The sequence below is a fragment of the Lolium rigidum genome, unplaced genomic scaffold (genome assembly GCF_022539505.1).
Source record: "Lolium rigidum isolate FL_2022 unplaced genomic scaffold, APGP_CSIRO_Lrig_0.1 contig_30022_1, whole genome shotgun sequence".
NCBI lineage: Eukaryota > Viridiplantae > Streptophyta > Magnoliopsida > Poales > Poaceae > Lolium > Lolium rigidum.
Genome location: NW_025900124.1, coordinates 40,288 through 112,376, shown reverse-complemented (window position 1 = coordinate 112,376; position 72,089 = coordinate 40,288). Strand labels below are relative to the sequence as shown.

General features: G+C 46.3%; 1 protein-coding gene across 2 annotated transcripts; it reads left to right on the top strand.

Moving 5' to 3' along the window:
* Positions 1–35,430: 35,430 nt before the first annotated feature.
* LOC124680858 (cysteine-tryptophan domain-containing zinc finger protein 3-like) lies at positions 35,431–45,302 on the top strand. 2 transcript variants are annotated; one of them, XM_047215897.1, is made up of 13 exons: positions 35,431–35,626; positions 36,564–36,636; positions 36,721–36,857; positions 36,951–37,316; positions 37,413–38,797; positions 39,221–39,645; positions 39,745–39,963; positions 40,048–40,997; positions 41,092–41,252; positions 41,728–41,885; positions 42,670–42,830; positions 43,641–44,421; positions 45,043–45,302. In XM_047215897.1, exons 1-12 carry the CDS (start codon positions 35,468–35,470, stop codon positions 43,836–43,838), a joined length of 4,392 nt encoding a protein of 1,463 aa, XP_047071853.1. In that variant the 5' UTR covers positions 35,431–35,467; the 3' UTR covers positions 43,839–44,421; positions 45,043–45,302. The 2 variants fall into 2 exon arrangements, with proteins under 2 accessions (XP_047071853.1, XP_047071852.1); XM_047215896.1 differs by having other exon boundaries at positions 35,432–35,626; positions 39,745–40,997.
* The last annotated feature ends 26,787 nt before the right edge of the window (positions 45,303–72,089 follow it).

Here is a 72,089-nt window from a genome sequence, read left to right as displayed (position 1 = left end):
ACTGCAACTGCAATTCGATGTTGAGTTTTGCAATGACGATATACCGAAACGTGTACTATCTTCTTTTTTGTGCGCAGAGACGCCGAACGTGCTGGGTTGCTTTTCGGGCTGGTCCAGATGGCGCTCCACCTGGTGCGCAGATGCCGAACCCAAAGAAGAACGGCGCCGTGTCGGAGCTCGGAGTCGGAGGTGCTCCAGGTGCCCAGGTGCAGGAGACGGGGCACGTAGTTGTCACGGCGGCGGTCGACGCTGACGGCAAGGTCCGTGCACGGCAGGGACGACCACGAGACAGGCGACAGAGCGTGGCTGTCGATACCGCTGCCACCGCCCCAAGAGCACCTGGTACTGCCGGCACCGCTGCCGCCCATGAGGATGGCCGTGGAGGTGGTTTGATGCGGCGCTCGTTTGGTAGCTGGACATCCTTTGGCTCGCATGTTTCCGTAGTTTTTAGACTGTTTAGTTTTCTAGGCTCTTTCACGTTGCCGCACCGCACGGTTCTTAAAGCACCTGAATTTCCAGTTTAACATGCCCTGCGAGGAGACGAAAATCGACAACGCCGTTCGCGTGGACGCTCCGCATCGGGATGGCGGGAGAAGGCGAAATCCGAGCGGTGTTGCGGCACAAAGGTAGAGGTAACCTCCCTCTTCGGTTACCCTCTCCATTAGCCCCCTCCTAAAATTTTCCTTTCCCTAATTTTCGCACCAGTGACGACTGCGGCGATCCAGATCTGGCCGTGCACATCTCCCTTCGGTCTCCGGTGCCGGACCAGGGTCGTTGTTTCCAGCCGCGGCGAAGCCTGCGCACATCTTCTCGGACTTCCGGCCATCTCCATCGTCTGCCATGAAGGAGGTAAGGGGAAACTCCTCTACTCCACTCTAGTGTTAGATTCATGTTGGTAGAACTAGTTGGGTCTGATAAGACCGTTCGTAATGCATAGATCTTTTTTGAGTAGACCGACCAGCTTCAGCTTGTGCATCACGCCGCAGTACTCATCATTTACATACAAGCCTGGATCCTGATGGTGCACAAGAGAGCAGTTAGGCATGTTGTTTTTCCTCCTGTCAGTTACGGTCGTATGTTACAACGAAATCAGGAGAAGATGGCAACATAAACTACATCTACAAGTGGAACGATGTAGAGTCTATCCAGATGCTTCGGATGAGAAGAGCCCCTTTCTATGCACTTGTGAAAACGTTCAGGTCTAGAGGATTGTTGGTTGATAGCATCAACACCTCTGTCGAAGAACAAGTCGCAATGTTTCTTCATGTCGTTGGTCATAACCAGAGGTTCAATCATTCATAGCACATTCGGGCGATCCATAGAGACTATCTTTCGATTCTTCCAGCAGGTGTTGTACGCAATTTGGGAGCTCGGAGGTGAAATGATCAAGCCAACATCAACGAACACACCACCCAAGATCAAGAACACCGATAGGTAGTTCCCGTAATTCAGGATGAGTACAAAATCATGTTCGTTCTACTTATCAGATGTGTGGTACTATCACAAACATGACTATGTGCTAATTGTTTGACACGATTGCGTTGAGGCTATTGATGGTACTCATGTGAATGCAAAGGTATCGAGATCAATGTCTGCAGCATTCCGTGGGAGGAAACACTACACGAGTCAGAACATGCTAGCAGCTATCGATTTCGATATGAGGTTCACATATGTGCTTGCTGGGCGAGAGGGTTGAGCTCATGATGCGAGAATCCTAGCCGACAACTTGTCAAGGCCTGATGGGTTGCAAATCCCTGAGGGTAAGTTTTACCTTGAAGATGCTGGATAGACATGCCGACATGGTATTCTACCTCCCTTCAGGAAAACATGGTACCACCTTAATTATTTCACTCCCAGGAACCAACCTCGAAATGCGAAAGAGTTGTTCAATCTGAGACAGTCAAGCCTTAGAGTCACCATTGAGAGGACCTTTGTTGCATTAAAAAAAACAGGTTCAAGGTTCTTGACCAGAAACCGTTCCACACTTTTAACACTCAAATAAAGTTGGTCATTGCTTGTTGTATTCTTCACAACTAGATCCTAGGTTGGGTGAGGATGACTTCTTCCAAGAGAAAGTCACTTTTGATGAAGTTAAGACCAGCCATGGCGTGGAGGCAGGCGACAATGAAGCATGTAAGGAGAAGAGGCAAGAGTGCGCAGACGCAATGTGGGAAGTCTGAGTCAACACCACCATTTGATAAGGAGGAGACGGAGGAGGAGGAGGAGAAGGAGAAGGGAGGAGGAGGAGGAGGAGGAGGAGGAGGAGGAGGAGGAGGAGGAGGAGGAGGAGGAGGAGGAGGAGGAGATTTCTGTGTCATGTGAGGTGATAGTATGGTAAGGATGCCAGTTGTACAGAAGATGTGACCTTAGGCATGCCTGGATGGTACCAAACAGGCGTAATCTCATTTCCATTAAGATTTGAGTTGGCTGCATACAAACAAACAAAAAAGCCTTTTTAGCCCAACCATGCAGCCCGACCTACCAAATAACAGGTCAATTTTGGCTCGTGGCTCGTCCAAACACGCAGGTGCCCTTGCACCACTGCGCCAGTGAGTCACGAAACAGGCTCAGGCTACCAAACGCGCCCATGGTCTTCTACCTATGGATCGCCCATTTATGTAATCTCAGTTCAAAAATAAATGACTTAACTTATAGAGTACTCTAACTTATAATACATGGATCAATTTCTTTTCTGCGTACTGTTTGCACTCTCCAATCCTCCAACAACTGTCGTAAGTGTTGCGGTCAGAAACCCACCGGCGGGCAGCGACTGGCAACACCGTAGAGCCGGGAACAACTAGGGCTGCGGCTGGCCCCAGTCCCTCAGAGCGACGGCCCGCAAAGCCTTCTGGTCACACGTCCGATGCTGTCGCAAGGGCGTGCCACCCGACCTATACCTGGTCGGGAAGGTGTTGGATGATGCCTCGCTTAGTTTCCTGCATGGCATACACGTAAACGTTAAATACGAGCCTCGATCGGCTCTCAGGTTATCTCGTGAATCGGCTCAAAAGAGCCGATCCACCCATGATTCATACGAGGTGTACGAATATATGGTGGTCCCGCTTGATCAAGATAAAGCTAAAGCGATCTACGACGATTTAGGGTTTTCACCGCATAATCGGATCATCCTACTCACGATTGGGCCTCGCGCTCGCGTACGGTGATCGTAAGCCGATCCTAGACAGGGCCTAAAAACCAACACGAGGTTGATCCCCGGAACATCCCTGTCTAGGGCTAGCAAACTCCACCCTACACGCCGCCGGATCCTCCAACCCTTTGTAAGGCCTAACTATTGCGGATATTAAACTAATCCTTGAAGAACAAGGAGCAACCGTAACGGATCGGATCTACTAAACAATGATCAAGCGGGTGCCGCCCCTACACCTAAGATAGGTGTAAGGGCGGCTAGATGTATAAGGGTTGCACTACGACAGCATATGATACGAAGAACAATGCTAACCCTAACACATCTAAGATAACTACGTTGCTCGCCATCAAAAAGGCTTCAGCACGAGCAACGCATGAACAACGTAATAAGTTTGTGCTGCCTAGATCGCAAGATGCGATCTGGGCAGCATGGTGCTTACCAGGAGAAACCCTCGAGACGAAGGAGTTGGCGATGCGCCGAGATTTGTTTGTGTTGAACGTTGGTTGTTGTTTATTCCATAAACCCTAGATACATATTTATAGTCCGGGGGACTTTCTAACTCAGGCGTGCACCTAACCGTGCACGGGTAAAACTCCAACTTCTAAACGACACGTATCCTACTATGATACAGATACATGGGCAAACTAGCCCAAAATTTGCATGTAAGGCCGATTCACGTATTTCTTCTATATATATATATATTCTTCAAGTCCATCTTGATCGCGGCCCACCTCTGACTCGGTCAAATTCTCGGTGATAACACATGCTCCCCTGGTTTTGGAAATGACATTTCCAAAATCATTACGCTTTTCTTTTGTCGGGTCATGTCGTGGCGAGCAGCAGCTGCCGCAGAATCTTCCATCATTTCGCCTCGCCTCCTGGGCTTCTCTGCACGAATTGATAATTTCGGCATAACGTCGTCGAGAACCGTCATGGCATTAAATCTCCACTACACTCCATTTATTTATCTGTGCCAAACGGTTCACCACTCCATCCCCTTGCTCTGTTCTGTCCACCAGCGCCAAAAAACCCCTGTAGCAATGTCTTCCTCTTCCTCTTCCCCTCGTGCCTCCCCTCCAATCGTCGCCGAAGAACAAGAAAGAGGACGACCTCCACTCCGGGCGAACCCCATCTCCTCTGACAAGGAGAAGAAAGAAGGAGAAGTAGAGAAGACCAAGGCCTCCTTCGCCAGGCTCCCGCCGAAGAAACGCTCCCGCATGTGGGCGGACAGCGAGGACGACGATGACGACGAGGAAGGAGAAGAGGAGGAGGAGGAAGATGATTCCTCCTCTTCCGCTGGGTACCCGCCGACGAAGCGCTTCCGCACTTGGGCGGACAGCGAGGATGATGATGATGACGAGGAGGAGGAAGCTCCAGCCGACGGCTGGGGCAGCAGCGGCGAGGAATTCTCCGGCAGTAGCGCCGATGGCGACGCCGACGACGATGCTAGCGAGGAGTAGTTATGTAGGATTAGTAGTCCCTTGAGCAATCGGCTCTTCTTTTGTTCTTCCTTTCTTCTTTGAGCAGTCGGCTCTTCATTGTAAGAAATCCCAATATTAATGAAGAATTTCCCTTAACTTGATTTCGCCGATTTCTTTTCATACTGATTTGGCCGATTGCTAATTTGATCACCGCTCAATAAGCCGATGGCAACACATCGGTAACCTGCGAACCTTGCTCAAATTCAGATCCCTAAACTTCCAACCGAACAGGTCCAATCCGCAGTCACTGAGCGTAATGTTGGATTCAACGGTAAAAAAACCCCTGAAATAAATGCCTGGCCTCATCATTAACCTCAGGTTTCCAGACATTTTCCTGCCAGACCCTTCTCTTCCAAATCCCCTTCGCTTTCAGGGGCTCTCTGAGACCATTGCTAACTCAAGCTGAGATGTAAAACCAACCGATTTCAAAAAATCGGCTCCTTATAGCAAAGGGTCCTTCAGGGCAAGCTGCCCCCGCAGCCTCGACCAAGGCGGGAAAGGTAGTGAGTCAGCCCAATGTGCCGCCATTGGCCTCAAATCATAACGCGAGCCAGCCGATTTCAACAAAATCGGCTTCCCGGAGCAGCAGAACCTTCAGGGTGAGCTGCCCCCGAGCTTCTTCAGTCCACTTCTTCGTCTTTGCGAGTCGGATCGGCTCCTTTCCTTCGGTGGATCCGATGCAACCCTCCCTTAACCTGATCTCGCACATCCATGCTGCTCTTGGCATTGGTCGTGGTCATGATCCCTCAAACTTGCCCCCGCTGATACCGCGGACTCGAATACTCGCAAAAAGAATCGGGGGTTCTTGAAGAGAGGATCTGAACCATTAAACCACTCCATTGAGGAGTTCTTCCATTAGAGTCTCTCTTCGTGGCCCACTTCCTGCTCCATTGACCCTCTGATTATAACAGTTATACCTCTTGAGTCGATGGCCATGCATCGGCTTTATATCCTTAAGTCGATGTCTGCTGCATCGGCTGTGCTTAAAAAATTTTGAATTTTTTACGGCCGATTTATGTATCGGCCCCCATACTTCAATACCCATCATCAAAGAATATCTTGGGCTGCTGGGAATGTGAAAGATACTCCTACTACATATCCTCGTGTTTTATCCACCTGGGTGCCCCCCGAGCCGATTCTTTCAAGGGACTTGATGGTACCGGCTCTTCAGGTATTCCCTGTTGAATCGAATGTTGAACCCAGGTAGAACGTATAGTGAGGATAATTTTGGCCGATTGCTGGAATCGGCCTCCACGTTGCTTGCTCGATGAAGGTTTTGTAATGTTCCTCCATAAATTTTTGGGGCCGATCACAAGGATCAGCCTCGCCACGTTTGCTCATTGATTTGCTCCAGCCTACATGGTTAGGCCAGTGGATACGACCAGCCTAACTTCATCCTCTGTCATGTCGATGCGCTCGCCGTCGTCCACCTTGAGTGCATCGTTTAATCCTCGAGCAGTAAACTCCGTTGGGAGGATGAGCACCATGTTTGTGCCAGCCGATGTATCATCATCGGCTCTCCTTTTCTTGGGGCGCCACTCTTTTCTTTGTGGCCGACCTTCTTCGTCCAGGGTTCGCTGAATTTTGGCGGCCAGATCAGGCCGTGCCTTCCTCAACGTGTGCAGGTATAATCTTTCGGCCTTCTTCCAACCCACGCAGACGCTGAACCCTTCGCTTCGGGAACGGCCGAGCCCATCGTGGCACCATCTTGGCCGATGATACTTGTCTTCTTCATCATCGTCCTCTAGTTCCTCGAGATCTTCCACCCGAGCGGACTCAAGCATGCTTGTTCCGAGGCGGGAGAGGCCCTAGACGCTTGAACACGGATACGTTAGCCGCATCCTTCTTCCTTTGTTTACATTCTGGGCAATTGCCGATTGTAGGCAATCGGCTCATTCCCGAATCCCGAGCAGTGTCTGAAGAAGGGGCAGTCCCAGTGCCTATCCACGTCGTCTTGCTCCCTCGACTTTTCCTTGGCGTGGTGCTCGTATCGCTCCTCGTCGTGATCATGCCGACGACGTCTCCTGTCGTCCCTAGCCAGACGATCCCTTTCATCATCGTCGTTGTACCGTCGGCGTTGGTCATACTGACTCACATACTTGTTGAGGAGGTGATCAGAGAGAGGTCGTTGATATCTTATGTTCTTCACTTCTCCCTCTGTGACGTAGCGCTTGCCGTCGTGGCGGAGCCGATCGCGCGGAGCGGCTTCCTCTGTGTCTTTGCTATGAGAGCAGCTGCCCTCATCTCCATCCTTACCAGAGTGGTGCCCAGGTCCCACCATGTTGATGTTGAACAAGTGTCCTGGCTGGCACCTCCCAGGGTACATATCTTCCGCCATGTCGACGGCGTATGCCGGTGAACTCGGCACTTCCGGTGCTGCCAATGCGCATGGCAACGGTGGACGGGACTGGAGCGGCACCTCTCCTTGATGGGTCCCGAGAGCTAGTCCTGACAGAGGGTACTGATGGCTCATGATTTCCTGGATCACGCGCAGAGCGACACGCTCCAAAGTGTTCACCAGGCTCTCAGAATGGCGGTGCAGCGCATGAGCCACCATGAAGTTGACCTCCCGACGCAGCGACCTGGTGCGTTCTTCTGACGGGGCGGACAGGTCCACTCCATCGAGTGCGCCTTCAGGTGAGAAACCCTTCCATCTGATGCCATGGGAGCGGGTTCTGTGGAAAGAGCCGATGAGTTCGGCTTCGAGGACTGCCTTGATCTCGTCCTGCTTCTTCTTGAGCTCGTCGGCCGATCCTCGTACTTGACCGGAGTGCTTTCCGCCATCTCGGATGTAGATGGCGATGCGGTGGATGTCGAAGATTGTCCCACCGGGCGTGCCGAATGTGTTGCGGTCGAAACCCACCGGCGGGCAGCGACCGGCAACACCGTAGAGCCGGGAACAACTAGGGATGCGGCTGGCCCCGGCCCCTCGTAGCGACGGCCCGCAAAGCCTTCCGGTCACACGTCCGATGCCGCCGCAAGGGCGTGCCACCCGACCTATACCCGGTCGTGAAGGTGTTGGATGATGCCTCGCTTAGTTTCCTGCATGGCATACACGTAAACGTTAAATACGAGCCTCGATCGGCTCTCAGGTTATCCTGTGAATCGGCTCAAAAGAGCCGATCCACCCATGATTCATACGAGGTGTATGAATATATGGTGGTCCTGCTTGATCAAGATAAAGCTAAAGCGATCTACGACGATTTAGGGTTTTCACCGCATAATCGGATCATCCTACTCACGATTGGGCCTCGCGCTCGCGTACGGTGATCGTAAGCCGATCCTAGACAGGGCCTAAAAACCAACACGAGGTTGATCCCCGAACATCCCTGTCTAGGGCTAGCAAACTCCACCCTACACGCCGCCGGATCCTCCAACCCTTTGTAAGGCCTAACTATTGCGGATATTAAACTAATCCTTGAAGAACAAGGAGCAACCGTAACGGATCGGATCTACTAAACAATGATCAAGCGGGTGCCGCCCCTACACCTAAGATAGGTGTAAGGGCGGCTAGATGTATAAGGGTTGCACTACGACAAGCATATGATACGAAGAACAATGCTAACCCTAACACATCTAAGATAACTATGTTGCTCGCCATCAAAAAGGCTTCAGCACGAGCAACGCATGAACAACGTAATAAGCTTGTGCTGCCTAGATCGCAAGATGCGATCTAGGCAACATGGTGCTTACCAGGAGAAACCCTCGAGACGAAGGAGTTGGCGATGCGCCGAGATTTGTTTGTGTTGAACGTTGGTTGTTGTTTATTCCATAAACCCTAGATACATATTTATAGTTCGGGGGACTTTCTAACTCAGGCGTGCACCTAACCGTGCACGGGTAAAACTCCAACTTCTAAACGACACGTATCCTACTATGATACAGATACACGGGCAAACTAGCCCAAAATTTGCATGTAAGGCCGATTCACGTATTTCTTCTATATATATATATATATTCTTCAAGTCCATCTTGATCGCGGCCCACCTCTGACTCGGTCAAATTCTGGTGATAACAGTAAGGGAAGTGAACCGTTAGCCTTCTTGGTTCTCTCTTTTCAATCACAAAATCTTTTTTATTTCGAATGCAGAATGAAGGAATTGCAATCCAACAGTCCTCCATCGATTTGAATGTCATTCCTATAGTCAGCGCATGATCTACCCTATCCCACTCGACCGGTGGTGTAGGTCCTCCTCGCCATGTATGTTTTCGTAAGGAACCAACATGTGAGCATTCTCCTTCTTCTCTTCATCATGTTAGATCAAACTAAGCAGATCGGGTTGGCTCCTTTGGCATTGCCTTTCTGCTCAAGCTGAATTTATCCACAAATTCTAACTTTCTGTTATCCCCAAATTAACCAATTCATCAAAGGAAATGCTAGTTTCTACCTCCCCTCGCGATCCCCCTTGTCGCCGCCATCGGCGGGAGCCGTCGGGCCTTGCCTGGGCGGTGCCGGCGGCGGCGGGGTCGTCTCTACCCGTCGCGGCGCTGGGGGCGTGGGGAGACTCCATTTTCAGGAGTACCCATTTTAGCAGTAGTAAATAAAGCAAACTAAATAAAGTAAATGCAAGTAACTAATTTTTTGTGTTTTCAATATGGAGAACAAGACAGTAAATAAAGTAAAGCTAGCAACTAATTTTTTTTGTGTTTTTGATATAAGAAGCAAACAAAGCAGTAAATAAAGTAAAACAAAGCAAGACAAAAACAAAGTAAAGAGATTGGATGTGGGAGACTCCCCTTGCAGCGTGTCTTGATCTCCCCGGCAATGGCGCCAGAAAAAGATCTTGATGCGTGCAGTTGACACACGTCCGTTGGGAACCCCAAGAGGAAGGTGTGATGCGTACAGTAGCAAGTTTTCCCTCGCAAGAAATCAAGGTTTATCGAACCAAGAGGAGCCAAGAAGCACGTTGAAGGTTGATGGCGGCGGAGTGTAGTGCGGCGCAACACCAGGGATTCCGGCGCCAACGTGGAACCCGCACAACACAATCAAAGTACTTTGCCCCAACGTAGCGTGGGGTTGCCAATCTCACCGGCTTGCCGTAAACAAAGGATTAGATGTATAGTGTGGATGATGATGTTTGTTTGCGAAGAACAAGAAAGAACAATTGCAGTAGACTGTATTTCAGATGTAAAGAATTGGACCGGGGTCCACAGTTCACTAGTGGTGTCTCTCCCATAAGATAAACAGATGTTGGGTGAACAAATTACAGTTGGGCAATTGACAAATAGAAGGCATAACAATGCACATACATATATCATGATGAGTACTATGAGATTTAATCAGGGCATTACGACAAAGTACATAGACCACTATCCAGCATGCATCTATGCCTAAAAAGTCCACCTTCAGGTTATCATCCACAACCTTAGAGGTTGCTGTCACTCCCCCAGATTCAATGGAGGCATGAACCCACTATCGAGCATAAATACTCCCTCTTGGAGTTACAAGTATCAACTTGGCTAGAGTCTCTACTAGCAACGGAGAGCATGCAAGAACATAAACAACATATATGATAGATTGATAATCAACTTGACATAGTATTCAATATTCATCGGATCCCAACAAACACAACATGTAGGATTACAAATAGATGATCTTGATCATGATAGGCAGCTCACAAGATCTAACATGATAGCACAATGAGGAGAAGACAACCATTTAGCTACTCGCTATGGACCCATAGTCCAGGGGTGGACTACTCACACATCGATCCGGAGGCGATCATGGCGATGAAGAGACCTCCGGGAGATGATTCCCCTCTCCAGCAGGGTGCCGGAGGCGATCTCCTGAATCCCCCGAGATGGGATTGGCGGCGGCGGCGTCTCTGGAAGGTTTTTCGTATCGTGGCTCTCGGAACTGGGGTATTCGCGACGAAGGATTTAAGTAGGCGGAAGGGCAGGTCAGGAGGCGTCACAGGGGACCCACACAACAGGGCCGCGCGGCCAGGGCCCAGGCCGCGCCGCCCTGGCGTGTCGTCGCCCCGTGGCCCCACTTCGTGACTCCTTCGGTCTTCTGGAAGCTTCGTGTAAAAATAGGACCCTGGGCGTTGATTTCGTCCAATTCCGAGAATATTTCCTTACTATGATTTCTGAAACCAAAAACAGCAGAAAACAACGAATCGGCTCTTCGGCATCTCGTCAATAGGTTAGTGCCGGAAAATGCATAATAATGACATATAATGTGTATAAAACATGTGAGTATCATCATAAAAGTGGCATGGAACATAAGAAATTATAGATACGTTTGAGACGTATCAAGCATCCCCTAGCTTAGTTCCTACTCGCCCTCGAGTAGGTAAACAATAACAAAGATAATTTCTGAAGTGACATGCTATCATAATCTTGATCATACTATTGTAAAGCATATGAGATGAATGCAGCGATTCGAAGCAATGATGAAGATAATGAGTAAACAAATGAATCATATAGCAAAGACTTTTCATGAATAATACTTTAAAGACAAACATCAATAAGACTTGCATAAGAGTTACTCATAAAGCAATAAATTCAAAGTAAAGGCATTGAAGCAACACAAAGGAAGATATAAGTTTCAGCAGTTGCTTTCAACTTCAACATATACTAGATGGACCCAGCGCGCCCTGCCGCGCCGTCCTCCGGTATCAGTGTTTAGTTTTTTTTAGTTAATTTATTCATCACATACCTCGTGCACTTTACTACGTTATTTTCGACATTACGTGTTTTATTATGTGTTTTCCCCTTGCTGCACCCATACCATGCTTAATTTAGGCCTTACCACGCCATCTGATCTGTGCTCTTTCTGGAGGGGTAATGGTGTTCAAGCTGATGGCAGGAGCATTTGAATTTTATCCTACACTTAGAACTCTTCAACCAAAGTGCACATGACATGAGAATCCCTATAGTATTTGTCACTACCTGATGGAAGATTATAATCTCGGGACCCGAAATATATTGACCTATTCCTTCCTTCTATCACAGATAATGTTAAATATTAAAAAAAAAACAGTACAGTATCAGGCATTGTCGGTCTCGAACCCTCCAACCCCTTGAGAGTTACACAGAAGCCTCGACGCCCGGCTCCTATGCCGCCCTCCTTCGGCGGCACCGCCGTCGCGAGTGAGCTTGGGAGAGGCGGTCATGTACCTTTGTACAATAGGTTTAGTTGTAGATTTAAGGTTGTGCCTCCCCTAGCGGGGTTTAACATTATGCCGGTTTGGAGATGGCTACCAGGGTACCTCGGCTGCCTCCGGTGACTGGTGGCGACGCTCCTCCTTGCCATGGCACTTCAGTGGTCGAATCCGGAGATGGTGAGGGGAAGCCTCGTTCCCCTCATGCTGAATAAGCTCGTTAATTCCCCTTCTCCAGTCTACGTGGGTTTGATGTAGGGGTTCCTGCCGCTCACCCTTGCTGTTCGGGGTCACCGAAGTGGTGGATGTGGGGATGGGGTCAAGCAAGTTCTAGGCAGATCTCAAGAAGTTCAGGTGGAGCTTACCTTTACGTGTCCAGAAATTTCAGGGTTCTTGAGATGGCTGTCGGGTTTGAAGTTCATCAACAATGGTTGTTCTTCAGAAGCTATGCCGGCTACGGTGGTCGAAGGGCGGTCTTCCCTGGAAGCTACACCGCTCACTTTGTTGGATGCAAAATGCAAAGACTCATTCACAGATGTATACTTACAATGGAGACAACAAATTATAATGTCGCTAAAATGAGAAGGCAACAAACCTATTTTACCGTGGATAAACAACATTTTTATACATAAGAAATATACCATATTTGTGGATACTTTTTTTTAATCTTCCTATGACGGCGAAGTAATTTCCAGGGAGATTTCAATCTGGTAACTGGTAAGTGAAAAAACGATAATGTGTATGATTAGAGGGTTAAGAACTTGAGATACATCTATAACATAAATAATCCAGAAAAAAATAGGTTCAAACAGTCTATTGAAAATTCATCACTGGACAATGGTGTATTGCTGACGTCTAGTATTTCCAATGAAGATAATGCAATTATGCAAGCTGGTAAGAATGTTTTCACTGTAGCCGCTACACATTTCGGCTCCACGATTGACCAACTTAATTACCACTTCTTTGATGTGCAAAACAAACAAAGTAAATATATCCTATCTCCGGTTTGGTGCTAAAGAGAATAGCTTCATGCATTTAGTGAACTTGAATATGGGATACACAATATATTAAGTAAGTGATGGTCGATTCAAGATATCATCATGAAGGTACACTTAACATTTCTAGTACTTAGTTAACAAATAAACATGTAATATCTTTATAATATCACAATTTCAATATTCAAGACCAAACTGTTAAAAGAAATCCATGGAAGGGTCTCTCTAAATACCCAATCCAGCCACCTAAAAATTATGGATGGATAGCCTAGTACTATAGCACACGCTCTAGCAAATCAGGATGGAATGTTTAAGGTATAGTACAATGTTTCTTACCCTGACAAAGAGGTGTCCTCTGCATGTTAAACCATCTAATTTATGTACCGTTGTACGTTGGTTATAAGATTTTCCCTGTGGTATTGTTAGGTAATCAGGTTAACATAAACTGAACAAACAATTAAGAGAAACTGAAAAAACAATTAGAGGCGAATAATAAGAAGATTTGGGCGGGAAAAAACTGCAGATAAAGTTTGCAACAGAGACCCAATAGTGTGCCTACATAAATACTTAAACATGTATAATTGTGCATTTAGAAAATTTCTGAAAACAAAAGAGTGTAAATAAAAGGAGCTTAGCATATTAGCTATAATATGTGCACTACAATGGTATGCAAAGGAATTCTGCAATTGACAAGAAAGTAATAAAAAACTAAAAAAATTAAAACTGGACCTGCAGTGCAGCTACGACCACTTCAGCCTCAGTGTCCTTTATCCCACAAGCTATGAAAATAATGTAACACTTTCCTTATGCATGCCTGCAACGTGTAAACAAAAACATTGCCAAAAAACCAATAAAACTGAAACACGCGCTACATTGTGATGCAAAGACACGACATACGATTGAAGCCATCAGTTTTTTTGAAATCAGATGAAAACTCTTTTAATGACTACATACAGATGGTCTTTAACAATCTGGAAGGACCATAAGATCATACCATACTCAAGATGTGAATTTTGTTTCTCGAACAGAATGTGAATCACTGCCTAATACAGTGAGATACTAATAGATACATCCACTTTATAACGGAAAGGAGCGAAAGGTACCAACAAAGGATTTTGTAATAGTAAGGAAAATGACAAAAACAAGGAACTAAAACTGAACCTACTGGTCCAACAACTTGATTGTCTAAGCATAATCCACTCCCCGTTATCTGTAGTTGCGAATCAGGGCCTGAAGATGCTTCAAGAAATCAGTGGAAAAAAAAATATATCCTACATACTGGAGCAATAAAGCACACAATACGATTGCCATCACTGTCAGATATTATATCAATAAGATGCAAAAAACATTATAAACAATCTAAATGATGTTGAGGTGTATAAGTAAATACAGGAATTTGATACTTAGATGCATCCGTTTTATGATGAGATTCTAGACAAAACTAAACTGAGAAGTGATTATAAAGGATAAGTGAAGTTCTGAACAGAGTGCATTCAAAATTTAAAATGAAATATACATGCTTATTGGACATACAAATGGAGGATACTGTTCTCTTAAGTCCACTTATAAGCATAAATTCCGAAGGAAATAAAATATCAAGAGTACAACTATGAAACAAAGCTGAGTAAGGGAAACACAAAAGCAAAGGCTACGTCCCATTTCGAAAAAAACAAAGGCTACATATAATTCATCTAAAGTAAATCGAGCTCCGTGTACTTCTAGTTCTATTAATTAAGTCAATGATAATTGGATATATGTTGCTATCATCTAGATAATCCTCTCACCTATACTTTTTTCTGGATGCTAATTTTCTATAACTAATAGACTCCCAAGTTGCGACTGCATGATGTGATTATATATCATCTTCTTTGCCTCCAACCAAAAGGTAGTTGATAAACATACATATGATGAGAATCTCAATAATCAAAATGTGTTCCTAAGATGTATAAATTTGTTGAACTGAGTCACATTTCATTGGCCTCCCTATGCTCCAAATATCTAGAAAATAGAAGCTAAGCTATGTCAAAAATGACCATATATGATTAATTCCACAGAGAATAAATTTAATATTCCCATCTAGTTCGGTGGAATATCTCTTCCTTATTAGAGATTCTGATCTGGCGTAATGTGCAACTGGCCTAAAAGTTGCTGAATGGTTCTGCATTACACCAAAGTGATATTGTCAACAAAATCATAGTTTGTACATATTGATTTGAAAATAAATGAATCTTTCTCAGCACTCAATTGACTCCAAACATTGCTACTAATCCTAATTTGGTACTCACAGAAGGGAAATAGGGTGGTAATATTGTCTTAGATGAATATTTCCACAACAACTAATGATATCCCTGGACTGCTAGACATTGGAAAATAATTCATAAAACCAAAATCAGATAAATCAAGAACTTTCTTATTCCCCACCCGATAAAGAACAATACTCTATGGCTATGGCTATCTTGATGGCAAATCATATTGTCTTAGATGAATGTCTCCACACCAACTAATAGTATTCCCCAGCTTTTATATGTACATATGGTTAGTTCATTCCCTCAAGTAGGGTCGGACCTGGCCCTTGGGCAACGATCATGAGATCAATCATCCGGAAAATCAGTACATCATGCACCTGCAAACACGTGCAAATCAAATGAAACAGGAACATGGTGCACATAAGAATAATTGGGTTGTGAGCAAAAGTTTCAGATTCCGATAAAGCAGTATAGTTACCTGCAGCGCCTGAACTGGCAGCCGAACACCATCTATCCGTAGAACCTGCAACTCAGGCAGCTCTACCACTTGCTCTGTTGCGTGACCTTCCTCAACAGTAGGTGCTCACGACCGTGCTCGTCTTTGTAGAGCTGCTAGAACTCTGCTCAGTTGACGCTGTCGTGCGACGATACCCTGCATTGAGCGCTGAACATCCAGTTGCAGTGGGGGCACTCCATGTACGTTACCGCCGCATCCCAAGGATCAGTGTCATTGACCACCAGCGCCGAGCAGTTGTTGAAGGGGCAGTAGAACTTGAGTAGGTCATCGTTTCCCAGAGGAGAGCAACGGGCAGGGCAAATAAAATTATGGGACATTTGTATGCAAAATAATTATAGAGAAAACTTTTTTTTATTTCCATTGCAACTTAAAAGTCGAATGTATACTGAAATATTTTCTCCAACTCTCAGTAGATAGATACATGAAAGAACACTACCGCTTCTCTCCAATAAAAGTATAATTTCTATTATTCCTAAAGAATTTGTCTATGGCCGGCCTCATCTGCTCCGTTTATATTCTGTCATTTTAGCCAGATATATACTTTTTTGGAGGATTTCTTAGCACACAAACAATTGCACAAATTATGGAATGAAATTGAAACAACACCTGAACATGGAGGACCGAAGCTGGGTTGGTCGCCTTGTCCACTTGCACTTGGACAACCCAGTTGGGCGCTCGCTGCCGGTGATACCCCAGAGGGCATGCTACCCTTTATCTTTCTCTCTGCACGCAGTCAATTACATTGAGAGGGAACTAAATCCTATAGATAATTTGGAAATGGGATTACAATATAGCACTAGAAGGACTCGAACTGAATGAAGAACAATCAGATGAATCCGAGAGATTTATCCAAGGGGGGTTTACTTACCATTGAAAACTGATGAGTAATTTGTTGAGTATCACCAGATTGGATCTCCTCCTCAAATAATTCCGCCCAAACGGCCAGAAATCCTGGAGCGCCATCAGTGGGGGGAGGGAAACGAGGAGTCGGGCTGAGAGAAGAAAGCAAGGGAGGCGACGTGGAGACGGAGTCGCAAGGCTCGTCCTCGTTCATCTTGCTCAGCAGACAAACGTGGGTTTGTGGCCTATTCGCCGCCTTCATCAATGGGCATGACGTAACCCTGGGCGGGAGCCTTGTGTGGGTGCACCGGTTTCAGGATGCAAGTGGAGGCAGGCTTCCACAGGCCCGCTTAGCCGCGCCGCGAAAAAAAAATGATTGGTGGCCTGGTGGACTACCTGTTTTGCATATGCGGGCCTTGTAGACAATTTCCACGAAGCCTTCTTGGCCCGCTGGCCCGCACCGCTATCTCTCTCAGAAACACGATCGTCTTCGCCGTTCATCCCCACATGCGCCGCCGGCGCTGCCGCTCGTCATGTACGCGTTCTCTCCGTGGACTGCACCTCCCCATCGTCCTCGAAGACACCTCAGCCAGCCAGCGTTGTTCCCGCCTCCACCTGCGGATGGAGGATGATGAGGAGATGCCAGGAGCGGCAAGGAAGGATGAGGAGATACCGGGGGTGGCGGGGAAGGAGGAGGAGATGTCGGGAGTGGCGGGGAAGGAGGAGGAGATGCCTAAGACGGCTGGGGTGGAGGAGGAGAGGAGGAAATTAATCCGGCCAGCTCTCAGGTCTCCTATTTCTTGCTGTTCCGATTTGATATGTTTCCCCACGTTTTCTTTCAGTCCATGTTATTATCTGTGCATGATACAATTGCAGCTCTGAATTTCACCCATACTTTATTATTTGTATATGCTAGGCAGCTTGTATGAGCATTGGGTACAATCAAATTTTCTGTTTGGCTGTAGTTCTAAGCTGAAATTGTTGCAGCCAACTAGCTGGTACTAAGTGGAAAAATTATAGAACAGCTCCGAAAATGCTCCAGCTAAAGAGTAAGGGAAAAAGAGCCCCCCAATCCGGTGGCGCCGGCGCAGCCTCCTCCTCCACACCAACCGGGCCGCAACAGACTGTACGTTCCGGTGCAGGAGGCGCAGTGTCGGTGGATGCATGGCGACCCCTGCCACCACCGCGATGTGTCCCTCCCGCACGGGTGGAACCTGAACAGGGGGAGGCTCCCTGTTCCACCTCCTCCGACGGACCGGACTGCGCTGCGCCAAGAGATTCGTCGACGGATCCAGCGGCTACCACCGGCGATGCAGCAGGAGGAGGTGTACTGCCGGGTTATCAGCGACGCCGGGATTTCATGCCCGACGACGATGCGCCTGGCAGTGAAAAGAGGTCGTCTACGACGAGGACGAGGGGGACGACAAGGAGATGGATTACGTGCCTCCTCCAACCGCTTTGAAGCTGGAGTCGGTCGTCTCCGACAACTACGACGAGGACGTGGCCACGGCCGCTGCAATAGTCGCGTCATTGGCCGATGAGGAGGCCAAGTGGTCGTGGCCAGGGTTTGAGGACGTCGTCCAGCTCTCGTCTATGGTGACGGCGTCCTTGTTGCCGCCTCCTCCGCTGCCGCCGCTCGCGCCACCACAGGCGGTTGCGAGAACTGGAGATGACCAGAGAAGGTAGAGGCGTGGAGGCTGGGGATGAGCACATCGCTGGGAAGGAAGATGTCCATGGCAAGGATAGAAAAAACATTGCGCGTCGGTGGAGAAGCGTGGGATGGAGGGAGATCTACAAAAGTTGGAGGCGGTACGGTGGGTGCGAGGTCGGCGAGTCGGCCCAATCGCTAGAAACGCTTCAGCAAGACAAAGCTAAACTGTAATGCAACGGTCCCACGACCGGGACCCACGATAGCGATGCTTCGAACGTCCATGGGCGCCGGCAACCCTGGGAGCTTAGTGCTCTTTAGGATATCTCATGGATAATTGTCAACACAAAGTAATATAACAAGTGCAATAGGTAAACATGTAAGAATCAATGCACACAGTTGATACAAGTGTTTGCTTCTAGGATAGAAGGAATAGGTGAACTGACTCAACAATAAAGTAAAAGATTGGCCCTTCGCAGAGGGAAGCATTGATTACTATATTTGTGCTAGAGCTTTTCATTTCGAAAACAAGAAACAATTTTGTCAACGGTAGTAATAAAGCATATGTGTTATGTATAAGATATCCTATAAGTTGCAAGCCTCATGCATAGTATACCAATAGTGCTCGCACCTTGTCCTAATTAGCTTGGATTAACATGGATTATCATAGTATAGCATATGTTTCAACCAAGTGTCACAAAGGGGTACCTCTATGCCGCCTGTACAAAGGTCTAAGGAGAAAGCTCGCATTGGATTTCTCGCTTTTGATTATTCTCAACTTAGACATCCATACCGGGACAACATAGACAACGAGATAATGGACTCCTCTTTAATGCATAAGCATACAACAACAGTTAAAATTCTCATAAGAGATTGAGGATTAATTGTCCACACTGAAACCTCCACCATGGATCATGGCTTTAGTTAGCGGCCCAATGTTCTTCTCTAACAATATGCATACTCAAACCATATGATCATGCAAATGTCCCTTACTTCAGACAAGACGAACATGCATAGCAACTCACATGATATTCAACAAAGGTAAAAGTTGATGGCGTCCCCAGAAACATGGTTACCGCTCAACAAGCAACTTATTAAGAAATAAGACACATAAGTACATATTCTTCACCACAATAGTTTTTAGGCTATTTTTCCCATGAGCTATATTTGCAAAGACAAAGGATAGAATTTTTAAAGGTAGCGCTCAACTAATTTACTTTGGAATGGCGGAGAAATACCATGTAGTAGGTAGGTATGGTGGACACAAATGGCATGATTTTTGGCTCAAGGATTTGGATGCATGAGAAGAATTCCTCTCAATACAAGGCTAGGCTAGCAAGGTTGTTTGAAGCAAACTCAAGTATAAAACGGTGCAGCAAAGCTCACATATGAACATATTGTAAGTATTATAAGACTTTATATCGTCTCCTTGTTGTTCAAACACCTTAACCAGTAAAATATCTAGACTCTAGAGATCAATCATGCAAACCAAATTTTAACAAGCTCTATGTAATTCTTCATTAATAGGTGCAAAGTACATGATGCAAGAGCTTAAACATGATCTATATGAGCACAACAATTGCCAAGTATCAAATTATTCAAGACATTATACCATTTACCACATGCGGCATTTTCCGTTTCCAAACATATAACAATGAATGAAGTAGTTCAACTTTCGCAATGAATATTAAAGATAAAGCTAAGAACATATGTGTTCATACGAAACAGCGGAGCGTGTCTCTCTCCCAAACAAAGAATGCTAGGATCCGATTTTATTCAAAAAAAAAAACAAAAACAAAAACAAACAGACGCTCCAAGTAAAGCACATAAGATGTGACGGAATAAAAATATAGTTTCACTAGAGGAACCTGATAAGTTGTCGATGAAGAAGAGATGCCTTGGGCATCCCCAAGCTTAGATGCTTGAGTCTTCTTAAAATATGCAGGGATGAACCACGGGGGCATCCCCAAGCTTAGACTTTTCACTCTTCTTGATCATATTGTATCATCCTCCTCTCTTGACCCTTGAAAATTTCCTCCACACCAAACTCAAAACAAACTCATTAGAGGGTCAGTGCATAATTCATATATTCAGAGGTGACATAATCATTCTTAACACTTCTGGACATTGCACAAAGCTACTGAAAGTTAATGGAACAAAGAAATCCATCAAACATAGCAAAACAGGCAATGCGAAATAAAAGGCAGAATCTGTCAAAACAGAACAGTCCGTAAAGACGAATTTTTAAGAGGCACCAGACTTGCTCGGATGAAAATGCCAAATTGAATGAAAGTTGCGTACATATCTGAGGATCACGCACGTAAATTGGCAGATTTTTATAAATTTTCTACAGAGACTACTGCTCAAATTCGTGACAGCAAGAAATCTGTTCCTGCGCAGTAATCCAAATCTAGTATTGACTTTACTATCAAAGACTTTACTTGGCACAACAATGCAATAAAATAAAGATAGGTTGCTACAGTAGTAACAACTTCCAAGACTCAAATATAAAATAAAGTGCAGAAATAAAATAATGGGTTGTCTCCCATAAGCGCTTTTTTTTAACGCCTTTCAGCTAGGCGCAGAAAGTGTGTATCAAGTAACATCAAGAGACGAAGCATCAACATCATAATTTGTTCTAATAATAGAATCATAAGGTAACTTCATTCTCTTTCTAGGGAAGTGTTCCATACCTTTCTTGAGAGGAAACTGATATTTAATATTACCTTCTTTCATATCAATGGTAGCACCAACAGTTCAAAGAAAAGGTCTTCCCAATATAATGGGGCAAGATGCATTGCATTCAATATCCAAGACAACAAAATCAACGGGGACAAGGTTATTGTTAACCATAATACGAAAATTATCAATCCTTCCCAAAGGTTTCTTTATAGCATTATAAGTAAGATTAACATCCAAATAACAATTTTTCAATGGTGGCAAGTCAAGCATATCATAAATTTTCTTAGGCATAACAGAAATACTTGCACCAAGATCATATAAAGCATTACAATCAAAATCATTGACCCTCATCTTAATGATGGGCTCCCAACCATCTTCTAACTTTCTAGGAATAGAAGTTTCAAGTTTTAGTTTCTCTTCTCTAGCTTTTATGAGAGCATTTGTAATATGTTTTGTAAAGGCCAAATTTATAGCACTAGCATTGGGACTTTTAGTAAGTTTTTGTAAGAACTTTATAACTTCAGAGATGTGACAATCATCAAAATCTAAACCATTATGATCTACAGCAATGGAATCATTGTCCCCAATATTTTGAAAAATTTCAGCAGCTTTATCAGTTTCGATAGCTTTTAGCAGCTTCGAGCAATTTTGCACGCTTTACACTAGGAGTAGTAACATTGCCAACACCAATTATTTTACCATTGATAGTAGCAGGTGTAGCAACATGTGAAGCATTATCATTACTAGTGGTGGTAATAGTCCAAACTTTAGCTACATTATTCTCTTTAGCTAGTTTTTCGTTTTCTTCTCTTTCCCACCTAGCATGCAATTCAGCCATCAATCTAATATTCTCATTAATTCGAACTTGGATGGCATTTGCTGTAGTAAAAATTTTATTATCAATATCCTTATTAGGCATAACTTTCAATTTTAAAAGATCAACATCAGAGGTAAGTCTATCAACCTTAGAAGCGAGAATATCAATTTTATCAAGCTTTTCCTCAACAGATTTGTTAAAATAAGTTTGTGTACTAATAAATTCTTTAAGCATGGCTTCAAGACCAGGGGGTACACTCCTATTATTGTTGTAAGAATTCCCATAAGAATTACCATAACTATTACCATTAGCAGCAGGATATGGCCTATAGTTGTTACCAGTAATTATTCCTATAAGCATTGTTGTTGAAATTATTATTTTTAATGAAGTTCACATCAACATGTTCTTCTTGGGCAACCAATGAAGCTAAAGGAACATTATTAGGATCAACATTAGATCTACCATTCACAAGCATAGACATAATAGCATCAATCTTATCACTCAAGGAGGAGGTTTCTTCAACTGAATTTACCTTCTTACCTTGTGGAGCTCTTTCCGTGTGCCATTCAGAGTAATTTGTCATCATATCATCAAGAAGCTTTGTTGCCGCCCCCAAAGTGATGGACATAAAGGTACCTCCAGCAGCTGAATCCAATAGGTTCCGCGAAGAAAAATTCAATCCTGCATAAAAGATTTGGATGATCATCCAAATAGTTAGTCCATGGGTAGGGCAATTCTTCACCAAAGATTTCATTCTCTCACATGCTTGAGCAACATGTTCATTATCTAATTGCTTAAAATTCATTATGCTACTTCTCAAAGATATAATTTTAGCGGGAGGATAATATCTACCAATAAAAGCATCCTTACATTTAGTCCATGAATCAATAATATTTCTAGGCAGAGATAGCAACCAATCTTTAGCTCTTCCTCTAAAAGAGAAAGGAAACAATTTTAATTTTATAATGTCACCATCTACATCCTTATACTTTTGCATTTCACATAGTTCAACAAAATTATTAAGATGGGCAGCAAGATCATCGGAACTAACACCTGAAAATTGCTCTCTCATAACAAGATTTAGTAAAGCAGGTTTAATTTCAAAGAATTCTCGTCAGTAGTAGCAGGTGGAGCAATAGGTGTGCATAAGAAATCATTATTATTTGTGCTAGTGAAGTCACACAACTTAGTATTCTCAGGAGTACCCATTTTAGCAGTAGTAAATAAAGCAAACTAAATAAAGTAAATGCAAGTAACTAATTTTTTGTGTTTTCAATATGGAGAACAAGACAGTAAATAAAGTAAAGCTAGCAACTAATTTTTTGTGTTTTTGATATAAGAAGCAAACAAAGCAGTAAATAAAGTAAAACAAAGCAAGACAAAAACAAAGTAAAGAGATTGGATGTGGGAGACTCCCCTTGCAGCATGTCTTGATCTCCCCGCAACGGCGCCGTAAAAAGAGCTTGATGCGTGCAGCTTGACACACGTCCGTTGGGAACCCCAAGAGGAAGGTGTGATGCGTACAGTAGCAAGTTTTCCCTCGCAAGAAACCAAGGTTTATCGAACCGAGTAGGGAGCCAAGAAGCACGTTGAAGGTTGATGGCGGCGGAGTGTAGTGCGGCGCAACACCGGGGATTCCGGCGCCAACGTGGAACCCGCACAACACAATCAAAGTACTTTGCCCCAACGTAGCATGAGGTTGTCAATCTCACCGGCTTGCTCGTAAACAAAGGATTAGATGTATAGTGTGGATGATGATGTTTGTTTGCGAAGAACGAGAAAGAACAATTGCAGTAGATTGTATTTCGGATGTAAAGAATTGGACCGGGGTCCACAGTTCACTAGTGGTGTCTCTCCCATAAGATAAACAGATGTTGGGTGAACAAATTACGAGTTGGGCAATTGACAAATAAAGAAGGCATAACAATGCACATACATATATCATGATGAGTACTATGAGATTTAATCAGGGCATTACGACAAAGTACATAGACCGCTATCCAGCATGCATCTATGCCTAAAAAGTCCACCCACTACAACAGGAACCCCCCTTCAGCAACGTATTGATGCGTTGCCAAATGTTCATATAACCGTTGCTGGGGTCTACACCAACGGATTTCTATGCGTTGCCGTTGGTGCCGTTGCAAGGGTCTACAACAATGCATATACATGCGTTGGTAAATGATATGAAAAAGTGTTGTTAGGTAGCAACGTATATAGTTGGAGCCTCACAACACTTCACATGCGTTGGTGATTGCCTTGCACAAACGAGTTTCAAAACAGACATAACCGACCATTGCGGTATAGACACATTGCTTCATAGTATGGAAAATTATTGGAACTTTTATGTTCCCAACCAAATTTATTAGGTCAATGGTGATGGCACAAGAGCCCCAATATATATAATGCACAAGAATATGGCATACATTAAATCAACATTGTTGCATTACAAAGACCATGATCCAAAGAATACATCATATATATAATTTATGTCCTAAACATTGACCATTGAAATGACCTTCTAAAATCGGATGCATAACTATCTCTCAGTAGCACCATTCTCATTCTCCACCTCATAGGCAACATCTTAGCTATGCATCATCCATTTGTTCTGGAAAACAAAGGCAACAAAAACTGACATCAGTAGCCTAATATGAGATAAAATGAAATTATCACCAGGTTGATAAAATAGTATAAAATTTTAAAAGGAGTAACTTACAAAGGGTGAAGGCCTGCAACAATGCATCTTTATACATGGGAAATAATTCGTACCTTTTTATGGCTGTACCAACTGATCAGATTTGCTAATTTAGCAATGACACACACAGAGCAAAATTCATTTCCAAACTTAGCACCTATATTTTATTATCCGGCTGGCCAATTAGGAGTTTATCACGAGAATCATTCTTGTTTGCATTTTCCAAGCTTGGAATAGAGAACAAATACTATTCATAAGGTCTATGTTATACATTAGCATGTTCTGTTACAGTGGCACGTTTAAGATCTCATTGTTCTGGCAACCATGCTAATGAAAAAATACAAAATTATCAGAATTTATCCAAGTAGAATAATGAATGAATACATGACTAATGATAATGTACCGTGTGTTCATAAAATTTCTATCATGTTGGGTTTCAATTTCTTGGTCCTAAAGTGAAAACAGCAGTTCTTTACCAAAATAAAAAATTCATCGACATGCCATGCTTAAAATGGATTCAACACTACCAAGATAACATGGCTGGAAATAAATAAGCTCATGCAAAGAGATACCTACATAATGAACGGGGACAACAACGGCTACAGACTACATAAGGGACTCCACCCATCCCCTATAGTAATGGACGATCTTATCCTATTACTGGATTATTTTCAGTACCATGAAAACAAGGTCAACATAGATTTCTCAAGAACAAAGAACTCATTTCATGGGCATCTATAGTTAATCTGCATGATGGCAACAACTTATTAGTACAGTATAGAAAAAAACAGGTTTCAACTCAGCAAAAGCGTTAAGAACAATAGGGTTAATGTACAAAACCTGGACTTGGAACAATAAACTTATATAACAGGATGCACCTTATTTCGTTATCTTCATGAGCTGAAGTAGCTCGCAGGAATGTGTATATGCACTTTAGATTTTACTCTACTTGTAGTCTGGAAGCTAGCACTAGAGCTCCGGTGACAGCTGACACCTGTGGAATTATGTAAATGCAATAGAGTTGAACCTGCTGTGTACACGAAGGTGGCCACATGAAAAGCTTTGGCTGGCTGCATTCCTGCTTGTGGATACACATAAAATTTCTTGACATTGGCATTATATATGTTAAATATACTATGCACATTGGCTAGAATAAATACTACTAATGCAAAAAGTGAGAAATAATGCATTGTTGTTCAACCATGCCGGGTTCCAACCAAAAACAATATACAAATGAGCATACGTTATCCACCTTTGTTTGATGGTTGCGTCTCCATATCACAAGAAGGTTTTCCTTGATCTTAAGTGCGAGTATTCCCTTTTTTCACACAGCTACCGAAGAACATATGAGTATCTATCTATTATATAATTAAAACAACAAACAAACAACGGCTCAGATTGAGTAGAAATAGAGTAACGGTTCAGATTGGAATACAAAAGTAGCGTTAACAGAACAGGATAAAATATGCGTGCGCGCGACTTAAACAAACGTGTATCGGACTCCAAAGGACGTGTTTCTTTTGAACTCCACGAAGGACTGCGGATCAAGATGCAATCGCATCTTAACTAAACCGTGGCACCCTAGCCTTTTCTTCCCATCTGATTCGCATCAACACCGCGCGCCGCCTTCCAAATTAGATTGGTCTCCTCTTTATCTTCTCTTCGTCTTCATCCAGCAAGCATGCACAAAGATTGGATCTCTGGCAAGAGAAGCACCTCCTGGATGATCGATGCGGTTGCAGCATGCTCTACTGGATCAGGCATGAAGCATACGTACATGCTTCAGATAAAAAAAAAGTTGAAGAAAAACTACTGTCAAAATCGATTGGAAAATTGATCGGATGGACATGGCGGATACATGACAGTTCTGTCCGGCCATACGACCTATGTTCGTCGGTCTCTAGCGCAACTGGTACGATCACGATCACGCCGGCGCAGGCAGTCAACCACACCGCCCGACGATCGATGCTTAAGCCTCCGTCTCAGCTGCGCCCGGCAGTCTCTGCTAGAAGCCGTTCGGCGGCCTCTAGGGCAACTGGTGCGATCAGGCCGACGCAGGCAGTCAATCACGCCGCCCCAGCCATGCTTAAGCCGCTATCGGCAGCCTTGCTAGAAGCCGTGGACTTCTAATTAGAACAAGTTGAAGTGGTCGTGGATTTGGCCGGCATAGAGAGGAGATTGACAAGGCATCATACACCAATATACTCGCATCGAATGTCGCACGTTTAGCAGTAGCAGCAGCAACCAGGTACTCTTGATTAAATGATGCTATACATGAGATCTACCAGTTAGCAGCGCCCATACCATTTTTCTTTGTCAAATTAGCTCACATGTGTGTTTGTGAGAACGCAATGTAATTCTGTAGATGAGACATTCGGTCAATTATACAATTTCTTGCATAGGCCAATGTTTTTAAATTTCCTTTATGGAGTCGACTTGATTAAGAATCAATGACTAAATATAAGCAATTACATTTGCAGATTGTCGACGACTCAGGAGTTGTAGATGTGGATGGCGATGGGGCGGATATGGGGATGGAAGCTCCTACAAATTTCTCTACAATACCTCCGATGAACTCCGCAACAGATGACCCTAGCCTGCGTATACAGCAAGTCGGTGGCAAGCAAACTCGATAGCGATCAGGCAAGAATAAAATGGCAGAGGAAGATCGATGGCACAATGACAGTATGGAATTGGCAATAGGCAGTACCACGGTGGTTTGCGTCAGTTGGTTCTCAGTGGAGTTTCATTAGAGTCCAAATCTATGAACTAAATGTTCAGATGGACTGCCCAATGCATCAAGTCGACTCAATACAGGTTTGGTTATCTTCTTGAGCTGCCATGTTGTGCATGCATTGTGTATAGATGATCCGGCTAATGTGTACAAATATATACAATAGGCTTTTTACTGAAAATAGAGTAATTGTATGTTTAAGTTGGACTCAAAATTCAACTTTATTTTATAGAAACGAGGCCAAATAAGAACCACATGAAAGTTTTCTATTTATGTGTGAAATAATTTAAATAAAGTGGATTATATTTTAAAATTAGCAGTTTTAATAATGTGCATAACCTAAATAAAATTTTGCTAGAAATTTTGCAATTAGATTTTTTTACATGTAGTGGAGAAATCTATAATCTATAATTAAAAACTAATATTAGCATTTTTAGTAATACACAATATAAAAATAAAATAATTTAGCGATTTAAATACCCGTCGACATACATGCATAATGTAGTGGACTAGCTATTATATCATGACCGATTCCAATGCATCAATGAATGTTGCATGCTTGCATGCATATATAGATTCGAGAGTAAAAGAACATGTTTTGAAAATAGAACACCGAGTATGAACCAGCAGTTGCTCATGTGATTTGCTGGAGTTAAATATTATGTGAGACATGCATGTATATAAAACCATTCAATGAGTGTATTGTGTGACGTTGATTCGTGGACTAAAAATATAAGAATTGGAAAATATCCAAAAGATGATACTCTCCTTCCATTTGATTCAAAAGAATGACGAATAGAAAAATGAAGGAAATTTTTCTTTGTGTTAAATTTCAAAGGCACAACAAAATAATTGTACGGTCTAAATAAAGCTGTTTTTTACATTCTATGCATGCACAAAAGGAACGTGCGAGAGATATATGTTGCATCGTTATGACATATTCGTATCTTTGCATATATTTATCTTGATTTCACTATGTTTCTTATGATTCATGTGGTTTTCCTATTCTTACGAATCAAATACATGTTTTCAAAAATCACTGTATTCTTGCAACCATCTATTTTGCACTTGCAATCATGTCCAATTCATGCATTTTACGGATCTTTGCGGATTAAATAGACTCTTAAGTGTGAAAAACAGATATATTTTTCTTTCAACAATGCTCCTTGGGGTGTTGTATTAATCATACAGAAAAAACGCCAATAACTAACCCCGAAAGCTCGCCTTGCACCGTTACCGGCCAAGAATAGCGAGGAGGCGATACACCAGGCCCTCGAACTACATCATGCCCGAAGAGGGAAGCTTCTGAAAATCCGACCCTAACTTCAAGTTGGCGTAGATAAACACACTACCCGCCCTTGAGCGCCTAAGAAATGGCGAGTGAATGGAGGGACCGAAACCAAACCAGAGAAGGCTTCAACCAAGTAGCCTCTCCAACAGTGTACATTGCGCACGGAAGGTCACGCTCTAAGTGGTGGCAAAATGGAATTTATACAAAATAACGAGGTTAGGATCAAGAAGACAAGTGACAGAGAGGGAGAAAAAAGGATATAACTATTAAATTGTTTGGTGAATATACATAGATAATACATTGCTTCGGATAGATAGGTTATAGTAAAATACGAATGCATGGAATAATTTTAAGGTATGAGATTGTACAAACAAAATGTAAATCTCTTACAACCAATCATGAGGCTATTAGAGGAAGAGGACTCGATGTTTAGCTAGAGCACACCGATATTGTGATTTAATTATTGAAAATAACTTACTTTTAATTAGACACCAAGGACCAACGAAGCATAGAAGATGAAGGTGCATATATTAGTCTAAAAGCCTATGATTTTTTAGGGCGGACCAAAATGCTTCAATTCTTTGTGAACATCAAAGTTCGATGGAAAACATAATACACCTCACAAATTTTCTTGGGAAGCTCCAAAATTTTATAGCATAATTTAGTTTCATGTTATAACCCATTAGAAAAAATAACCTCGAGAGAAAACAATAGCAAATCTAGCCGCGCAAATGCGCGGGTCACCCTGCTAGTTTTCTACAAAATACAAACAAGAAAATATTTATACAGGTTGTTTTTACTGAGAAAATCACCATATAAACTCTTTCCCAATTAAAAACCAAATAAGAGTAAGATCATACTTATTTAAATCGCTTCCAATTTTTTAATTATACATTCCTAAAAATGCGTACTTCCCCTTTTTAAATTTCGGTTGGTGATACAAAGAACATTTGGTAGATATATGTGGGATCCAATGAACCCTAGATCTGACTCAAATAACCTTAAATTTGAAATATTGGTTGCAGTTTAGTAACAATGTCAATCAGTAATTAAATAATGTATGAATACTACAACATGAAAAGAGAAATACGAAATCTCATAATGGGACCCATTCCGCATGTAGTAGATCGTAAGTACAGAGAAGAAATCAAACCAGGCCACTGATGATCTGAGAGATCTAGGATCTTGAGCAACAACTCAACTGCTTTAACATGAGGATGTATTCGGCCAGGGCGAGGAAGTGGTTGCCCCCGTCATCTCCATGAATCCAACTTCCCGGCCAACAGAAATGGTGGTTTCCATCCGGCGGAAGGTCCGCACGGTGGAGATGGTGCTGGAGTTGGCGCTACCTGCGAAGCCGTCGGACGTGAGCATGCGTCCATAGCCTAAACAACATCAACGACGATAATAAAAACAGCAAGGGACGCAGAGAGACGACAACATCGGGGCCAAGATTGGCTAAAATGATGCAGCCGGCGGCGCTGCACGTCATGGGGAAATTAGAATAGCACGGACATGGTGGCGGATAGATCAGATCAGAAGGAAGTCTGCGAGAGGAGTTACTAGCTAGGGGAGGAGGTAATGACCTGCAATCGCAGATAATGGCTCAGAATCGTCCGCCTCCACCAGCCGGAAGAGATTTCCTCATGGAGTTGTTGGAGAAGAGAATTTTCCCCACGACTTGTGCAGCTAATGTAGAGAAGACCGGAGATTATATAGGGCAGTTACCTTACTTTTGTTTCCTTATTTACAATTGTGATAACCATTCACGGATTATTTCTTATGGAAAGTGGGGTCACTAGGCCCATACCAGGTCTAACACATCGTGTGTATCTACCATGTGTAAAAAAGAAACTGCAGGTATGAACCATGCATGTCAAAAAAAAAAGGGTATCAACTAACGTAAATTTACTTGGAGGCAAATTAGGGAGGGAAAGGGAAAGTAGAGGAAGAAATGGATAGATCTAACCGACCTCCACAATTGTCTTGTTTCACTTTTCTCTGAAATTATTTTGCAACGCATAGGCTTGCCAACGCAAATATGCGTATCTAGGCCAATATTTTGCAACGTATATCTAAAGCGCTGCAAAGAATGCATTGCTATATGGGAGGTCCTGTTGTAGTGACCTTCAGGTTATCATCCGAACCCCTTCCAGTATTAAGTTGCAAACAACAGACAATTGCATTAAGTATGGTGCGTAATGTAATCAACACAAATATCCTTAGACAAAGCATCGATGTTTTATCCCTAGTGGCAACAGCACATCCACAACCTTAGAGGTTGTTGTCACTCCCCCAGATTTAATGGAGGCATGAACTCACTACGAGCATAAATACTCCCTCTTGGAGTTACAAGTATCAACTTGGCCAGAGCCTCTACTAGCAACGGAGAGCATGCAAGAACATAAACAACATATATGATAGATTGATAATCAACTTGACATAGTATTCAATATTCATCGGATCCCAACAAACACAACATGTAGGATTACAAATAGATGATCTTGATCATGATAGGCAGCTCACAAAATCTAACATGGTAGCACAATGAGGAGAAGACAACCATCTAGCTACTCGCTATGGACCCATAGTCCGGGGGTGGACTACTCACACATCGTTCCGAGAGCGATCATGGCGATGAAGAGACCTCCGGGAGATGATTCCCCTCTCCGGCGGGGTGCGGGAGGCGATCTCCTGAATCCCCCGAGATGGGATTGGCGGCGGCGGCGTCTCTGGAAGTTTTTTCGTATCGTGGCTCTCGGTACTGGGGTATTCGCGACGAAGGCTTTAAGTAGGCGGAAGGGCAGGTCAGGAGGCATCACGGGGGACCCACACAACAGGGCCGCGCGGCCAGGGCCCAGGCCGCGCCGCCCTGGCGTGTCGTCGCCCCGTGGCCCCACTTCGTGACTCCTTCGGTCTTACGGAAGCTTCGTGTAAAAATAGGACCCCGGGCGTTGATTTCGTCCAATTCGAGAATATTTCCTTACTAGGATTTCTGAAACCAAAAATAGCAGAAAACAGCAACTGGCTCTTCGGCATCTCGTCAATAGGTTAGTGCCGGAAAATGCATAATAATGACATATAATGTGTATAAAACATGTGAGTTGAAGGAGATATGCCCTAGAGGCAATAATAAAAGTGGTTATTATTTATATCTTTATGTTTATGATAAATGTTTATATATCATGCTAGAATTGTATTAACCGAAACATTAGTACATGTGTGATATGTAGACAACAAGAAGTCCCTAGTATGCCTCTTAAACTAGCTTGTTGATTAATGGATGATTAGTTTCATAATCATGAACATTGGATGTTATTAATAACAAGGTTATATCATTATATGAATGATGTAATGGACACACCCAATTAAGCGTAGCATAAGATCTCGTCATTAAGTTATTTGCTATAAGCTTTCGATACATAGTTACCTAGTCCTTATGACCATGAGATCATATAAATCACTTATACCGGAAAGGTACTTTGATTACACCAAACACCACTGCGTAAATGGGTGGCTATAAAGGTGGGATTAAGTATCCGGAAAGTATGAGTTGAGGCATATGGATCAACGAGTGGGATTTGTCCATCCCGATGACGGATAGATATACTCTGGGCCCTCTCGGTGGAATGTCGTCTAATGTCTTGCAAGCATATGAATGAGTTCATAAGAGACCACATACCACGGTACGAGTAAAGAGTACTTGTCGAGAGACGAGGTTGAACAAGGTATAGAGTGATACCAGAAGATCAAACCTCGGACAAGTAAAATATCGCGAGACAAAGGGAATTGGTAATATATGTGAATGGTTCATTCGATCACTAAAGTCATCGTTGAATATGTGGGAGCCATTATGGATCTCCGGATCCCGCTATTGGTTATTGGTCGGAGTGAGTACTCAACCATGTCCGCATAGTTCTCGAGCCGTAGGGTGACACACTTAAAGTTGGATGTTGAAATGGTAGTACTTGAATTATGGAATGGAGCTCGAATATTTGTTCGGAGTCCCGGATGAGATCCCGGACATCACGAGGAGTTCGGAATGGTCCGGAGAATAAGATTCATATATAGGATGTCATTTTATGTGAAATAAAATGTCGCGGAAGGTTCTATGGAAGGTTCTAGAAGGTTCTAGAAAAGTCCGGAAGAAACCACCAAGGAAGGTGGAGTCCACAAGGGACTCCACCTCCATGGCCGGCCAGCCCTAGATGGGGTGGAGTCCCAAGTGGACTCCACCATAGGGGCCGACCACCCCACATGGGAGGTGGGAATCCCACCTTTGGGTGGGAGTCCTAGTTGGGCTAGGTTTGCCCCCTCCTATGGAAGGTTTTGATTTCGGGTCTTATTCGAAGACTTGGACACCAACACTTGGGATCCACCTATATAATGAGGGGCCAAGGGAGGGGGCCGGCCACCCCAAGACCATAAGGCTGGCCGCCCCCTTGAGTGGCCGGCCACCCCCTCCCAAACCCTAGCTTTGCTCCTCCACTCCATATTGCCCGCATAGCTTAGCGAAGCTCCGCCGGACTTCTACACCGCCACCGACACCACGCCGTCGTGCTGTCGGATTCAAGAGGAGCTACTACTTCCGCTGCCCGCCGGAACGGGGAGGTGGACGTCGTCTTCATCAACAACCGAACGTGTGACCGAGTACGGAGGTGCTGCCCGTTCGTGGCGCCGGAACCGATCGTGATCAAGATCTTCTACGCGCTTTTGCAAGCGGCAAGTGAACGTCTACCGCAGCAACAAGAGCCTCATCTTGTAGGCTTTGGAATCTCTTCAAGGGTGAGACTCGATACCCCCTCGTTGCTACCGTCTTCTAGATTGCATCTTGGCTTGGATTGCGTGTTCGCGGTAGGAAAATTTTTGTTTTCTATGCAACGTTATCCTACATGAGTATCATCATAAAAATAGCATGGAACATAATAAATTATAGATACGTTTGAGACGTATCAGGCCTGTTTGGGCCCGGCCGGGAGGGTTTGACCTCGCTGCCATATCCGGTCGGCTACCGCGAAGGCGGTGGAGATTTCCCTCCCGCTCGGCTGAGGTGCTGCTACCCCCGACCCGGCTGTCTCTCATCTCTACGTCTAGGCACTTCTCAGTGAGACAGCGAGGATGGCTTCAAGATCGCGGTGGCATGTGCTGGTGGGCGGCAAGTCTGGTGGAGCACGTCGAATCGTCCGGGTTTGTGGGTTGGGGGACGGGAGAAATCTTGTCGGCAGGCCCGACACTGACACGGTGACGCCTACGGGTGTCGCCTTGCCTTCCTGAAGGGCGTCGGTAGTCCCTGCTCCCCAATCCCTTCCGCGTATCGGGGGAAACCCTAGGACCAGTCCGGGTAGCAGTGGCGTCGTCGTCACTTTCCTTGTTGAAGGTGTTGCTTGATACGCGGCGCTTCGGCGTGCTAGGAGTGTGGTGGCATTCTCCGGAGGGCGCAGTGGGTGCGAGTCATTCTTGTTCTTGTCAATCTGTCGGTGTCGGCTTTGTTTTCTCTTTGTTTTCTCTTGTGTTTCCTTTTGGGCTTGGTTGTGCTGCAGCCCCAGCGTGCTTGTTGTATCGGTTGGTTGCTATATTAATATAGCGGGGCGAAAGCCTATTTCGAGGAGGAAGTTAGATAACAGATGTGATTTAGTACCCCGCAGATAGCTAGTTTCCATTCTAACTTATAGCCGAAATGCACTCACCTGAAATACAAGTATGTCACCCAACGGTGAAATCCTAGCTAAGGAAGCCATATTTATTACTTAAATCAAATATTAGGTACTTACCCAGCTGGAATCCAGAAATCATCTGATCCCGGTAAGACCAACCCTCACCGGGGTTTACGGCCCCTCTGTCGCTCGCCATTCCTGCCTCGTCGCAGCTACCCTCTGTTAGATTCATCCCCTCCCGATCGAGCCCAACGGCTCGACGGGCCCTTTGACTCGCGCGCTGATCGGGGGCGTCCAACCCTGTTATGGTTGGTGGGCTCCCATGACCTGTGCTATATAAAGAGGTGGGGGCTGGGGCACACAGTACGAGGTTTACCGCGCCGCCAGTCACCCCACCGATATCCCCTACCGATCTAGGGTTCGTGCAGTGCTCACGGGAAGCACCACCGCCGCCACCACACACTCACGCCACCGCCGTCGCCATCATGTCGACGTCCGGAGGTTCCTCCTCCAAGGGAGAAGGTACACCGTCTCTCTCTCGTTCTATCTCTCCCACACACAGCAAGTTCAAGTTCTTTACAGAGATAGTGTGATCCCGGCATTAGATCTACACTAGTCGATCCTAAGATTCAACGCCCTCTAGCTAGCTGGTGCATCTCTCCTTGAGTTCCATTCAAGCTCCTTCAAGAGGGTGGTCGGAAGAGGAAGGTAGAAGCAGCGGAATAGGGGATTTGGGTAGCGGCGGACCGTCGAGTGGATGTTGGATTTAGGCATCGAAAGCGTACAAGTAAATGGGGGATTTTGGGTATCCTAGTCCCACCTGTAAGGGTTTTACGATTCCACCGTCACCAATTTTCTATTAGAAATCGGAAAAAAAAAAATCCATATGCATATAGTGTTGAACTCTACCGCCGCGCAAAATCTCGATTAGAAATTCGTTGTACTCTAGACAACACAAAAATGATAATTTTTTGAAATTTTCAAAATAATGTACCGTTCGTCGCACCCAGGTCCACACGTCTTTCATTTTTGCTGAGACCAAATGAATCTTGAACTTGTTTTTTGCACACCGGTAGACTTAGTTATTATCCACATTCAAAAAAAGTATTCCATTGTTTAAAAAACTTTCAAATACTACTACCATTTTCGAGTTTCTTAAAAAACGAGGTAGATGCAGCTCGGGAGCCATTTGGCCACTCTCCCAAATTTACACGCATTTTTGACAATGAAAACGGCGGTTGATCCTTGAGGCGTCGGACGACACTGGAATGACGTGGGCCCAGAAGTCCAGAACCAGAAGGACGAGGTACAGTGGTCACGCGGAGCGCGCATGATTGGCGTGTGGGTGACCCCAACACAACACACAACAATCCATGGATAGACACGCCGCCTCCGTTTCTTCCCCAATCACGATCACGCCCTTCCCCGCTAGCTCACCGCACCCAATTCCCAAAAGCGACAGCACCAGCACCGCAGCTCAGGTGACGGTACAGGCAGCACCAACCAACCCCAAGCATCCCTCCCCTCCACGCCAAGCAAGCTCTACGACAGAGAGGGACCCGCTGCGCGCGCCTCCTCGTCGCCGGGGAGAGAGATCCAGCCGCACGTCGATGCTGTCGCTGCGGAGGCGGCAGGAGGAGGGACGCGCCGGGTTCAGAGGAATGGCGGACGACGTCGAGCTGGAGGAGGGGGAGGCCTGCTCCGACGACGACGACGGCGGCGGCGGCGGCCTCGGCTTCGTCGACCCCGACGTCGCGCTGTCCTACATCGTTAGTATCCGCCTCCGCCTCCTCCTCTCTCTCTCTCTCTCTCTCTCTCTCTCTCTCTCTCTCTCTCTCTCTCTCTCTCTCTCTCTCTCTCTCTCTCTCTCGGGCTCGTGGAATGTGGCCGCGGCGGCGGGTTGAACTTTTAATTTGGGGGCAAAAACGACAGATTTGGCGGTTCCTCGTATTTTCGTTTAGTGCCGCGAGAATTTCGAACTAAGAGTGCAGTGCATGAGCCCGTTTGTTGGAACGGCGGAAGAACCTTGCTCAATTTAGGCGATTCGGCCCTGCTGCCAGCTTGGTCGAGTGCTCTGCTGTGGTGTGGCTCCGTCCCGTCTTTACTGCGCTGTGTGAGTTATTACTCCAGTTTTAGTTGAAAAGATCAACTTTTCAGGGAAACCACCGAAATGCTGAGCTGAATTCTTTCCAGTTTCCACCGAAATGCTGAGCTGAATTCTTTCCAGTTTTTCTTGCTAAAATCATCAACTGGTCAAAACAGTCCTCTTTATTACAAAAAATAAAGACAATCAGCTGCGCTCTTTTGATTTCCCGCAAAATAGAAACAAATAAAACTGTGCTTCTTTTGTTACACTGCCCTGCAAATTATAAGGGCGCAATTGTTCTGATTTGTTGCCACAAGCCTATACATAATTTAGACCTTCACTATGTACTTCAAAAGATGTGAAAGGAAAAAAGCCAAGTACGGATTGTGCAGCATTTTCATGTTTTTTTTTTTTTGGACTTGACCAGCATTTTCGTGTGAAATGCAGTTAGAGGCATGCACGATATGCCTTCTGCAGTTAGTTTTAGGATGTAGACTTTTCAGGCAATTACTGCAATTATGAACTTCACCAATCAATTCTGCACGTCGATAACTCTGGCACATGTTTTTTGGCTTTAGAGATGTCCATTCTTTTCTTTACCTGCCCTTTTCCGGTTTCAGGATGAAAAGCTTCAACAAGTTCTAGGACATTTTCAGAAAGACTTTGAAGGAGGAGTTTCTGCAGAGAAACTAGGTAAATAGCTGGGAAGCTGATGTAGGTTTCTTTTTCTTTCGACATATGTCCGGGAGATATTGAGCAGGGCACAATCTATGGCAGGGCCGAAATTTGGTGGATATGGTTCGTTTTTGCCCACATACCAGCGCCCTCCTACCCCTTTGCCTCCAAGCAGAAGAGGCTCACCTATGGTCGCAAACATTGGCACCCCAAGATCACCTTACCAACAACCTGCTGAGGTGCTTATTCTTTTCCGTTGTGCTGTTAGCCAGTATATGCTCTAGTGAAATTGATTTATGTGGTATTTATAGTGTCATTATTTACTAATGCAGATCTTGGGTCAAAACCCTTCAACTGTAGCAGTGGAATCCATTTCCCGGAATAATGGTACCACTGCACCTTCATCTGGTGATTTATCTAAAAAGAAAATATGTTCAAGAACAAATGGTGAGAAAGACTTTGTCGCGCCGTCTAATTCCCTAGGCAGTTCATTTAGTGATACTGATCAGAAGGCAATGAAAGTTCGGATCAGAGTTGGTTCCAGTAATGCTTTGGTCAAAGAAAAGGCATCTATATACTCTGGTCTGGGCCTCGATATTTCGTCATCATCATCCAAGGAGGGAAGTCCAGATGGTTATGCGGTGCTCTCCCCTGAGTTCAGCAATATGCCTTTTGAATCTCCTCGTACCATTCTCCAGGTAAACTACTGTATAATCATTGAAATAGCGCTTATTGAACCGATAACTGCAACAAAGTAAGCAACTTCTTATTTTTCTCTTTGCATGATCAATCAGGTCATGACATGCTTTTCAGTTCCGGGAGGGTTTTTGCTGTCACCTCTGCATGACAACGTTCTGCAGTTAACAAGTAAGGTTGCTCCATTACTAAAGAAATGGGGAAAACATTTGGATGTAGAAAATATACCTAGCAGACATGAAGGACATTCAGAGCCTGCTCTTGATGGTGGACGTTTCAGACGCCAGTTATCAAAGAAAAAGAAGTCAGACAGTAAGAAAAAGAAGTCTATAAACACAAATACTAGAAATGATGTAGATGATACTAACATAATCATGAGCAAGGAGGTTAAAATAGAAGCTGCTGCCTGTAAAGAGATTATACCTGACACACCTGGTATACCTAGTATTTCTGGTGTCTCAGCTACAGAATTAACAAGAGCGAGTCAATGTCCAGAAGAATCAACAAGAAATCCATGTATATCCAGGCCTTATAAAGAAAATGAAGATGTTCAATTGAAAGAACGAATAGGTAGTGATGAGCTGGCAACAGATAAAGCTGAAGCAATGAAAGAAGAGGCATCAAAGCATACAGAAAATGGTAGTTTTGACAAATCATCAGGAAATGGCTATCGAGTGAAGGGGGAAGTAAGATCAAAGGGTGGCGAAGTGAACATGTGTTTTGAAGAGAGGGATATTACTAATCAAAATCATTCTCCATTTTATAGGAAAAAAGAGAGCAAAGTAAAAGCTGACAGAAAATTTGGTGCAGCCACAGTTAATTCTGAAAGTAATGAGGACATGGAGGGTTGCGAGCTGCCATGTGATGATTTGAAGAAGGCCCCTGGTCAGTCAATATTTTCCAGCCACAGACTTGGGGAAGATAATTACCAAACTGAGGTCAAGAGAATGCATAACGAACACAAGGTCAATGCTGCGGCTGCATCTGACTTCTTGGAGGATAATAGTCGTACCCATTCATCTGCAGCAGTTAAAGATAAGAAAAGTGACTACCAATTATCTAATCATTTTGAAAAGAAAACAAAAGCAAAATCTCATAAAGATCTTATTGAAAACCTACCTATCAGATCTCAAGTAGACAAGGAAGGGGATATGTTGGAGAACAGAAGTGCCCAGTGCGAGTTGCGACAAAAAGAGATGATGAATGGAAATAATAAGAAGGAATTTGATATGTCTACCGCTCCAAAGGAAGTGATCCCAGTCAGTATAAAGCATGGAAAAATTCCAGCTTCGGAAGAACAAGAGTTGCATATGCCTTCAACCAGCTCCTTAGCAGTTACGAACACGGTTCCTCTTCCTGCACCTGTTGTGATAGAGGAAAATTGGGTATGCTGTGACATGTGCCAGAAATGGCGTCTCCTGCCATATGGGACGAACCCTTCTATGCTCCCAAAGAAGTGGAAATGCAGCATGCTTAACTGGCTGTAAGTTCAGATTCTTGTATAGGCCCAAGAAATGATGCATGCTTATTTATACCCGTTATTTGTATATACTGCTTCCCTCTATACATATGCATTAGTATCTATACACAAATTTTAGCATCTTACTTGTGATGAGTTGTCTTAATGCTTAGCCTGCATGGTCAGCTCAATCAATTATTCCATTGGGATCAAACATGGATATTTTCTCTGTCCACATTAATGCCATTTCGAGGACTCGCCTCCTTAACTAATAAGACAGGGTGGCGTCTCCCCTTCTGTTCTTGTTAATTTTAATGCCGCTTCTAATTAAATAAATTAATTATGGTTACCTTAGTATAGAAAATCAGGTTATGCTATAACTTTTCGTCAATGGTTCTGCAGGTTCAGTGTTTCCCTTACTAAAAGTATAATTCAAATTGTTTGCAGACCTGGGATGAATAGATGCGACATTCGTGAGGAGGAAACAACAGATGCTCTGAATGCACTGTATGTCACTCAAGTACCTGCCACTGGTGTTTCTTCTTGTGGACCTCACACTATAGCTGCAGGCACAGCAGTGTCCAACAGCTACAATATAAGTGGACAGCTTGAGCAGAGTAGGAAAAGGAAAATTACTCTGAAAGATGGAAATGGTTTAGTTGAAAGCTCTTACCCCACACCATCATCAATTTCTCTCATGAGCAACCATCAAGCCTCTACCAAAAATAATAGAACTAGTGATAGTGTGCATTATTCTTTCGAGAGAGATTATGGGAGCAAACATGAACTAGGGCCAGTGAGCACATCAGCTGACTTTGCTGAAGAAAAGCAGAAGCTTAAGCACAAGAACCGTAATAGCTACTCAGATGAAGGTTTTGTTCTCTTGCATATTTGTACGGCACATTTTTATCATATGCTGTCTTTAGTTATTTGCATATGTTGCTGACATATTACTTCCAATATAAATACAGGAGATCTTATTGAAAAGTCGAAAAAGCACTCAAAATTTCAAACAAAAAGAGGGATTGATCAAGATGACCACAAAACATCCAAGAAGACTAAGAAAATGGATCAGCATAATTCCGACAGAGATTGGAATCATAAATGTGATTTAACTGGTGGGAGCGTTCCTGATGAATCCATGACTTTCCCTGCAAAGGAAAAAACCATAAAGAGTTCACGTGAACAAGGTGACATTTCTTTCCACAAGGAAAAAGTTTCTTCAAGATATGATTTATTGGAAAAAACTAAGAAGATTGATGATGAGGATGCAGCCTTTGTTAAAGAGAAGAAAGAACATCATGAAGATGTGGGAAGATTAGATTTGTCGAGAAGGAAGACGATAACGAAAGAATGCCAGAAGATTCAGAAATATTCAGATCACACAAGCAAAGGAGACAAGAATGAGAACTTGAAGGAAAGGAAGCCAAAGAAAATGAAATCAAACGAACCTACATTCAATGTGGATAGTAGATCTGTAAAAGTGAGGGATGCAGATATAGTGTTTTCTTCTGCTGAGGGGTGTCTAAACAATGAGCTAGTTGCCGACAACAAATATATTACTGGGAAAGATGTTTCAATTGAACAAAATCGAAGGCCGGATACCATCAATTTCCAGACATCTACAGCTGCTACTTCAAGCTCTTCAAAGATCTCGAGCTCTCGGAGAAACAAAAAATCTCGAGAAGCAAAGGGCTCTCCAGTTGGTTCAGTCTCTTCATCACCATTGAGAAATTTGAATATCGAAAAGCTTTCTCATGGTAAAATCACCGGAAAAGATGGATCACTGAATGCTGATTCAAGTACAGTACATAACGCAGGCATCAAAGTTGGTGAGTTATATGATGGTGAGCATGCTAGGAATTTTGGTGATAGTCAGGCTGCAGTTGGAAATAATCAGCCAAAGGTGTCATTTAGAAAAGAGAAATCACAGCCTAGTATTGATAATCAAGAGATGCAGAAACACATTATTGGTGAAGTTGCCCATTCACATCTGAAAGAAGGCAAATCAGAGGTTCACTCCACTCCAGTAAAATCTGATGCTTCAAAGATGAAAGCACAATTTAGGAGATCCAGTGTTGAAATTGCCGATCGACGCGGCATTAGGAAGCAAGCAATTTCCAATAGTTCGGACACCGCTAGCCCAGTTAGGAAGGATAATAGTATGGTTGCATTTGCTCTTAAGGAAGCTCGAGACTTAAAGCATATGGCTAATCATCTGAAGGTTGTTGATGTCCATTTCGTTTCAAATGTTATCTCAGCATGATTTACTCATGATATCCAGTTTTTTATATATTCTGACCACGATCTACCTGCAGAATAAGGGACAAGTACTTGAAAGTACAGGCCTATACTTTGAGGCGGCTTTGAAGTTTCTGCATGTTGCATCTCTTTTGGAAACTCCTAGTGCAGATAGTTCGAGACCAACTGATGCGGCTCAGTCGATGAAGATGTACTCGGAAACTGCAAAACTTTGCGAGTAAGCTACCCTTACACTTGTGTACTTTATATGTATAGATTCTTTCACCAAGTGGTTTCATGTGTGTATTGTGGATTTGTGGTTGCGAGATAAAGCAATCACTTTATAGATTAGAGAGTGCTCCTGTATGCTACAGAACTAAGAAGAAACATAATGTGGCACTGATTAAAGTCGTTCTATTTCACAAACTTGCGTACTGAGCAGGATAACCATGCAGTTTCTGACTGCATAATGACTATTGCCAACGTGTGTATGTTTATCTTTTCTATAGAGACCACTGCACAGCCGTTCAGCCCATTTCCTTCCAGTAGTACATCTCCATTTCCATCTCCTCATCCACCTCACACGCTTTGTCTTGTCCAACTTCATCTACTTTGTCATGGTCACCTTTAAACTGTATTATATGCTTCATTGCAAAAAAAAATAAGTGTACTGTTGTACGCTAATAAAATTTTGTTTTTATTTGACTGCCCAGCTTTTGTGCTCATGCATATGAACGCTGCAAGGAAATGGCTGCTGCTGCTTTAGCATTTAAATGTGTCGAAGTGGCTTATCTTAAGGCAGCATATTACAAACACCCTAGTGCAAACAAGGATAGACAGGAATTGCAGGCAGTTGTACAGAGAGCCCCAGGTAATTATATTCCGAACTATAGAATTTAATTCTTAGAAACACTGTTTGGCTAGCTTGTAAAAGTATATTTTGAAATGATCAATCCTTACGGGAACCTACTGGATTTTCTTGAAGGCTTGGATCTATTGTCATTTGTGCAGCATTGTGCTGATTGCGTCAATGAAATTTGAAATGTTGCCAATTCATCTTTATGTCTCTTAAGGCAGAATTGTTACTGAAGTTCAGACAAAATTTGCTTATTGTGGTTATATAGGTGGTAAAGTCAGTCAAATTACACAGGAGTGCAGCTGTGCATCTATGATAGCATACCCCAGTAGTAGATTTATAGGTCAGGAGAATGCTAGATCTTGACATGTGGATTATATTGGATTTGACATTACTTTTCTCATTTAGCTAATTCATTCAACATTCATTTATTTTGACAAATCTTTTTTCCTGATATGGCTCTTTGGTTACTGTATCAAAAGTTATGAGGTAAGCGTTTAATCTGGCTATGTGAAACCTGATTAGAAAAACAATAACACAGTGGTTTTTTACTCTGCAATCTACATCGGCCACCATTACCACGGCCGCCGTTATATTTGTTGTAGTTGTTGCGGCGAGTTCCCACGCATCTAATTCGGATAGTGGAAGCACTCATTTTGTTTTTATTCTGTTGCATTCTTGATCTTCTGTCTTGCATTTTATGGTACATGTTTACGGGGCGGTCGGGTGTGTAAATTATTTTGTAGCAGTCAATGGAACCTTGTGCATATATTAGCTATTAATTATGAGTGTTATATAGGTGAATCACCATCGTCATCTGCTTCGGATATTGAAAATCTGAATAGCCATGGAGTGTCAAAAGCCACATCAACCAAGGGCAGAAATTCACCTCAGCTGGCAGGCAATCTTTTGCCACTAGCTGTCCGTAACCAAGCACACTTGTTAAGGCTACTTGCCTATGTAAGTACCTTGCTTCTAGTCTGCATGTCTCATTGGATTGTCACTTTCTTAGATTTTTTAAAATATATATAGGTTTCAGTTCACGTCGTGTCCATAGTATATATGGGTGTTCTATATAAAATGGTGGCTTATTAGTTTCTTAGACCCACAATTTGTGTCTGCCCAATCACTGCAATTCCTTCTGCTTTATAATATTGCAGCTTATGTCCAACATCCAGATCCTTTTTTTGCGGGGACCAACATCCGGGTTTGATTGCAGTATAATGCTTTTTCTTTGGGTTTGTATATCGTATTATTATCACCTAATACTCATCAGATGGAAATGCATTAGGAGCTCAAGGCTGTAGCATTTATCAGTATGGTAGCTAGGATATGGTAAGTTATTTGGACAAGGTTTGGTCGGTCAGTTTCTCTATAATCCCAAGCCCTCATTTAAGTTCACTTACCAATCGCCAAGAGTAACATGGCAATAATATTTTTTTTTGAATGGGAAAACCGGTCTAGAAGTGCTACCAAAACGTTTGGAATGGTGGGAAAATGATGTACAGCTGACTCCGGTTTTCTATCTTTTTTTCAAACATTGGCAGTAACCGGCTAATTTCTGTTGGTTACTTGCTCATTCAGAGTTCAAACTTTGCTAATCCAATATGCTTCCAGTTTGAATATGAAACTGTCCCTAGCAAGTGGATACATGCTTGAAGGGTTAATTGTATTATGGTAAAAAAAACTAAGTTAGCATGCCACTTCATTGCATTCGCATTCAGTAATAATACTTGGAATCTAACGTTTGTTTGGTTGTATGGTTCTTAGACAAATGATGTCAATTGTGCATTCGATGCAACTCGGAAATCACAGATTGCAATTGCTTCTTCTGCTGCCAATCAGGAAGGTGGGAAAGGTGTGGATGATGGTCTTGGTTCAGTAAGAACAGTCTTGGACTTAAACTTTAACAATGTCGATGAACTACTAAGACTTGTTCGGCTGTCTATGGAATCAATCAGCAGCTGATCGGTTCATAATTTGATTAATTTCACAAAAAGCCAGTTGGAAAGCTACTGCTGTGTACGCGTTGTAGTTTTGCTGTCCAGATGGATTTGTGCAAAACAGGCGGCCCATGAGTTTTGTAGAGATTTGCTTTCAAGAGTTTGTACTATTCGGACGCATTCAGTACACCCATACAGTTTGGAGCATACTCGTTGGGTTGTTGATACTCAGTGTGGTAAAATGAGGTGTTGTGTGTGCTACCTGTGAGGGGTCCGACTCTGCTGTAGATTGCACCTGTAGACAAAGGTGTAGTGCCGTTGAGAACAGATCAAGCTTTCATATTCCTGGATTTCTGTAAATTATGTGAATCTCTGACCAACTTGGAAGCAGTATTCTACTGCCTCTTGAGGTAGTGTGAGATCTGAGTGAATGCACCCATCTTCAGATTTTATTAAAAATAGGTAATGCTCTGTTTGAGTTTTCTGCTGTGGCGACTAATCAGTTTTCCTTCTCTTCTTTCTCTTTACCTGAATTTTTGAATAATCTTGAACAGGGGAGACCAGCGTGCTAGAAGTTAGCTGTGCTGACCAAGATCAGTTTCAAGCAGGTATTTGTTACTAATACTTCTGACATCATTATCTACTTTTTATTCTTCTAAGGAAATCAGGCACTTCATTTCTAACTCAACATCCTAAATACCCTGCACGCCTGCTTGAACTTTTTGTCTAATCTTAAAGTTAACCATCTTTGATGTTGCATCCTTCCTAAATTCACATAACTTAGTGCATCAGGTCTTGTTATCTTGGACCAGAATTAGGCAGGATTACATTCACGTGCATAGCACGTACTGATTAACCACTACTTTCGACGCAGAGGCCGGGGTTCTCATCCTCCATTTCGAAAAAAAACTAATCACTGCTAACATTGCACACATAACACAGCACGGAATCCGTGAGCATCAAGCCATTAACTGATTTCTGTCGAATAGTGGTGTGAGCACTAATCATATTCCAACAAGTCCCACTTTTCAGAATTCTGATCTAACTAGGGCCCGTTGCGACCATCAGTTTTCTAGGAACAAAAATAGTCCACGGAATGTGATCCAATCCCACACTGGATTTGTTAATGGTGTTAACAGTCTTGAAGTCGCGCTGAATGAACACAATAAAATGATCTTTTTGTGCTTTCACTAGAAGCTCTGCTGATTCTCAGTTCTTTTTTTATTCAGGTTTCAGAGATGGAATGGTGTCGAACTGCGGACCATGACTTTCTTTGAACCTGCAGAGATGTTGTGTATCCTAGATTAAAACCCGTTTGTTTGTTACAGAACCAGATAATTATCACTTGCGCATTGTACAGACACCTGAAGCCGAAGAACATAACCGCATTTCCTACCTACACAATCTGCAACGTTCGAATCTTCTGCTAACTGTTGTTCATGATATGTGAAATTTAAGCTGAAAAGAAATGGGTCTGTTAGTTTGTTCAGTACAGTAAAATTAAGGCCAGCTTTGCTCTGTTGTGTTTGGGTTGAACTCGCAGTCGTTAGGGATGAAAATGGAGCGGATACGAACGGAATTGAGTGGTGCCACATTTGTTTTCGCATATTTTAGGGAAGCAAAAAACGAATACAGAAAACCCGAAAACAAAAACAGAAGCAGATATTGTCAAAAACAGATACGAACCAAACACGGTGCGAAAATGCAGATATTGGTTGGAACCAGGAGAACCCTTGAATCATGCAAAAAAAAAAAAAATCTTAAGAATTTCAACAAGCCAAAAAAGTTTCCCTAATTCAAGTCGTGGTCCTCGATTTACAATGGAATATGGGTCTCAGAATGCATGAAGGGATTACATGATCGCGGATGCATGTAAAATGCATACATAAACTTTGCATTGTATTACTTATATTTCAATTATATTTGCATCATATAAGGGTTATATCATTGTTTTATATTGATTTTGGGAATATCAAGTTTTCTATTTTTCTGGAATTAATCCCGCACTGTCAGAAAGCCCCTTTTTTCTATATTTTGATATTTCAGTGACTCAAACGACGTCCAAATCACCTGAGATTTTACGAGGATCAGTTTTTTGAAGGAAGAAGGAGTACGAGCCAAGGAAGCGCAAAAGAGAAAGTCCGAGGATCAAATGGGGAGCCCTCGAGCCTCTGATGTCGTTCGTTTTCATCTCCGTGCCTCCGTCTTGACATAAAAACGTCTATAAAAATACTCCCCCAATGCCTTTCGGAAGGGAGCGCCGCCGAAACACAGAAACACGAAAACAGAGACCTGGAGCTGCAGATTGGAGGGGGGTAACTCCGGCGGGGCGCTGCCGGCGTGGTCTCCACCTCCTCCAACGACTCCACCATCGTCACCATGATGAAGAGGGAGTAGTCCACCCTTATACTATGGCTTTGTGGAAGTAACTTATATATATCTCTTCTCTTTGAGCTTCACTAATTAGCACAGTACGATCCAGCTGCTGAATATGATTACGGTCATCTATGTAATACCTTTGTAGTGGATCTTTTTATGAGTTAATATATGTTTGAGATTACAATAGATTTGTTCAATTATGAAAGTAGATGCATATTATGTACCCCGTTCTTGTTTACTTGTGTATGAGGGCGTGTGAGGTGGAACGTATGCATTAGATATGGAGTAACGGGGTGGCTAGTGCGGTAAAAGTGACATAAATTCCGCGATCCACTCGGGTGTTTACCTTACTTTGTTACCTCACTAGGGATAAAGATAATACATGCTACCGGAATGTGGGGTGACCTTGCCACTTCTCCATGACTAGATCTAGCATGTTCTTATTTTAACTTCATGTCATAGAACTTAACGCTATACTCTGATTTATCTTAATTACTAGGGTGTTATGATTTAGTTCGCATCTTGGGGGAGTATAAGAAAGATTAATAAATAAAAGGTCTCTATGTTAGGAAGTGATGCTCATATAACTAGTAACTTGTCATGAAACCTTTATATTGCAATCATATATGTCAATTCTAGAGTTTTATTATCTACCACTTTATAAAAGAGAGAGTGCATTTGTGAAACTATGAACCCCAGTCCATTTTTACTCATAAGAAACACCTTTCCAACACTTTATACACACTTTTTATTTTCAGCCATTTAAAAATCCGAAAATACAAAAACACTTTTATTTCTTGCACTCACAATATAAAACCCAAAAATATCATCCATTATAGTTTTCACCATCCTTGCATATTTATTTACCATCATTTGCATATCAAATTGTTTTTGGCAATGTACAAGTAGAGAGATCTATCCCACTAGTTCCACACACCACACTGTTTTCTAGCATCATTGCATTACCATCCATATCATTGCATATTTATTTCTTATTTGCATTTATTATCTTTTACATCTTTGCTCACACCTTGTGCTTGACAATCACTTGGTGAGGTTGAGGGCACAAAACATTTTGTTTTGTTTTGCAGGTCTCATAAGAGAAAGATAAGAAGATAAACCCTTAACACACAGTTCCCCGAGAGTTCGATATTACCCTTGAGTCACCCTCGTGGAGAAAACACCTCTTTCACATCTGCAAACTCTGCACTTGGAGCTCAACCTAAGCGTATACACTCTTCGCCCATCAAGATTGTTTTCTGGCGCCGTTGCCGGGGAACTAGTTGAAGGTTATTTCACAAGAAAGTAAACTTCATCACCAACTTGTGTAAACACCTAAGCTTGGGGAGGTTGGACCTACGTGAGCATCATCTTATCCATCTTTACCTTCAATACATTTTATTTTGTTTTGTTATTGTCTTGCATATCATATTTATATTTTGATTTGCTATTTTATTTTCAGTTTTGCATTTTGTGTTGCATTTGTTATTTTGGTTTGCATTGTTTAGTATCATTTTACTTTTAGTTTTCGTATGAAAACATAAAATCCATAAAAACTAAGTGTTGCTTTTAATATGTGTTTTAAACTATGGAGGAAACTTCTGGAATCCCTATCTCTAATGGTTATGTCAAATCTATGGGTTCCTACTATGAATATCGATCAACCAAAGAAGGAAATAGAATGCTTGAATTGCTTGAATATCTCGATGATATGGCTACTGAGTTTTGTGAATTACATGATATAACTTGTTGCACTAGAAAATAATATAAACTCTCTCACTATCAATGTAAACATAATAGTGATCCTATAATTATCTGTTATCATGAAAATAAATTTTCATGCCTTGATATAGAACAAGTTGAGAAATATATTGCTTATGTTGCAGCGCATGAGATAAATTTTCTTATTGATACTCATTTTGAAACTATTCATGAAGCTCGTGTGATGTAAGTGTTGGAGATATGCCCAAGAGGCAATAATAAACGTGTTTATTGTTATATCTTAGTGTTCATGATAAATGTTTACATCCCATGCTATAATTGTATTAACCGGAAACATTAATTCTTGTGTGTTTTGTAAACATAAAGGAGTCCCTAGTAAGCCGCTTGTTAAACTAGCTTGTTGATTAATAGATGATCATGGTTTCCTGATCATGATTATGGGATGCTATTAATAACAAGGTCATATCATTAGGTGAATGATGTGATGGACATACACCCATAGTAAGCGTAGCATATGATCAAGTCATTTAGTTCTTTATGCTTCAAGCTTTAATATTCATAGTAACGTAATCCTTCGACCATGAGATCTTGTTAATCACCTACACCGGATGGATGCTTTGATGACACCAAACACTACTGCGTAAATGGATTGTTATAAAGGTGGCATTAAGTGTTCGTAAAGTATAGGGTTGACGCACTTGTATCAATAGTGGGATTTGTCCATCCTAATGACAGATAGATATACTCTGGACCCTCTCGGTGAAATGATATCTAATTAGCTTGCAAGCATGTGACTGGTTCACAAGGGATATCATATCACGGTACGAGTAAAGAGTACTTATCAGTAACGAGGTTGAACTAGGTATGGAGATACCGACGATCAAACTTCGGATAAGTAAAATATCGCGAGATAAAGGGAATTGTTATTTTATGTGAATGGTTCTTTCGATCACGAAGTCATCGTTGAATATGTGGGAGCTATTATGGATCTCCAGGTCCCGCTAATAGTTATTGATCGGAGAGGACTCTCGATCATGTCCGCATAGTTCTCGAACCGTAGGGTGACACACTTAAGGTTTGATGTCGTTTTAAGTAGATTTTGTTTAGGGTAAAACAGTGGGGTTAACCCACTGCAATTATTATTATTATTAATAAATAAAGTACAAGCGTATAAATTACAAAGAGAGTGAGAAACTCTCAGGAAAGAAAAGAACTAATCTAAACTATGGTTTGAAGCCATTCTTTAAAAGAGCTAGCATGCTTTTTCTTCATTCTGTGCACCAACATTTTCAACTCTTGGGTGTAAATTGCTTTCCATGTCCTGAAAGTGGCATTTTGATTCTCAAAGAGCTTATTATTTCTGACAATCCAAATTCCCCAGGCCGCTAGAATTAACACATCCATTGCGAATGGTAATTTTAGTAATGTTCTCATTTCCTCAAAGGCTTCCATAATGGATAATCTTCTATCTCTCTGTGGGCATATAAAATTCCAACATTGCTCAGCTAAAGGACACCTCCAGAATAAATGAACTAGTGTTTCTTCCACGTGACACTCCATTGCAACACAATTATAGTTTTGAAGCTGGAAGTTCTTCCTTCTTAGTAAGTTCCTTGTATTTAATCTATCATGTAAGAGCAGCCAGAAGAAAAATTTATGTTTTGCTTGACATGAAGTCTTCCAAATTCTGGTGAAGATTTTGGGGGTGGGAGTATATCCAATCATAGCTCTATATGCTCTTTGTGATGAAAATTCACTATTTCCCCAAATATAAGACCACTGATCTCCATTGCCTTCTTGTACTTTTATGAGAGTATTTTGGCAAATCACTTCTAAGTTCTGAAATTCTTCATAAGCCTGTTGTGAGAGTGGTAGATGAAACAGGTCTTCCAGGTATTCAGTATGAATTACCTTCTCTACATTCCAGTCTGTATGTTTGGCAAAGGTAAATAAATGAGGAAATCTTTGATGTAAGCAGTTTTGTTCCCATAGATCTGTCCAGAAGTTCAAAGTCCTTCCATTGCCAACAGAGCATTTAGCCAAACCCTTGTAAATATCAAGAAGCTTGAGATGTGATTTCCACCAGAAAGATCCTTCCAAACTATTTGTGGGTAATTCTCCATTATTGTAATATGTATCTCTGATTAAACGTACCCAGGGTATGTCAAGATTATTAAAGAATTTATGCAGATTTTTTAGCATGAGTGCCTTATTCTGCACCTCCAAGTTGAGAACTCCTAGTCCTCCTTGCTCTTTAGGTTTGCAGATTTTCTTCCAGGCTACAAGAGTAGAACCTTTAGCTTGCATCTCTGTATGCTTTTTCCTCCATAAGCAATGTCTCATATATTTCACCACTTGTTCTTTTATTGAAACTGGGACATCAAAGCAGCACATGAAGAAGATTGGCATGGAAGACAGTACTGATTTAACTAGTTGAAGCTTTCCTCCATAATTTAGGAAATCTGCAATCCCACCAAGCCTTGCTTGAGTTCTCTGTATAATTGGCATAAAATGTTCCATGCTAGGTTTCACAATACACAGGGGGAGACCAAGGTAAGTAAAAGGAAGAGAACCTTTTCTGCAATTAATTGTTGCAGCAAAATGATTGAGCCTTTCTTCACTTAAGTTTATAGGTATCATGCTTTATTTGTTGTAATTCACTCTCAGTCCAGTTGATTCAGCAAAAGTTTGAAGCAGTGCTTTTAGACATATTAAATTCCTTGCATCTGCTTTCATAATAACCAAAGTGTCATCTGCATATTGAATTATGGGGAAGTCTGGGAAGGCTCTGCAAGGTATTGGCCTTTCAATCAAATTTTGTGACATGGCCTTGTTCAGAATAGATTAGAGTAGATCTGCTGCTAACACAAACAGTAAGGGTGAAAGAGGATCCCCTTGTCTTACACCTCTCTTACAATAGAATTTTTTCCCAGGAGTGCCATTAAGAAGGATTGCTGAGGTACCAGAACCTAGTATCATTTTAATCCATTTAATCCATCTTTCTCCAAAACCTCTTGCTTTGAGAATTTCTAGAATTGTGCTATGTTCAATCTTATCAAAAGCTTTTTCAAAGTCAAGCTTAAGGATAACAATCTCCTCCTTGGATTTATGACATTGAAACAGATATTCAAAAGCCCATCCCAAGCAGTCCTGTATAGATCTTTGTTTCAGAAATCCATATTGATTATTATGAACAAGTTGAAGGATTATTTTCTGTAGTCTGTTAGCCAGCAGTTTGGTGATGATCTTGAGAACAGTGTTGAGCAAGGAAATTGGTCTGAAGTCACTTGGATGCAAAGGATTATCAATCTTTGGGATGAGGGTAATAAAGGAGGTATTAATACTTTCCATGTTTAAGTCTCCATCATAGAATTTTTTTATCAAGTCTTTGACATCCTCTCCAATAATTTGCCAGCAATTTTTGAAGAATTCATTATTGAAACCATCAGGTCCTGGCGACTTGTCATTTGGAAGATCCTTTATGACATCCTCAATTTCTTTATCAGAAAAAGGTTCCTCTAGCTGTGCACTAGTTGTAGAATCCATTCCTTCTCCAAAAAAATCTTGCAAATTAAATTGCATGTTTGGCTTGTCAGTTTGCCCCATTCTTTCTTTAAAGGATTTCCACAAGATTTCAGCTTTACCATCATGATCTGTAATTTCTGATAAGCTTTCATTCATCAACATAGAAATGAAATTGTGTCTATAATTGATTGTTGCTTTGTTGTGAAAGAATCTTGTATTTGCATCTCCAAGCTTCACCCATTTAATTTTACCTCTTTGTTTCCAGTAAGTTTTTTGATTTTGTAAGAGACTGATAACATGACTTTTTAGAATGTCCCTGAGATTCCATTCCTCAAGAGAAAGGGTTCTGAGCTCTTCAAGAGTATCCAAGAAATCAATGACTGAATTTACTTTATCAATTAGTTTTCGGAGGCATTGTCGTGGTATCGTCACGGCATATGCCATAGGGTGGCTAATCGAAGTGGTTCCTAGTGGTCTCACGGCGGTATCCGGATGCGGGTATGGGCACGAGCGACACGGCGACGTACCCAGGTTCGAGGCCCTCCGATGGAGGTAACACCTCTACTCCTGCTATGAATGTATATGATGATATCACAGTACAATGGTGCTCCTTGAGCTGTATCCGGCTGCTCGGGGAGGCTAAGGTAGACGAAGGTCTCTCTCCCTGAGTAGCGCTAAGACTAGAGTGAAGTAAGAATGATCGATCGTCCCCCGCACGAGGGGGGTAGCCCAGCTTATATAGGCGCTGGTATTTTACATAGAAGTCCCTATAGTCTAGTGGCCGGCTTGGCCGGCTCCGGCTTCCGCTCCTTCCCGAGGCGTTGACGTCATGGAGCCGTTGAGGCCTCATGGCCTGTCCCATCCGCCTGCCGGAGTCAGCGGTATGGCGAGGAGGTGTCTCTGGTGCCATCATGCCCTGTAGCCGGTACGGACCGACGTACGCCATGATGGCCTGTCCACCGCGTGGCACTATTGCTCCACAGTGTCCCGCGCTTTACGGGAGATGAGGTCAGCGTGGACCTTTGAACCCGGACCACCTACCCAGTTCCTTCTCATGCAAGACTCGCCAGCCTCGAGTCGGTCTAGAGTATAAACCCCAGTCGGATATGGCTTGTAGAAGCCGGCCCAGCCACAGCGTTGAAGGCCGTAGCCAGGCCGACTAGGACTTAGAGCCAGCCGGCTTCCGGCCAGCCGGCCACGGCTCCAGCCGGCTGCTCCTCAGCCGGCCTTTGCCGCCAGCCGGCCAACCCAAGCCGGCTGCTCCACGTCCATTGCCCTACCCGGGGTCTTCCCCCCGACATTAGCCCCCGAAGCTGGCAAGGTCCTGCGTTAAGAGGGACCTAGGCAGGTTTTCCTGGCTTTAGATATCTCTCGAATGTGTTTCAGCGGCGCTCGAAGGGGCCGACTGAGAATTTTCATTCAGCCGGCTGCGCCCTTATCCGGCTTGCTTTGTCCAGCTGCCTCTAGCCGGACGCTATTTTTGCACCTGCAACTTTTGCTTTTTTACAAGTGCTGATGATGTCTCCGCCTTGCTGAGAGAGTTTGGGGCCGGATGGAATTTAATGTCCGGCTCCGGCTTGGGCGCGCCGGAATCTCCGCCGCCTCGGGCCCTGCGCCCGACTTGACCGGTCTGACGGCTGGCTCCTGCGGCCGTTTCGTCTGGTCACATCAATGTCTCCTCCGGATCCGGTGCGGTAGTTGGGGACGTGGTGTGGCCGTTTTCGGTAACCGCTGTGGTCGTGGGCGGAGTTACGGTGCAATAAATCCGGGGACGTGGCCCACGTTCGCCACTTGGAGGCCAACCGCCCGTGCCAGGAGGCTATAAATGCCGCGGGGGAGGCATCGAGGCGGCCACTTGCCCCTTTCTTCCTCCTCGCGCTCCTGCTCCGCTCCTTCTCCTCGTTCGAGCCCTTCACTGCTCCGGCGCGGTTCCTCCACCGTTTCCCTGGCGAACTCCGGCGGGCAGCTGCCCCGACGTTCTCCCGCCGGGCCGCCGCTACCACTCCGCCAATCCGGCGCCACGGGGCCGCGCGTGTCGACGGTACGCTCGTCTCCACCGCACTCTCCCCCGGTGAGGAGCGGTTCTTCCTCGCCGTTTCGTCTTTCTTGGTGTTCCTCCTCTTCTTCCTCGTCGATGGCCCAGCCAAGCGGTTCTTGGAGGGGTTCGTACATGCGCGAGGATGACATCGCGCGTCTTGTGTGCCTCCGCCGGATTCCCGCGGAGGTGATCACGAGGGTGGCCGGCGAGGAGATCGAGCCCAGGACGGAACCCGGCGAACGTGTGGTCTTCGGAGTACACTTCGATCGAGGATTGGGCCTGCCGGCTTCGCATTTCTTTCGCCGGTTTCTCGACTTCTTCGGCTTGCAGCCTCACCACCTGCCGGCCAACGCCTGCATCCTCCTCAGCTGCTACGTGGCCTTCATGGAAGGCTACGCCGGCTTGTGGCCGGATGTAGAGTTTTGGAGCCGGCTCTTCTACATCAAGGCGCAGACGACCGAAGGCCATCTGAGGACCTGTGGCGCCGCCTCGATATACTCCCGCACGGGCACGCCATTTCCGAGGATTCCGACGGTGGATTCGGTGAAGAATTGGCATATGTCTTTCTTCTACGTGCGGAACGACAACCCGGCCTTCGACCGGCTCAACTTGCCGGAGTACAACCCGGCGCTGCCAGTCGGCCGGCTCAACTGGGGCCACAACGCCAGGACAACGGACCGGGACGCAGAGGTAAATCTTCTGTGGGATTTTCTGGGGGCCAGAGTCGCAGAGGGCCGGCTGAGCGCCGAGGACCTCCTCTGCACATACACCATGCGCCGGGTGCTGCCGCTCCAGATGCGTGTCCACAAAATCGGGCACATGTCTGGCCGGCTTGATCCAACCCGGACGTCCAAGCTCGAGCTCACCAAGGCCCAAGTCGCCCGCCGGGTGAACAACGTCACCAAGGCCAACATGCCGGAGAACTGGGATTGGGGGCTGCCGCCTTTCGACCGGGCGTCGCCGCCTGAGCTGGTAGGTTTGTGTTTTGGCTGACTTCCGGCTTGCGGCTGCGTGGCCGACTTGATATTTACTGTGTTTTGTTTTGTTTTCAGCTTTTCGACCGCCAAGGCCTCGAGGACGGCGATCTGGCGGAGAAGGTCTGGACGCCGGATCATGTTGATCCGGCTGACCAAGCCGGTGACCAAGCCGGCGACGACGATCTGCCGGAGGTGCCGGACCAAGGCGGCCAGGGGGAGCACAACCCGCCGCCCTCGCCGGAGCATGAGCAGGAGCAGGAGGAGCCGGCGGAGTCCGGTACGGGGCCGATTCCTGCGGTGCCCCTACGCGTGAGGCCGCCTGCCGCCTCAGCGACTTCTGCGCCCAAGGGGAAGAAGCGAGCCGGCGGCGGGTCCACGGCCAAGCTGGAGGCTAAGGCCAAGAAGCAGCGCCGGCTGGAGCCCAAGAAGGTTCCAGAGGCAGCCGGGTGAGTCCTTTTTCTTCATTGTTTGATTCCTTTTCTTTCCTTTCTTTTTATATTTATCTTGTCTTGTTTGTTCGACTAGGGCTGCCATCAAGTTTGCCAAGGGTGGCGGCTCTCGGCCGGCTCCCCGCGTTGAGCCAACGCTCCCGCGGCAAAGGAGGGAGTCAACCCCGGAGTCTTCGACGCTTCCGCGCGCGCCGCCTGTCGTCGTCGTGCGGCCCGCGGCTACGCCGCCTTCCGCGGGGCGCCTTCTTCAGCTGCACCTCCTTCTGCAGCGCCTGGCCGCGGCGCCCAGGGTGAGCCGGCCCGCCGGCCTACTCTGGACGAGCTGTTTCCGCGCCGGGCTCCACTGTTGGGGCCTGCGGCTGGGGCCGGCAAGGGTGCACCGCCAGCGACCGGAGCTGGAGCCGGCGGAGCTGCGCCGCCCGAGACTGGAGCTGGAGCCATCGGGGCTGCGCCGCCTGAAGCTGGAGCCGGCGGGGCTGCGCCGCCTGAGGGAACGCATTCGACGCCGGAGAAGGCGGCCCCCACCGGGCCAACTGTTTCGACTGCGCCACCTCCGACTTCGGAGCCGTCGAGGGAGGAGCCGGCCGGGAAGGAGCCGGCAAGGCAGGAGCCAGCGCGCTCGAGGGACGCCGGCTCCCGGGCGTTGGTGAGGAAGGAGGGCATGTCGGGCCCATCTGAAGGCCTCCATGTGGCCAAGGGAGCCCGGCTGCTGCACGTGTCGTCCGTCTCCGACTCCAGCCTTGGCTCGGCTGGCACCATGGAGCAGGCGTGGCATCAGGCGGATGCCTGCGAGGTGACCAGCCGGGAGGGGCGTCCGGGCGTGGCGCCCATGAAGATGTTCTTCTCCGGCTACCGTTCCAGCCTTAAGGCCAAGGCCGCCGAGACCCTTGCCCAGCTGGCAACGCTGGAGGACGCTAACAAGGTAGGTGTCATATCTCATTTTTTGCAATTTTGTTGTTATCCTGGTAGCCCTCCGAGGCATGGGCCGGCTGCCTGGAGCCGGTCCGGGTTTCGTCTAGACATCTGATTGTTTCTTTCAGGTGGTTGCGGAGCGCCGCACCGTCTTGTACAACCAAGTCGTGACCAGCTATCACAAGGCCAAAATTGAGCGGGCCGGCTTGGCTCGCGAGCTGGAGGTTGCCAAGGGTAAGGTTTTCTTCCTTTTAACTTAGCTTCTTTTTCTTTGATTTCACTCGGCTGACGACTTTTCTTGTCGACTTGCAGCTGAGGCTGCCCGGGTCCCACAGCTGGAGTCGGATCTTCGGGCCGCCCGCGCCCAATGCACCGAGAGAGAGGAGGCGGGCCGGGCTGCTGCCGCCAAGCTGAAGGTGGCTGATGGGGAGCTGGCGCGGCTGCGCCGCCTTGAGGATAACCACCTCAAGGATCTGGCCGCCCTCAAAAAGGATGGGCAGGAGAAGCCTGGAGGGCCCGAGCAAGCGGGCTGGAGGAGGTGGAACGGCGGCGGCTTGCACTTCGCCAAGAGGTGACCGCCAAGTCCGATGAGCTATCGGCCACCGCCAAGCGGTGGGTGGATGAGATTAGTGCGCTCGACCGCGGCTTGGCGGGTGAGTCTTTGTATTCTTTCCTTCCCCTTTGCCGGCTTTCGGCTGTCGGCTGCCGGCTTAGGTTGGCAGCCGGCGGCAGAAACTGATTTTTTCGATATCTCCATCTTCGGGCTGGGGGCAGTCGGTGCTTGCCGGCTGCCGCCAGTCTTTTAAACTTCGACAATCTCCATCTTCAGGCTGGGGGCAGTCGGTTCTTGCCGGCTGCCGCCAGTCTTTTAAACTTCGACAATCTCCATCTTCAGGCTGGGGGCAGTCGGTTCTTGCCGGCTGCCACCAGTCTTACTTTGAAAATTTGCATTTTTCTGCCTTTGACGAGCTTCTGACGTGCTTCTTCTTTGCAGCGGCCTTCCCTGAGGCGCAGGATGCGGCACTAGCGGCCGTTGGCAAGGCGCGAGAGGAGCGCCGGCAGGCTACTGGGGAGCAGAGCTCTGCCTTCTTCACCATGGAGGATTGTCTGGCGTCCATGGCCGCCCGCGTGGAACCAATCACCAAGCTTGGCTGGGAGCTCCGGAAGGCGGCGGAGGAACTGATCCGGCTGCTGTGGCCGACGGAGACGTTGTTGCAGGACCTCGCCAACCTCATTAAGTGGCTGGAGACGGCGCCTGACCGCTTCCTTGACTGGAAGGAGTCGGCTGCGCATGCCGGAGCCGATATGGCCCTCTCCTTCGTGCTCTCCTGGTATGACGAGGTCAACCTTGACCAGCTGGAGTGCCGGCGGGCTGATGTGGAGGAAGGCCTTTCGGCGGAGAACAAGACCGCCCGGCTTGCCTGTGCCTGCGCCATCGCCGACTTCATGGACAAGCGCATCTTCATTGAGGATCCGAACCCGCCGTCTGACGACGACGAGGAGGAGGCGGAAGATGATGCGGACACGCCTGAGGCGGACCCGGCAGCCAGCAACGCTGATGCTCCCCCGGCTGGTCCTGATCCAGCCGGTGCTTAAATTTATCTGTTTAAGATATTGCTTTTGACAAGACAATTCGTTAAATCCCCGGGATGCCGGGTGCATATGTAAGACAATGTTATTATCCTTTTATTAGGGCACACTTTAATGTGTTTGTTAATCATTTGTGTGCCGGCTTGCTTTCTTTCAACTTGTTCGCTTTTTCCCATCCGCCCCACTCTTTGGCTTTGCCCTTGCCGATCGTACGTCCGACTTGCGGTCCGTCGCCGGATCAAGAGCAGGCCGCTGGGTGAGGCCGACAGTATTTCAGTCGAACGAGTCGAATTCGGCAGTCCGGCACTTTTATGAAGAGTTGTGCAAGGATCGATTCGCTTTCACTATTTCCCTTAACCGTCTTTCGCGTGTCGGCTCCCTAGGCACTTACTCCCGCCAGCCGGACAGCCGGGTTGCGTTCTGTAGCTGGTCGGAAGCCGGCTGTCGGAAACCGGATCACATTACTAAGCCGGCCGCGTGAGAGGGTGTTAGCCAGTCGGCGAAAACAATAGAGTACGCGAAAAACTTGTCGAAATCGGCGCTCTTAGCGCTTGCTTTTTCATAGCTTACAAAAGGGAGTACAAGGGATACATACATTCCTGCTCTCAAGTGTAAAATGGTCGAAGCAACCTGACATTCCAGGGACATTTAGTCTCCTCGTCAGTTTTGTTCGCCTTGTTTTTCTTGGCCTCTTGGGCATCTATGAGATAGTAGGAATCATTGTCTACTGCGTTGCTCACGATGAAGGGACCCTCCCATGGGGATGACAGTTTATGTTGTCCGGCTGTCCGTTGGATCAGCCGGAGCACTAGGTCTCCTTCTTGGAATGCTAAGGACTGGACCTTCCGGCTGTGATAGCGTCGGAGGCTTTGCTCGGTATACGGTGGACCCGGACTCGGCCATCGGCCGGACCTCTTCGACCAGGTCGACTCCATCTTCACGAGCTTCTTTGGCTTCGGCTTACGTGTATAGCTTGATCCTTGGCGCGTCGTGCTCGATGTCAGTCGGCAGGACGGCTTCGGCCCCGTATACGAGGAAGAAGGGTGTGAAGCCGACTGAGCGGTTTGGCGTCGTGCGCAGGCTCCACAGTACGCTGGGCAGCTCTTCAAACCAGCAGCCGGCTGAGCGCTCAAGCGGCTCCACCAGCCGGGGCCGGATGCCGGCTAGGATCAGGCTGTTTGCCTTTTCCACTTGGCCGTTTGACTCCGGATGCGCTACGGACGATAGGTCCATTCGGATCCCCATCTCCCCGCAATAGCGTTTGAAGATGCCTTCGGCGAAGTTGCTGCCGTTGTCGGTGATGATGCTATGGGGGTAGCCGTATCTCACGATTATCTCTTTGAGGAATGTGACGGCTGTGGAGCCGTCCAGCTTCTTGATTGGCTTGGCCTCGATCCACTTAGTGAATTTATCAATCATCACCAAGAGATGAGTCATGCCGCCTCGGGCTGTCTTGAACGGGCCCACCATATCCAAGCCCCATACGGCAAACGGCCAGGTAATGGGGATGGTCTTCCGGGCGGAAGCCGGCGTGTGCTTTTGCTTGGCAAAGCGTTGGCAGCCGTTGCACTTCTTCACCAGTTCTTCTGCGTCTCTGAGCGCAGTCGGCCAGTAAAAACCGTGCCGGAAGGCTTTGGCCACTATGGCTCTGGAGGAGGCGTGATGGCCGCACTCTCCCTAGTGGATTTCCTGTAGGAGTTCAATCCCTTCGGCCGGCTCGACGCACCGCTGGAGCACCCCACTTACGATGCGTTTGTACAGCTCGTGGTTGATGATTGTATAGGCCTTGGCCCTTCTCTCAATTTGCCTGGCTTGGACCCTGTCATTGGGCAGCACACCATCGGTGAGGTAGGAGAGGAATTCTTGTGCCCATGATGGTACGCATTTTATTTCGAACACGCTGACCACCAAGGCCTCCATCTTCGGAGCTTCCGGATTCGACTGCATGGTCGCCGGGTTCGGCTGTGGAGCCGGCGGGTTCGGCCGAGAAGCCCCGAGTTTGGCTGAGAAGCCCCCGAGTTGGACCGAGAAGCCCCGGGTTCGGCTGTGGAGCCGGCGGGTTTGGCCGATAAGCCCCCGACTTGGGCGATGAAGCCCCGGGTTTGGCTGAGAAGCCCCGGGTCAGCCGGCACGAATATGGAATCCGAGTCCGGTGACGGTATGATGGACGGCTTCCGCGGATGCGCCAAGGCAACCCCGGCGGAATTGCTTGCCGGGTTGAGCCTATCTTGGACAGCGCGTCAGCCGCCTCGTTGTTTGCCCGCGGCACATGATGGAACTCGCAGCCATCGAAGAAGCCGGACAGCTTGCTGGACGTGGAAGCGGTACGAGGCCATGTTGGCGTCCTTCGCGTCCCAGTCGCCAGATGCTTGTTGTATGACCAAGTCGGAGTCGCCGAAGCAAAGAATGCGACGCACGCCTATCTCCTTGGCCAGCTTCAGCCCATGGATGAGCGCCTCGTACTCCGCCACATTGTTGGATGCGGCGAAGTGGATCTGCAGGACGTAGTCCAGCCGATCTCCCTTGGGAGAGGTGACGACGATGCCGGCTCCCAAGCCGTGCCGCATCTTTGAGCCGTCGAAGTGCAGCTTCCAGTGTGTGGAATCAGGCACCGGCGGCAAGTATTGCATCTCGGCCCAGTCGACGAAGAAGTCCGCAAGGATCTGCGACTTGATGGCCGTGCGTGGCTCGTAGATGATGGTGTGGGCGGCTAGCTCCAGGGCCCACTTGGCAACCTGGCCATTGGCGTCTTTGCTGCCGGTGATTTCTGCCAAGGGTGATGTGGCCACCACCTTGATGGGGTGCTCCTGGAAGTAGTGCTTGAGCTTCTTGGCCGCCATGTATACGCCGTAGGTGACCTTCTGGTAGTGGGGGTACTTTTGCTTCGACTGGGACAGCACTTCGCTGAGGTAGTACACTGGGCGCTGGACCGACTGCTCCTTGCCGGCTTCCTTGCCGGCCTCCTTGCGCTCCACCACCAGGACGACGCTAACCACACGATTGGTGGCAGCGATGTATAACAGCATCGGCTCCATTGAAACCGGCGATGCGAGGATGGGCGCGGTCGAGAGCACGCGCTTTAAGTCACGGAAGGCTTCATCCGCCTGCGCTGACCAGACGAATTTGTCCGATTTCTTCAGCAACTGGTACAGGGGCAGTGCCTTCTCCCCCAGCCGGCTAACGAAGCGACTCAAGGAGGCCAGGCATCCGGTGAACTTCTGGACGTCCTTGAGGCACTGCGGCAGCTCCATCTTCTCAATGGCACTGATCTTCTCCGGGTTGGCTTCGATTCCTCGCTGAGAGACGAGGTAGCCCAGGAGTTGGCCGGCTGGCACGCCGAACGTGCACTTGGCCGGGTTGAGCTTCATCCGGAATCTTCGCAGATTGGTGAAGGTTTCTCCCAGGTCATCAAGGAGGGTAGGCATCTCCTTGGTTTTTACAACGACATCATCCACATATGCGTGAACATTTCTGCCGATTTGATCCTGCAAACACTTTTGCATGCACCTTTGGTAGGTGGCGCCGCATTTTTCAAGCCGAATGGCATAGTCGTGTAGCGAGTAAGCCCCATACGGGGTAATGAACGAAGTCTTTATTTGATCACCCGGATTCAAAGGAATCCGGTGGTAGCCCGAATAAGCATCTAGAAAAGACAACGAGTTCACAGCCGGCGATCGAGTCTATGACTTGATCTATGCGCGGCAGGGGGAAGGGGTCCTTCGGGCACGCCTTGTTGAGGCTGGTGTAGTCGATACACATGCGCCAGGAGCCGTTCTTCTTCAAAACCAGGACCGGGTTTGCCAACCAGTCCGGGTGCAGCACTTCCAGGATGAATCCGGCTGCTAGGAGCCAGGCGATTTCTTCACCGATGGCCTTCCTTCGTTCTTCGGCGAAGCACCTGAGGGGCTCCTTCACCGGCTTGGCTTCAAGCCTAACGTGGAGGTGGTGCTCAGCCAACTCTCTCGGCACACCCGGCATGTCCCTTGGAGACCATGCGAAGATGTCCCGATTCTCACGGAGGAAGCTGGTGAGCTCGCCTTCCTATTTGCTGCTCAAGCCGGCACCGATGGTGACGTACTTGTCCGGCTGCGCCGGGTCGAGCAGGATCTTCTTGGTGTTGTCGGCCGGCTGGAAGTGAGTCGTCCCAGCCGGGTTGCCTCATCGCCGGCATGTCCGCTCGCGCGGCCTTGGCCAGGGCGACGGCGTCGTGGATGAGCTGCTTCTCGGTGGCGATGACCAGCGTCTGGGCCATCTTGGAGCTCTGCGTGGCGCAGTCCATGGAGCGGCGATAGTCGCCGGCTACGGTGATGACCCCCTTTGGGCCAGGTAGCTTCATCTTCAGGTACCCATAGTGGGGCACCGCCATGAACTTGGTCGTGGCTGGCCTGCCCAGGAGCGCGTGGTAGGGACTGACGAGGTCCACCACCTCGAACTCGATCCTTTCGGTGCGGAAGTGATCCGGCTTCCCGAACATCACCTCCAGCGTGATCCGGCCGATTGGCTGGCAGCAGTGGCCTGGCACGATGCCATGGAAGACGGTAGGGGTGGGGCGCAACTCGGCCTCCTGGATGCCCAGCTTGCGGGCGGTGTCGCGGTAGAGGATGTTGATGCTGCTGCCCCCATCGATGAGGACGCGCGAGAAGCGCACGCTGCGCCGGGTTGTGCCGATGGTGGGGTCGAGGACCATGGCGTAGCTGCCCGGCTTCGGCAGGACAGCCGGTGTGTCGCGGCGATCAAAAGTGATGGCCTGCTCTGACCAGTTTAGGTACTGGGGGACCGGCGGTATGACCGCATTGACCTCGAGGAAACGGCTCTGCTGGCTCGTCTTGTCCTCGGGCTCGGAGGTGAAGATGATGTAGGTAGCATCCGCGGCCAAGTAGCGTCCATGGTGCACGTGGTTAGCCTCGTGGTGCTCGAGGTTGGCGTTCTCTGCGCCGGCTTGGCCACCCGGCCCGCCGGCTGGTGGAGGCGGGGGTGGAGGCGGGAGAGGTTCACCGCTTGTCAGCCACTTCATGAAGTGGCAGTCGCGGGTGGTGTGGTTGGAGGGGTTCTTGCCGCTGTGGTACTTGCACGGCGAGTCTAGCATTTGCTCGAAGGTGTACTTCGGCTTCCAGGGCCGGTCTTGCTTCTGGCGCCGGCTTCCTCAGCCAGCGCGTATTTGTCGGCGATGGCCATCAAGGCGGCCATCGACTTGGGGTCGCTGCGGCGTAGCTTGTGCCACAGCATGGTGTTGGGCCGACAGCCTCCCATGAAGAAGCTGATGGCCTGGATCTCGTGCACGCCCTCGCAGGAGTTGCGCGTCTCGCACCAGCGCGTTAGGTACGCGCGATCCGTCTCGTCCGTGCCCTGCTTGCACATCTCCAGCTGTTGGGGCCGACCCGGCCGGCGGTAAGTGCCGGTGAAGTTGCTGATGAAGGCAGCTTCAAAGTCCAGCCAGCCGTTTATGCTGCCGGCTGGCAGGTTGTTGAGCCATGTGCGGGCGGAGCCGAGCAGCATGAGGGGGAGTAGCGCACAGCCCGGCCGCTTGTTGCCTTTGGCAATGCCGACCGCGGTGGAGTAGTCCAGCAGCCGGTCCTCCGGCTTGGCGGTGCCGTCGTACTTGGGGGTGTCGCGCGGGAGCTGGAAGCCGTCGATCATGGGCTCATTGATGATGCGCGGCCCGAAGCACTTTGGGCCGGCTGGCGCTTCTTCTTCCGCGATGCGGGATTCGACCAGCCGGTCGAGGCGTTCTCGGGCGTCGGTTGGCTCGATGCGCGGGCCCAGCCGGGATCGTGCCGGCTGGCGTGCGCCGCTTGCTTCTGGAGCCGGCCGGTGCTGGCGGCGGGGCTCGGAGTCTTGCTCATGGTTCCGGGTTGGTGGAGGCCGGCTGCGGCTACTGCCGCTCGGCTGGTGGCTCGGCCGGCTCGAGCTTGTGTGTGTGGCCCGGGAGTCACGGTGCCGGCTTGGTGCTGGGGAGGAGGACTCGGCCGTGTCCCTGGCGCCTTCCCTGTCGTTGCCTGCAGCGCCACGAGCGTGAGAAGCTCTGGGGGCATTGACATACCTGGGGTCGGCCGCCTGCTTGGTGGCTGCGTTGAGCAGCTCAGTCACCCGCTTGGTCTGGCGGCGTAACTCTTCGCCTTCGACGCGGTTTAGCTCTTCTGCGGCGGCTTGTGCCGCGCGCATGTTCTTGTCGGGGGTGTTGTAGACGGGTTGCTCCGCAGACGGAGTCGGTGAGGGAGCGCCGTCGCGGGCGATCTCGGCGCCAAGGTCGTGGCCCCTGCGGCGGATCTGGCCGGCTCGGCTGGGACCGTCGCCGCCTGGAGTGAGGCCGTGGGCGCGGTTGTACTCGCGCTGGGTGATCTCCATCTGGCGCTTAGCAGCGGCCAGTTCTTCGGTTTGCTTGAGGAGGAGCTGGCGGTGCGCCTCCAAATCCGCCTCGATGGTGGTGGGGTCGCCGCCAGGCGTGAGCGGGGTGCTCAGCTTCGCCCGGACTTCCTCCAGCCGGGACGGTGGTGGCGGTGCCTTTGGGCCCGAGCCAGACGCGCCGGGTGCGAGGTGACGCTCCAGGTCCGGGCCACGGACGCGCGTGGACTTGGTGGGCTGCTCGTCGCCGGTTGCCATGACCTCGTGCATGATGCAGGGGCTGGCGGCGGTGAGGCTGGCGCCGGCTCCGGGAGGAGGGCTTGCGCAGCGCAGAATCTGGCGCGGGTAGCGCGGTGGTGCAACGGTGGCGACGTAGACGTCGAAGCCGCCGAAGCTGATGATATTGCCGCCGGCAAGGAATGGCCGGTCGGCGAAGCAACCAGCGTTGTCGCTGATGCAGTCGAGGGAGCCGAATCTCCAGATCAAGCCTGAAGCGACCCGCTCACCGGTGGTGATGGTGAGGCCCGTCCGGATGAAGACACCGGCCGCGGACGCTGAAGGCCCCACGGTGGGTGCCAAATGTCGTGGTATCGTCACAGCGTATGCCATAGGGTGGCTAATCGAAGTGGTTCCTAGTGGTCTCATGGCGGTATCCGGATGCGGGTATGGGCACGAGCGACACGGCGACGTACCCAGGTTCGAGGCCCTCCGATGGAGGTAACACCTCTACTCCTGCTATGAATGTATATGATGATATCACAGTACAATGGTTCTCCTTGAGCTGTATCCGGCTGCTCGGGGAGGCTAAGGTAGACGAAGGTCTCTCTCCCTGAGTAGCGCTAAGACTAGAGTGAAGTGAGAATGATCGATCGTCCCCCGCACGAGGGGGTAGCCCAGCTTATATAGGCGCTGGTATTTTACATAGAAGTCCCTATAGTCTAGTGGCCGGCTTGGCCGGCTCTGGCTTCCGCTCCTTCCCGAGGCATTGACGTCATGGAGCCGTTGAGGCCTCATGGCCTGTCCCATCCGCCTGCCGGAGTCAGCGGTATGGCGAGGAGGTGTCTCTGTCGCCATCATGCCCTATAGCCGGTACGGACCGACGTACGCCATGATGGCCTGTCCACCGCGTGGCACTATTGCTCCACAGTGTCCCGCGCTTTACGGGAGATAAGGTCAGCGTGGACCTTTGAACCCGGACCACCTACCCAGTTCCTTCTCATGCAAGACTCGCCAGCCTCGAGTCGGTCTAGAGTATAAACCCCAGTCGGATATGGCTTGTAGAAGCCGGCCCAGCCACAGCGTTGAAGGCCGTAGCCAGGCCGACTAGGACTTAGAGCCAGCCGGCTTCCGGGCCAGCCGGCTACGGCTCCAGCCGGCTGCTCCTCAGCCGGCCTTTGCCGCCAGCCGGCCAACCCAAGCCGGCTGCTCCGCGTCCATTGCCCTACCCGGGGTCTTCCCCCCGACAGGCATGGCAGATTTTTTGCCCAGGTCTTGATACTTTTCCTTAAGTTCTTCAATTTGGCAGTAATTCTCTTGGCAGGGTCAGTGTGCCCAACTGGAATTTTCCAACTATTTTCCACAATTTTCTTAAAATCACTATGTTGCAACCAGTAATTCTCAAATCTGAAAACTCTTGCTTTAGGAATAATAGTTCCAATAGATATGACACAGGGGACATGGTCAGAAGTGGGTTTGACCAGAGGGAAAACCAAGGTGGAAGGGTAGGAACTTGTCCAAGAAGAAGTAAAGAACCAGTCTAGCCTTTCAAGCAAAGGAGTTTGCTGCATGTTACTCCAGGTATATTTTCTACCTTTCAAGGGTAATTCCACTAACCCAGATTATTGATAGGTTCATTAAAAAGAAGCATTCCATTAATATCCCCACCTGGTTTATTTCTGTCTGATGGTTGTCTGATGAAATTAAAGTCACCCAAGATCAGCCAGTCCATATCATCAGGCATGTCAATGTTGGTGAACCACTCTATAAAATCAGCTTTCCTATCTGCCTGACTGGGTCCATATACATTTGTTAAAATCCATGAATTCCATGAGAGATTACATGTGAATGACACTGAGATGGAGAATTCATTTTGTAAGGCAAGAGTACCAGTGAAAAGAGAGCTAATCCAAATAATAATTATTCCCCCTGCTGCACCTACTGAAGGCAAGAATTCAAATTTATTGAATTTTTTTGGGCAGAATTTTTTAATATATTCCATGTCAAATGATTCCCTTTTTGTATCTTGTAAGCAGATGATGTCATAATTTGATTCCTCAATTTTGCTAGCTAGAGCAATCCATTTCTTTTCAGAACTAATGCCTCTGAGATTCCAATTCAAAATTTTCCATAATCTTTTGTGATCCATAAGAAACTATATGTGTTTTTGATTTTCTCATGGAGACAACAAGTGCTCCATTCAAATTTGAACTGAGGACTGATGAAAGCACATAGGCAAAGCATGTGAAAGCAGAACAAGGACAAGCACAGGTCATAACTCATACAAATCTGTAATACATAGATCGATTGCAACCAGAAGCCCCAAAAAAGCAACCCAAGCAAGATTTTACTGAATTTCCAAATAGTATAGAAAACTGAAGGCATATTCCACCTTCCCACAAAAGCTATTATTTTGACTAACATTATGAAACTTTATTTGGTTGGCCTTTTCTTGGCCTGTGGTGCCACTCCACCAGCAGCACTTGTTCCTTTGTCCTTGCTAATTCCATTAGTCTGAGACTTTCCTTTTTTTGCCTTGTTCACTGCTGCAGTAGTGTCAACAGCTGCACCAGGGGCTCTCTTGCTTGCTTCCAACTTATTTTTCTTCATCAACTTTTTCTCCAGTCCTTCTTCCTCCACCTTACAGAAAGATGCAGCCAAATTTTTTACAACTTTATTATGAATCAAAGGAGGGGTAGCATTGCAAACTAGACAATTTTATCAACACAATTGTCATGATTTTTGAATCCATCATTCAGAAGAGTCAATCTAGGACTTCTTCTTACCTCTGATTCTACCAGTGGAACTTTTCCATCCCTTGTCTTTCTTTTAGGGGAGAGAAATACCTGTACATTTTCCTCAGCAGGAATATGAGATTCATCAAGTAACTTGCAGACAGGAGCCTGGTGCACACAACACTTATCAGGTATAACAAAGGAAATAGTCTGTTCTTCTCCAATAGGCTCCTTGATAATATACCATAATTGAGAAGACAAAAAACCTCTAGCCCAATCAAATTTATCAGGTGTCATAAGCATGAGGGTGACAAAGTTGAACCAACTTACAGGAATTTCACAAGTAGAAGGGCCTCCTGGTGAATTATGCAGGTGTGGAGCAAAGAATTTTTCCCAAATTTGCATTCCTTGCTTGGAGAATCTCCTAGTCAGATCATGTTCTTCAGGTATAACAAAGAAATGTGTTTCCACTTTCCCAATGACAAGGTGAGCCTCCTGAGGGGGAACCATATTTACATCTTCCAGAAGCTGAAAACCATTGATTTTGTTATTTTCCACTTGTTCCTCCTCTTGAAACTGTTGATCATTATTGATTATATCATCATTGTCAATCAGTTCATCCTCTTCTTCATCAAGGTAAGCTTGGGCAATATTCAGAAGCCCTTCCCCAATCTGATGAACAGGCAGCATATTGATTGCAAGGCCCTCATGCACAACTAACTGAAGATTTGCAGCAGAATCTGAAGAATTGGAACTTGAGCTACCAGAGGAGTATGTGATCTCACTATTTGAATCAGCAGGAGGTGGATTATCTAGTTGCATTTCTTCAGCTTGAATAGCATCCAGCAACCCTTGAAAAGCAGCATTGGGTGCCAGATCAACTTCCATGCCAATATTGCCATGTTGTTGCAAATTTCCTCCCATAGCCCAGTGCCCCCAACCATCTTTCTCCTCATCCTCTTCCTCAATTGCTGGCAGCACAGGTGGAAAAGGAGCAACAGGTGGAGCCTCATCATTGGGTAGAGGGTGTGGGTCCACCCCATCAGCTGGTAGTGGGTCCTCATCAAGTGGGGCCCCTCCAAGCAAATTATGTTGAAGAACTTCAACTGAAAAAGTCCAAGACTCTGCATCTGGCATGTTGCCTTCAGTCAGTCTTATGCTTTTTGGAATCTCCTCCAAATCTGTTAGTCTAACCTTGGCCATCACCCTGCCCTTTTTATTTGGATCTCTCTCCCAAAGGAGCAATGTACCAATGTCATGAAAGCAAGCATTAAGGTCTTCTGTATTCATATGGTCCAGAGGTGGACCAACCATCAGCACCCAAGCATCTCTATTAAAACTAGTGGCCCTCCAGTTGGAGCCTTCATCATGCTTACAGAAATATATGATGACATCCCCAAAAGCATTAGGACTAGAGTGTATTAGCCTTTCTCTATCACTGACATTAGTAAACTGAACATATGCAGCTCCGAATGGACACTCCTGAATGCTCTGGAATCCTACTTCAGCAACTTCATTTAAGTATTCCTCTAGCACCGCTCGGACATTACCAAAGTGTACCTGGCCTTGGGGGAAGGGAGCGATGGTGGCGATGGCGTACTGTTCATGCAGTCGCGGCTTGCGGGCGACAACGACTCGCTTGACTCCAACTCTGCCAGCAATATGCTGAATCTCGAAACCATGTGGTACAAAAGGACGAGGGTCGATGGGGATGTTTGCCATTGCCGCCGATGAGTTCACCGGTGACCCTGGAGCAGAGCTTGACAGAGGGTTTTCACTGAGGAGAGAGAGAGACGGCGAAGCCGAGGAGGCGAGGAGTGAGGGGTTCTCTGCCACCTGTGGCTGGAAAAAAGAGAAATCTCCGAAAGAGGAAACAAGCTGGATTTGGGGCGCCGGCCCGTGGGCCTTGAACCAAGAAAGGTAACTCGTTTCGGGCCAGTCCAAATAAGGGAATCTAGGAAACTTAAAAGAGGAAAGGAAGCCCGGCAAATTGGCGCCCAATTGAATACCTGTCGGCTGATTAGAAGACCAGAGATTATTCCTTTGACCACCTGATGAATACCCATTAACCGGGCCATTAAAAACACCCTTGATTGCGCCATTATGTTTTTGAGGTAAGGAGACCGTTGAAGCAGCCTGAGCATACGTCAATCTTTCAAAAACCAAAATCCTGGGATTAAGCTCTGTCACCTTTTGAGGATAGGAAATTCTTGAGAAGACAGAATTGTCCTTTGAAGATTTAGACTTCACTTCTGTCCATTCTTCCTTTTGCTCTTTATAGAATTTTCTTTCTTCTGCAATCCAATTAGGCCCACCTTGACCCCAGAGATGAAAGAATACCTTGAAAGAGGATTGTGCACGTGAACTCAAGTTATAAATTTGAAAACCAATTGAACTTGATGAAACAGAAAACCTGAAACTTCTGTCACGGAGGAATTTGACATTGTATAGAGCTGCATTGCCACCAAAACAAGCTTGTAATGCAATGGCCACAGTATGAACATCCAATCTGAAACATGCACGACCAAAAGAGCAAACCAGAAAGAATGGCTTCCTTGCAGAAAATTTGTCCAGATTCACACTTTGACAAAATTTTGTAAGACATTCCAAAGCAAAGTCCAGCCCTTGCTTGAAATCTAAACCTTCGAAGGCATCACCATGCATGACAGAGGCATCAATATTCTTTGGCACAGAAATATTTACCATTTCCACCAAAGATCTAGCAGCAGAAGAACTTCTATCCATTAGCAAAGCTTGAGAAATTGAGTTTGAGACAACACGGTCTCCTACTAGGACAGTGAACACAGTAAGATCTATGAGCTGCCCAGGTTGGATTTTCTCATTAATAAGCAAAAATCTAGCATCCAACACTTGCTCCTTTGATTCCAAAAGAACAATCCTCTTAGCATGTGGTTTGAGGATGAGAAAAGCAGATCTGTTGAAAGCTGGCTTAGAATCCTTTTTATTAGAAGAAGAGACAAGATCAGCATAACTAACCCTCCATCTAACAGGAGGCGCTTCAGGAAATGAAGAAAACCCAGGTGGGGAAAGCAAACAAGCTTCAACGAAGACCACATGTGACTGAAATCTAACAGTGGATCCAGAATAAAACACCTCTCCATCTTTAAGATGTTTACCAACCAAAGGAGCATCTTTGTGATTGACCAAAGCTAGCCAATTCCTCGGCCAAAGCATCAAAAAACCAGGGGAAGACTTGCGCTTACCAGAGTCTAGCAAAACTTCAAAAGAAACCTTCCAACGGCCGAGGGGAGAAGGGGCCATTGGGTAGCACCTGGAAGGGGAGAAGACGCAGGAGATGATGATCGGAGCAGAAAGGAAAGATCACCAGAGATCAAGAAGATCGCCGGCGATGAAGGTTTCTAGGGCTCGGAGGTGGTGGGAGGAGGGAGAGCCATGTTAAGTCACACTATTTTTCAAAATCCTCCCTTGGTGAACCGTTTTAAGTAGATATGGAAAATGGAATGGAGTTCGAATGTTGTTCGGAGTATTGGATGGGATCCAGGACATCACGAGGAGTTCCGGAATGGTCCGGAGAATAAAATTCATATACAGGAAGTCACTTTCCAAGTTTGGAAATGATCCGATGCATTTATGGAAGGCGCTATAATGTTCTAGAACCTTCCGGAAGAAATCACCATGGAAGGTGGAGTCCCGGATGGACTCCACAAACTCTAGGCCGACCAAAGGGAAAGGTGAAGTCCATGGTGGATGATACGTCTCAAACGTATCCATAATTTCTTATGTTCCATGCTACTTTTATGATGATACTCACATGTTTTATACACATTATATGTCATTATTATGCATTTTCTGGCACTAACCTATTGACGAGATGCCGAAGAGCCGCTTGATGTTTTCTACTGTTTTTGGTTTCGGAAATCCTACAAAGGAAATATTCTCGGAATTGGACGAAATCAACGCCCGGGGTCTTATTTTTCCACGAAGCTTCCGGAAGACCGAAAGGGAAACGAAGTGGGGCGACGAGGCGCCGACACAACAGGGCGGCGCGGCCCAGGTCTTGGCCGCGCGGCCCTGGCGTGTGGGGCCCTCGTGTCGCCCCTAAACCTGCCCTTCCGCCTACTTAAAGCCTTCGTCGCGAAACCCTCTGTACCGAGAGCCACGATACGGAAAACCTTCCAGAGACGCCGCCGCCGCCAATCCCATCTCGGGGGATTCAGGAGATCGCCTCCGGCACCCTCGCCGGAGAGGGGAATCATCTCCCGGAGGTCTCTTCATCGCCATGATCGCCTCCGGATCGATGTGTGAGTAGTTCACCCCTGGACTATGGGTCCATAGCAGTAGCTAGATGGTTGTCTTCTCCTCATTGTGCTATCATGTTAGATCTTGTGAGCTGCCTATCATGATCAAGATCATCTATTTGTAATGCTACATGTTGTGTTTGTTGGGATCCGATGAATATTGAATATTATGTCAAGTTGATTATCAATCTATCATATATGTTGTTTATGTTCTTGCATGCTCTCCGTTGCTAGTAGAGGCTCTGGCCAAGTTGATACTTGTAACTCCAAGAGAGAGTATTTATGCTCGATAGTGGGTTCATGCCTCCATTGAATGCGGGACAGATGACGGAAAGTTCTAAGGTTGTGGATGTCTCGTTGCCACTAGGGATAAAACATCGATGCTTTGTCTAAGGATATTTGTGTTGATTACATTACGCACCATACTTAATGCAATTGTCTCGTTGTTTGCAACTTAATACCGGAAGGGGTTCGGATGATAACCTCGAAAGTATACTTTTTAGGCATAGATGCATGCTGGATAGCGGTCTATGTACTTTGTCGTAATGCCCCGATTAAATCTCATAGTACTCATCATGATATATGTATGTGCATTTTTATGCCTTCTTTATTTGTCAATTGCCCAACTCGTAATTTGTTCACCCAACATGCTATTTATCTTATGGGAGAGACACCACTAGTGAACTGTGGACCCCGGTCCATTCTTTACATCTGAAATACAATCTACTGCAATTGTTCTTTACTGTTCTTCGCAAACAAACATCATCATCCACACTATACAATTAATCCTTTGTTTACAGCAAGCCGGTGAGATTGACAACCTCACTCTTACGTTGGGGAAAAGTACTTTGATTGTGTTGTGCAGGTTCCACGTTGGCGCCGGAATCCCTGGTGTTGCGCCGCACTACACTCCGTCACCAACGACCTTCACGTGATCCTTGACTCCTACTGGTTCGATAAACCTTGGTTTCTTACTGAGGGAATACCTGCTACTGTACGCATCACACCTTCCTCTTGGGGTTCCCAACGGACGTGTGTTAACTGCACGCATCATAGAGACGCAAATGAATTGCAAAATACATACGTTTCTGAGTATGTCAGATTCGTTGAC

What these genes read in the sequence shown, in the direction of transcription:
- LOC124680858 (XM_047215896.1), top strand. Translation starts at nt 35,468, where the DNA reads ATGCTGTCGCTGCGGAGGCGGCAGGAGGAGGGACGCGCCGGGTTCAGA. An exon ending in CTCCTCGTACCATTCTCCAG is followed by an intron (nt 37,317 to 37,412) that starts GTAAACTACTGT and finishes ATGATCAATCAG; the next exon opens with GTCATGACATGCTTTTCAGT. An exon ending in AGTTGTACAGAGAGCCCCAG is followed by an intron (nt 41,886 to 42,669) that starts GTAATTATATTC and finishes AGTGTTATATAG; the next exon opens with GTGAATCACCATCGTCATCT.